The sequence below is a fragment of the Physella acuta genome, unplaced genomic scaffold, assembly GCF_028476545.2.
Source record: "Physella acuta isolate Inbredline_101_S28 unplaced genomic scaffold, ASM2847654v3 ptg000019l, whole genome shotgun sequence".
Taxonomy (NCBI): Eukaryota; Metazoa; Mollusca; class Gastropoda; family Physidae; genus Physella; species Physella acuta.
The window spans coordinates 825,332-897,420 of NW_026731539.1; the positions used below are offsets into that span (position 1 = coordinate 825,332).

Below are 72,089 nucleotides of genomic sequence, written 5' to 3' on the forward strand. Positions count from 1 at the left end.
CCCACACACGTGCTGTCTATCCTCACTAAATCTCCCACACACCTGCTGTCTACCCTCACTAAATCTACCACACATGTGCTGTCTACCCTCACTAAATCTACCACAAACGTGCTGTCTACCCTCACTAAATCTCCCACACATGTGCTGTCTACCCTCACTAAATCTCCCACACATGTGCTGTCTACCCTCACTAAATCTCCCACACATGTGCTGTCTACCCTCACTAAATCTACCACACATGTGCTGTCTACCCTCACTAAATCTACCACACATGTGCTGTCTACCCTCACTAAATCTACCACACACCTGCTGTCTACCCTCACTAAATCTCCCACACATGTGCTGTCTACCCTCACTAAATCTACCACACACCTGCTGTCTACCCTCACTAAATCTCCCACACATGTGCTGTCTACCCTCACTAAATCTACCACACACGTGCTGTCTACCCTCACTAATTCTACCACACATGTGTTGTCTACCCTCACTAAATCTCCCACACATGTGCTGTCTATCCTCACTAAATCTCCCACACACGTGCTGTCTACCCTCACTAAATCTCCCACACACGTGTTGATCAGTCATGAGCAAGATCCGTCTCCCCCACTGAACGGTATCTGTACCTGGGATGCTGACCAGTCTTGTACAGGTAGAGACCAATGCCGAATACAAACATCGTTACACCTATGACCCCAGCCAAAGCCGCCTCGGCCACCTGAGGAGCGTACTTGATGGGAGACCGTTCGTCCACCATAGACGCGTACGACATTAGCGCCATACAGACACCCAGGTAAAGAGCTTTAGAATCCCTGAAGTTGGTAAAGAAGTCAAAGTTCCACATGACCAAATTTATGCCGTTCTGGCAGTACCGGCCGTCCTTGGTCCACACTGAAATACACCTGTTGACGTCATTCACGTGCTTGCTGTACACGTCAGCAGACGGCTGGCCGCATGTGGCCGTGTGGTTGCCCGGAAACCACTGACAGTATGAAGCGCTGTAGGCAACAGGCACGGCTTGAACCTTTGCGACCTTGTCTAGTTTAAACCACGTTAAATTGCCTGGAGTTAAGCCAAGGTACCCCAGCTCTTCTCTGTTGACTTTTATAAATTTCAAATCACAGTAAATATCCGCTCGACAGAAACAAAAATCAAATAATCTGTTGATAAATAATTCAGCGGAGTGTCAACTTTCAAGATATTCATATATATATATATATATATATATATATATATATATATATATATATATATATATATATAAATATATATATATATATATATATATATATATATATATATATATATATATATATATAGATAGATATATATATATATATATATAGATAGATAGATAGATAGATAGATAGATAGATAGATAGATAGATAGATAGATAGATAGATAGATAGATAGATAGATAGATAGATAGATAGATAGATAGATAGATAGATAGATAGATAGATAGATAGATAGATAGATAGATAGATAGATAGATAGATAGATAGATAGATAGATAGATAGATAGATAGATAGATAGATAGATAGATAGATAGATAGATAGATAGATAGATAGATAGATAGATAGATAGATAGATAGATAGATAGATAGATAGATAGATAGATAGATAGATAGATAGATAGATAGATAGATAGATAGATAGATAGATAGATAGATAGATAGATAGATAGATAGATAGATAGATAGATAGATAGATAGATAGATAGATAGATAGATAGATAGATAGATAGATAGATAGATAGATAGATAGATAGATAGATAGATAGATAGATAGATAGATAGATAGATAGATAGATAGATAGATAGATAGATAGATAGATAGATAGATAGATAGATAGATAGATAGATAGATAGATAGATAGATAGATAGATAGATAGATAGATAGATAGATAGATAGATAGATAGATAGATAGATAGATAGATAGATAGATAGATAGATAGATAGATAGATAGATAGATAGATAGATAGATAGATAGATAGATAGATAGATAGATAGATAGATAGATAGATAGATAGATAGATAGATAGATAGATAGATAGATAGATAGATAGATAGATAGATAGATAGATAGATAGATAGATAGATAGATAGATAGATAGATAGATAGATAGATAGATAGATAGATAGATAGATAGATAGATAGATAGATAGATAGATAGATAGATAGATAGATAGATAGATAGATAGATAGATAGATAGATAGATAGATAGATAGATAGATAGATAGATAGATAGATAGATAGATAGATAGATAGATAGATAGATAGATAGATAGATAGATAGATAGATAGATAGATAGATAGATAGATAGATAGATAGATAGATAGATAGATAGATAGATAGATAGATAGATAGATAGATAGATAGATAGATAGATAGATAGATAGATAGATAGATAGATAGATAGATAGATAGATAGATAGATAGATAGATAGATAGATAGATAGATAGATAGATAGATAGATAGATAGATAGATAGATAGATAGATAGATAGATAGATAGATAGATAGATAGATAGATAGATAGATAGATAGATAGATAGATAGATAGATAGATAGATAGATAGATAGATAGATAGATAGATAGATAGATAGATAGATAGATAGATAGATAGATAGATAGATAGATAGATAGATAGATAGATAGATAGATAGATAGATAGATAGATAGATAGATAGATAGATAGATAGATAGATAGATAGATAGATAGATAGATAGATAGATAGATAGATAGATAGATAGATAGATAGATAGATAGATAGATAGATAGATAGATAGATAGATAGATAGATAGATAGATAGATAGATAGATAGATAGATAGATAGATAGATAGATAGATAGATAGATAGATAGATAGATAGATAGATAGATAGATAGATAGATAGATAGATAGATAGATAGATAGATAGATAGATAGATAGATAGATAGATAGATAGATAGATAGATAGATAGATAGATAGGTACATATGTATATATATATATATATATATATATATATATATATATATATATATATATATATATATCCGTATGTATATATATATATATATATATGTATATATATATGTATATATATATATATATATATATATATATATATATATATATATATATATATATATATATATATATATATATATATGGATATAAACAAGGACGATACCATTTTAAAAACACGTGAAAGTTCTTACGTGCCGTAGTAATCCTCAATAAAGACCAGAGATGTGTTGATTGCAGCGAATGTGAAGACTAGGATCTCTCCTTTTGCGAGAGACAACATCAGTCCTAGCAGAAGGCAGACTTGTGACGTCATCTTCTCTTACAGCTGACACTGGTGGAATCAGATCAGACCTGACTCTGATGTAGTGTCAGGGTTAGGGTAGGACAAATGTTAGTGTCATGGTTAGGGTAGGATAAATGTTAGTGTCATTGTTAGGGTAGGACAAATGTTAGTGTCATGGTTAGGTTAGGACAAATGTTAGTGTCATGGTTAGGGTAGGACAAATGTTAGTGTCATGGTTAGGGTAGGAAAAATGTTAGTGTCATGGTTAGGGTAGGACAAATGATAGTGTCATGGTTAGGACAAATGTTAGTGTCAGGGTTAGGGTAGGACAAATGTTAGTGTCATGGTTAGGGTAGGACAAATGTTAGTGTCATGGTTAGGGTAGGACAAATGTTAGTTTCATGGTTAGGACAAATGTTAGTGTCATGGTTAGGACATATGTTAGTGTCATAGTTAGGGTAGGACAAATGTTAGTGTCATGGTTAGGACAAATGTTAGTGTGATGGTTAGGGTAGGACAAATGTTAGTGTCATGGTGAGGACAAATGTTAGTGTCATGGTTAGGGTAGGACAAATGTTAGTGTCATGGTTAGGGTAGGACAAATGTTAGTGTCATGGTTAGGACAAATGTTAGTGTCATGGTTAGGGTAGGACAAATGTTAGTGTCATGGTTAGGACAAATGTTAGTGTCATGGTAAGGGTAGGACAAATGTTAGTGTCATGGTTAGGACAAATGTTAGTGTCATGGTTAGGGTAGGACAAATGTTAGTGTCATGGTTAGGACAAAAGTTAGTGTCATGGTTAGGGTAGGACAAATGTTAGTGTCATGGTTAGGGTAGGACAAATGTTAGTGTCATGGTTAGGACAAATGTTCGTGTCATGGTTAGGTTAGGACAAATTTTATTGCCATGGTTAGGGTAGGACAAATGTTAGTGTCATGGTTAAGGTGGGACAAATGTTAGTGTCATGGTTAGTGTAGGACAAATGTTAGTGTCATGGTTAGGGTAGGACAAATGTTAGTGTCATGGTTAGGGTAGGACAAATGTTAGTGTAATGATTAGGATAGGACAAATGTTAGTGTGATGGTTAGGGTAGGACAAATGTTAGTGTCATGGTGAGGACAAATGTTAGTGTCATGGTTAGGGTAGGACAAATGTTAGTGTCATGGTTAGGGTAGGACAAATGTTAGTGTCATGGTTAGGACAAATGTTAGTGTCATGGTTAGGGTAGGACAAATGTTAGTGTCATGGTTAGGGTAGGACAAACGTTAGTGTCATGGTTAGGGTAGGACAAATGTTAGTATCATGGTTAGGGTAGGACATATGTTAGCGTCATGGTTAGGGTAGTACACATGTTAGTGTCATGGTTAGGGTAGGACAAATGTTAGTGTCATGGTTAGGACAAATGTTAGTGTCATGGTTAGGGTAGGACAAACGTTACTTCAGTGTTGTAGGTAGGGTATTTTTTCCACAGAAAATTAAAAAAAAAACATCATGTAACTATGTCATATAGTTTTAAAATGTAAAATTTTTATTTTAAATTTTTAGTTGTCAGCGAATAAATTTTTGACCTACTAAATGAAGGAAAATAAAAAATAGAAAATTCGACAACAATAATGATAGAAGACATCGTCAAACTAGTAAGGGTGCATTTCTCATTTTAATTAATGAAATGTACTTTTTATCTCGATCTAGAACTATATCTAGATTTAGATTATTTTCACCTACTTAACTTAATAAAAGCTCAAATATTGAAATATATTATAATTAAAACTTATTTTGATTACCACATTAATATTCTAACACTTGTGGAACGCTCTCTACCAGTGTAGACATCCATCAAGACTAGCTGCTAAAAACTAATATAGCAATCCATCAAGACTAGCTGCTAAAAACTAGTATAGGATTCCATCAACACAAGATCTAGATATGAAGTTTAGAAATCCAACTTTCTGTTTTAACGACAAGTAAACAGGATGTAAATTCAAATTCCTGAGGATGTTTAATAAGGAATCTAAGTAACCTCGTTTAGTGTGCAGTTTTCGAAGAAATTGTTGATTAAGTGTGCATGAAAAGTGTGCACACTTACAACAACCATCTTGTCTCAAGACTGCACACCGTCGGAACTAACAAACAACTCCTCTACCCACAGTCTCCCACACACCTCCTCTAACCACAGTCCCCCACACATCCCCTCTACCCACAGTCCCACACACATCTCCTCTACCCACAGTTTCCCACACATCCCCTCTACCCACAGTCTCCCACACACCTCCTCTACCCACAGTCCCCCACACATCTACTCTACCCACAGTCTCCCACACACCTCCTCTACCCACAGTCCCCCACACATCTCCTCTACCCACAGTCTCCCACACACCTCCTCTACCCACAGTCTCCCACACACCTCCTCTACCCACAATCTCCCACACACCTCCTCTAACCACAGTCCCCCACACATCCCCTCTACCCACAGTCTCCCACACACCTCCTCTACCCACAGTCCCCCACACATCTACTCTACCCACAATCTCCCACACACCTCCTCTAACCACAGTCCCCCACACATCCCCTCTACCCACAGTCTCCCACACACCTCCTCTACCCACAGTCCCCCACACATCTACTCTACCCACAGTCTCCCACACACCTCCTCTACCCACAGTCCCCCACACATCTCCTCTACCCACAGCCCCCCACACATCTCCACTACCCACAGTCTCCCACACATCTCCTCTACTCACAGTCTCCCACACATCTCCTCTACCCACAGTCTCCCACACAATTCCTTTACTTACAGGCTGTCACACACAAACCCCACTAACTAACCCCCACACAAATCCACCACTAACAACATAATCCCTTTATGTAACGAGAACATAGAAACATAACTTTATTTTCTCTTCTTTTAGCATTAAAATGAATACACTTCTATACACACAACTACAAATACACTGTATTACTTTTTTCATATTTATTTTAAACAAGGCTTTTTGATTTAATGGATAGAAAACTCAAACCAAAGTTTTAAAATACACAAACATTTAATTCATAGGTGTGTAACTATTGTATTTAAAATGGTCTAAAATGCCAGCTTGGGTAGGCGAGGTCGAGTAGGTATAGCTCATGGTGGTTAAACAGATAAGTCTCGAGTTCAAACCCTGCGGCAGATGATGCTCGATTGCTGGGGGACAGCAACTCTGCTATAAACGACAAATCCAAAATTAAACAACTGTAATAAGCCTACTTATTATGTAAACATTGATCAATAAACGTCTGGCGATAACTTAAGACGTTAAATTGTTTTTTAAAAAATCAGTTAATAATTAAAAAAAAACTTTGAATCTGGTAATGATGAAGACTTCTGTGACGGGAGTTATATCAAACAGGCTCTTAGAAATATTCATGTCACAGTTTTACAGCTGATGTTTCAGTGAGTTAAATAAATAAGACAATTGTCCCATGTCTTATTGTCAGCTTCTTGCGATACAGGGATGTGACGTATTAGTGTTTAATCTTTGCTGAGTGTTAGAGGAACATCATACACAATGTACGGCTTAACTCTCTGGTTGGTAGAGGAACATTTATGAGAGACAACTCCAAAATTAAACAACTGCTGCCTTGTAGTTCTTGGTTGGACACAGGCAAATGGCGCGTAACAGGTTGACACGTAATCATTAATTGTGGTGGAGGAAATTACGTCCAACAATACATTTAAGAACAAGAAGAAGAAAAAAAACTACTTTAACACTCTTTAAAAAACATACAAGTACTAAGTAAAAAATATATTATAGAAACAGAAGCAATAAATCTACTAAATACAAAGAATATAAACAAGTCTTTGTTTATAGTTATAGATCTAGAAGTACTTTTTACATCACTGAGACACTTTATACGCTACAATAATGAAGCATTTGCTAAACGAACATATGTGTTTTATTTCTTTTTACTTCATTATTCCTAGTAATGTCCACTTGAGAATAGCCGTTAGAGATTGAATTATCTGGTACCCGAGGTCTGAGCATAGTGATCTCTATGGGTCTGTCTGTAGCCGCAGTGTGCTGTGTGCTGTGTATTGTGTGCAGTGTGCTGTGATGTTGACCACTTCCTGTGTCAAGTGACTGACCGCTCACACTGACCATGTTGTAAAGGTTTTGTAACACACGGGAGGGTTCCCCTAGACTGGAGTACTCACTCACGTCTGGTCCCACCTGACCTTCTGTCTGCGTCATATCCGGTGGTCCCACCTGACCTTCTGTCTGCGTCACATCCGGTGGTCCCACCTGACATTCTGTCTGTGTCACATCCGGTGTTCCCACCTGACCTTCTGTCTGCGTCATATCCGGTGGTCCCACCTGACCTTCTGTCTGTGTCACATCCGGTGTTCCCACCTGACCTTCTGTCTGCGTCATATCCGGTGGTCCCACCTGACCTTCTGTCTGTGTCACATCTGGTGGTCCCACCTGACCTGTCTGGGTCATATCCGGTGTTCTCATCTGACCTTCTGTCTGTGTGATATCTGTGATTAACTGGCCTCCATCTTAAGACGTGCTCTTAACAACACGTGCATAGCTGTAGAAATACCTTTGAGGACCCGAGGCATTAGTTTCTACATTACGTTTTTATCCAAGTTTTCTACACTTTTCTTCACGCCACTATCTTCATCTCTATTATTATCACATGCTACAATTATATTTTGATACTCTTGTAGGCTGCCAGTAAATGCTGATGGTAATTTTGTATGATCTTGTGCTTTTGGGCTACCTAAGTTAAGATCAATCTCTGTGTAAGCGCTGCCTACTGTCAGATCCACTTCCGTATAGGCGCCATCTTGTCTCACAGACTTTTCCAAAGTCCTTTGTCGTCTTTTCTTGAAGAAACACACTAATACACTAACTGATATAATTATAATTAACACTACAACGCCACCAGCAACACAGCCTGCTATAAGACCAACGTTGTTAACACCAGTTGTTGATGATGGTGTGAGTAGAGTTACTGCAGTTGGTGATGATGTTGTGAGTAGAGTTACTTCAGTTGTTGTGCTGAGCTGTCTCGTTTTACTGGTGCCACAATCACTAAAGCGGATGAAATCACTGTCTGTAGAATCAACAGTACAGTCGTGATTCCATAACACAGTTATGTAATTCGTGTAGTTTTTTTCGTTGGTGAATTGCAAGAAAGTACATCTGTTTGCATTAGTGGAAATTATGTTGTAAAGGCCAGGGAGTGGCAAATTACAACTCAGACGAGTAGAGATATTCAGATCCCATTGACAATATGAAACATGTAGGACTAAACTATCATTGCTGGTCACTGTGCCTGGGCTGATATATCGTCCGCTATAGCTGTTGTTGTCGTTGGTTGATTCGACACTCAAATCACAGAATGTGTTGCTATTCAGACAATCAACCCAGCTGGCAAAAGCATAAATAACTTTTAAAATTTAGTTATTAATACAAAAAAGAACTGCACGAATAACATCAAATCTGATAACTTATACACCTGCTGCTATCAAACATGAGAAAATGCTGATCTAGAAAGTCCAAACTAAGTCAAACAAAGTTAAATAATAAATACATAAAACGTTTAAACGTTTATAATTACAAGCTTTTATAAATGCACTAAAAAGAAGAAAATAATAAAAAATGTATTAAATATAAAATAAATTTTCAAAAATATAATAAATCTACGGTTACTTTATATATATAAACAAGTTAATTAAAAAGTCTAGTGACAATTTTAGCGCAATTTCCTTATGTTATATAAAAATAGCTCTGTCGAAGCGTAAATGAATAGCAGGGTTAGTTAAATCATTGGTTAGTTATTAAAGCGTTTTTTTTTTTTCAGTATTTTACATGTTTTATTTACAATAGAGTTACATGACTAAAAACCATTGCGCGCCTAGCTACTGAACGTGATGACGCAGCCATTGAACGTGATGGCGCAGCTATTGAACGTGATGACGCGTGTGGTGTGGTTGGAAAAAATGCCTACTAATTCGGTCCAAATTTTAATTAATTAAAAAAAAAATTTGTGACCGAACGAAAGGATATTTTTGAAAACTTTCTTCGGCAATATTGTTCTAAATTATGGCATGAATCGATTGGTACATGTTTGAAGTCGTTAAGTTGTCAGGTTGCCGAGATATGGGCCAAAAACTGAATTTTTTCGAGGTTTTTTGGCTTTTCCGGGAAATACATGAAAGAAACCCGGATTTTTTATGGCCTATGCTCATTCCCGTAACTTGCTTAACATAAATGCTTTTGGAACTAGTCATCGATATTGCTTCGTTGAGGAGGAGATACGACTTAAAGCCCGGACACACATTCATCCATACATTCATTCATCCATTCATTCATCCATCCATTCCCAGAAATGACGAGTTAATAAACGCGATTCTCCAGAATGGAAATTGCGCTAAAAATACTTTGTAACCCTCACTCAGTGGGGATGCTTTTACCCACTGAGGTGTTGTGGTTAAGACGGGCTGACCCTGAGATTAAGTACACACCGACGCCGACAGTTGTTGTCAAGTACTCGTTTATTTATAGCATCGAGCCATGACGGCGATGCAACACACAACGAACTAGCCAAGATAGACCAAAAGATCCAAACAATCCAAAAGACCAAAAGATCAAAAGATCAAAAGATCAAAAGATCAAAATAGGAACAGAAACAGAAACTGTAGCCCTTCATTAGGTCTACATCTTGGTCCACAGACAGCAGCCTTGCGTGTGCGACACGGCTAGGCACATGTCACATGACATGGAACACAAGTAATTTCGCTCACAAAAGCATAAAAAAACGTCAACAGTTCAGTTGCAGTCCCACAGGGGCCGCAACCCAATGAATAAAAACTTCATAGTTTTATCCCCCTTTTGGCTGGTAACGATATGTGTTACACAGCCCCCCTCACAAATAAATGTACAATGGAATTCACATTTACATTTACATTTACACTCATACATAATAGTACTAAAAAAAGTTCAGTACACTAGTACACAGACATTAAGTCCTTTCAACTTAAATAGATTATTCCCGGCAAACCGGTAGAGGCTCCAGTGCTGGTACTGGTCACCACTTGATGCGCCAGGTTGAGTCGCTCGACGGGTCGTCGTTGACGGGTTGACCTCCGCAGCTCCGCTGGTGGTTCTGGGTTGATCCAAGAGTCATCCTCGTCCGATGCCTCGTCCCTCGCATTCACCTCATCCAGATGTGGGGCTGGCCTGACCATCACCTTGTCTTGTCCGTCCTGGGCGACCACCTCGGGCACGAAAGGCGTTGCCTCCGGCCGAAGTCTGGTTGGGACCACTACCTTGATTGTCAGTTCCTCACCTTCATCTGCCTCACTGGTTGGGACGATCTCTCTCCGTCGCTCCCCCTCCGCCACAGTGGGTTCAGCACTCGACATTGTATAGTCGGGTCGCTGCCAACCACGGCGGCGTCCACCACGTCGTCGGCCTCTCCTCCGGCGGCGTCTCCGACCTCTGCTTGTGTCATGTCTGTCTCCCAAGCGACGATCTTGCTCGCGCTGAGACTGACATTCATGGTGTGGCTGTCTACCCTTCTCACGCGCACCCTCCGGCTGCAACCCTCCTCCACGGCGGAACACCCGACAGCCGTACCTCCAGCCGCTAGGCGAGGTAACCTGAGCTGTGGTTGCTCGACACTGTGATGATCTCGGTGGCGTAAACTTGGGCTGGGAGCTTGGCAGCACACGCATCAGCATCCGCTCCCCGACGCTGATGGACTGGCGTTTCCCTGCTGCTGACCCCGTTGCCTAGCTGCTTTTCTCGGACAGTCGCGGACGAAGTGCTTCGTGGACCCGCACCCGTAACAAGCTCCTCTGGAGGGCTGTTGTTTCCGGGCTAGGATATCTGCCACCTTCTCCGCCAGACGGTCGAGTTGTTCCTCCGTGAGCATCAGCGGCGTAGTCTCCTGGCGACCAGCTACCGTTACTGCGTCGACCTTCTGCGCCAGACGGTCGAGTTGCTCCTCCGTGAGCATCAGCGGCGGCGTCGTCTCTTGGTGAACAGCTGCCGTTACTGCGTCGACCTGGATAGTCCTGTTAGCTGCTGCCGTGGCTACGACTGGGGACTCAGCTGTCCCGTCCAGCCTTTTAACAGCTTTCAGAACGTCCTCCACCTTCGGACTGGCTTCCCCTGCGAAACCAAATGTGCCGCGAAGTTCGAGCGCCAGAAGAGGTGAAACCCCCTTGCAGAAAGTGTGATACACCTTCTTCTGGGCATCGGCCTCAGTAAAGATACGCTGCTGGTTTAGCTTCGTCATCTCTGACCACAGTCGGCAGAGAAATTCCGACGCTGACTCCCTTGGATGTGGAGTGAGTCGGCTGAACTGCAGATACCTGTCTTCGGCACATCTGGTGTCGCCAAAAGTGCTTTGTAGGAGGCATAGCACTTCCTCTGGACTCGCAGCTTGCTTCACCCGCTCATAGGCAATCCCTCTCAGGCTGCCTAAAACGGGTGGCAACGGGTTCGGAACGCTGGTGTTCCGCAGCAAACACTGTACTTGAGTTTCCCATTCCGGGAAATTCACCTCCCCTCCTCCAGTGGGTGGAAGGCCGGTGAACACACTCAGCTTGCTGTTGTGTGCTGGAGCACACACCTCCACCTTCACGGGCCGCTGCGCATCTGCCTGCATCGCCGCCATCTTAGCCGTCAACTTGGCCAGCTCCTCCGTCAACTTCTCCAACGTCGGGTCGCTGTGTTCCATCCTACCTCCCAAGGTCAAGCCCCACGTTGGGCGCCAAATGTAACCCTCACTCAGTGGGGATGCTTTTACCCACTGAGGTGTTGTGGTTAAGACGGGCTGACCCTGAGATTAAGTACACACCGACGCCGACAGTTGTTGTCAAGTACTCGTTTATTTATAGCATCGAGCCATGACGGCGATGCAACACACAACGAACTAGCCAAGATAGACCAAAAGATCCAAACAATCCAAAAGACCAAAAGATCAAAAGATCAAAAGATCAAAAGATCAAAATAGGAACAGAAACAGAAACTGTAGCCCTTCATTAGGTCTACATCTTGGTCCACAGACAGCAGCCTTGCGTGTGCGACACGGCTAGGCACATGTCACATGACATGGAACACAAGTAATTTCGCTCACAAAAGCATAAAAAAACGTCAACAGTTCAGTTGCAGTCCCACAGGGGCCGCAACCCAATGAATAAAAACTTCATAGTTTTATCCCCCTTTTGGCTGGTAACGATATGTGTTACAACTTTTTAAAAATATATTAATGCACTACTATTTATATCACTATAATTAAAAGCGTGGGCCGCTTGTTTAAATACTTATTATTATAGCGGCCCACGCTTTTAATTATAGTGATATAAATAGTAGTGCATTAATATATTTATTATGTATTATTTTCTTATTTTTAGTGCATTTATAAAAGCTTGTAATTATAAAGGTTTTTATGTATTTATTATTTTTATACATTTTTTTAGTATTAACGAGTTATACGCATATTAAGACAATATAGTGTAGCAACAGATATATGATACACAATTTGAAAAACGGTTTTGCTTTAATAATATGATTAGTTTTACTATACGTGACACTTTAACTGATGTTTTAGTTACAATCCAAAAATTGCCACAATTAGCTGAACACATATCATACAACACAAATCTTTAACACTTCTTTAACCGAAGACATTAATATTGTTCAGTCTGCGGTCAAGTTTATAGCTAAAGTTTCAGTAAAGTATTATGAGATGGCGTAGTCTACTGGTAAAGAACTAGACTGCTGACCCAACTAAAAAACCATGCGTGCCTATTGAACGTGATGACGCGCTTTTGTCGTAGATGCCCCCCCCCCCCAATCGCTCCACGCCCAAGACAGCCGTGATGACGCGTGTGGATAGAACTGCCTACTGATTCGGTCCAAATTTTAATTAATTCATAAAAAATAATTAAGTCAGTTTAAATGTCACAATGCATTGTCTTCATGTCTTGACCCTCGTACCAATTCAGTCAGTTAGAAGTGCCTGCTATTTCGCACTGGCGTTTCGATTTAGACAGACAGAATGACGACAGACAGAGGAAGTGAGTCAAATAAAAGCTTGTAAAAAACTTTACCTCCTGGTAATGTTACGGCTGATTGTATATTAAGAAAAAACAAATAGCGCCCTGCCGGGGCGCTACCCCTGCGAATTTGAATTTTTTTTTCCGCAGAAACCTCCCCAGGAATATTCATAACAACTTTCCAAAGTGTCACGGCGATGTGATGAGAGGTGTAGTAATGCATACAAGACAGACAGACAGACAGACAGACACACACACACACACAAACATACATTGCTTTATATATATATATATATATATATATATATATATATATATATATATATATATATATATATATATATATATATATATATATATATATATATATATATATATATATATATATATATATATATATATATATATATATATATATATATATATATATATATATATATATATATATATATATATATATATATATTTATATATATATATACAATGGGTTGTTTCCCTTGAAGTGACCTAGGTGTATGTTTCTCATCACAACAATCATACATATCGTGTTATGTAATCACGTGCCACCACACGTGGTACTATTTGAAGCAATGCCAGACTATCCACTGCTCTAGCATCTAGGCTTGATTCTCTAACGTCTACTTCATTAATTATAACTGCTGGTGTTGTTCAGGGGAAACTATAGACCGTTTTAAAACGGTTAAGATCATATCAGGGCCTCCAAGATGTCGCTAATTATGTGTAACATCTCATTAAAGCAGTCTTGTGCGACTAGAGGCATTTTAAATAACATGATGTCAGCATACTAAAATAAGTTTGCTATAAACATCAATTACACAGAAACGAGAAACAAAGTTTTTTTTTAAAATTATTTTGTTATTTATTTTGTTGCTTTGATGTGGCGAATTTTCAATTTTATAAATGTCATAATGGTTATCAAAAGAGGATGTATTTTCTTGATTAGGTCTAAATTTGCTATTATTTCTTAAATCTGTCTAAGCATCAATAAACCAAATTCTCTCTCTATTCTGTGTAGATTTACCAACCCACCACATTCTCTCTCTACCTTGGGTAGATTTACCAACCCACCAGATTCTCTCTCTACCTTGGGTAGATTTACCAACCCACCACATTCTCTCTCTACCTTGGGTAGATTTACCCACCCACCACATTCTCTCTATATTCTGGGTAGATTTACCAACCCACCACATTCTCTCTCTATTATGGGTAGATTTACCAACCCACCACATTCTCTCTACCTTGGGTAGATTTACCAACCCACCACATTCTCTCTCTACCTTGGGTAGATTTACCAACCCACCAGATTCTCTCTACCTTGGGTAGATTCAACAACCAACCACATTTTCTCTCTACCTTGGGTAAATTTACCAACCCACCAAATACTCTCTCTACCTTGGGTAGATTCATCCAACTAGCTGATCCGTTCACCAGTAGAGCGAATGTTTGTTTTATCACCCACAGGAGCCCCATAAAGTCTTTCAGCTACCGATGGCTACCGGTGTCTTAGGCGTTCTTTTCATGCCTTTTCAGGAATTCATTCTAGATCATATCCACACATTAGATACAATTTGGGCAGTTAATTATGTAACACTTAGGGCATAGATGATTAAACAAAATATTTATGGCGTTCACATTTTCCAATGATCAAAGTAAATAAAGTTTCATGTCTGTGGGGTTTTAGTTTCTGTCTAGTTATGTCAGAAGTCTGAATAATGTTAGCAATACAATTTATAATCTTGTGTTTCTTCAAAGGTACAAAAATATTTTCATTTGAAGAAAATTATTCAATTAATCAAATGGCTAATTATACATTCAATTCGTATAGTTTAGACAAGGTAGACAGCGATGTCATTTCTTATCTATAACTCTGTTTTTGTTGTATTATTAAATTTCATATTTTTCTAACAATGTCAATGATAATAAAAGAAATGTCTGTGACATTTATTATTTATTACACAGGATCCATCTACATGGAGGTGAGGTCTAGAGATTTCCTTCGGCTAACAGATCCCCTGGTATCTCTACAGACCTTTGGGCAGGTCTTCTATACACGCAGCCTATCGTCTTGTGCTAGCCGATGTTTAGACTCGAGTTCATGTGCTGGATTTTATTTTCTTAACTCTACTGGCTATTGCGGAATAGGTGAGTTGTGTGGAGGTTTGTTTGCTTAATTAAGGTGAGTTGTGTAGAGTTTGGTAAGTCTAGTTCAGTTCAGTTGTGTAGAGTTTAATATGTCTAGTTCAGTTGAGTTGTGTAGAGTTAGGTATGTCTAGTTCAGTTGAGTTGTGTAGAGTTTGGTATGTCTAGTTCAGTTCAGTTGAGTCGTGTAGAATTTGGTATGTCTAGTTCAGTTCAGTTGAATTGTGTAGAGTTTGGTATGTCTAGTTCAGTCGAGTCGTGTAGAGTTTGGTATGTCTACTTCAGTTGAGTTATATAGAGTTTTGTATGTCTAGTTCAGTTCAGTTGAGTTGTGTAGAGTTAGGTATGTCTAGTTTAGTTAAGTTGTGTAGAAGTTTGTAAAAATGTATTGTAAAATATAGAAATGTAAATTATATGCAAGTAAAGACTAATTGGGTTATTGATAAGAAAACATAATGAAATTTATCGTATGTTATATTGTGTATTCAGCGTTTGGCTTTCATTAATGTGAGACATTGGAATTACTCTCCTGTGTCTATTTATATATTTTATAAGTAATCTAATATGATTAAAGACTAGCATTGACACAGATATTTAGATAAGTAACTCAAATTTGTAGACACCAACTTTTAAAAATATTTTCATGTGACAAAAACGTCATTTTATAGGTTATTTAAGTGAGAAGCTTGTTTTACAGATTGATTAGCTGAAGGCGTTGACCAGAATGTTTGCCTGAACATTTTCTCTGACATATTCCTACAGGTAGATGGCTGGTACCTGTCCAACAACAGGTAGCTGCTCCGCCACCAGGTGGCGTGCTGTATTCCTATGGCGCTCTCTGTAACTCTAGCAACGGTTTTCGTGTGATCTCTAGCGGTGACGTCAGCGTATGTGTTTACATCTCGACTGTGTTAAAAAACTACACGGATTCCAGGAAGGATTGTCAAGGTAGTTTCTGTTCTACATGACTTTGTTTTCCCTGGTGGTTTAGTTTTAACGTGTTAATGTTGGTGTAAGTGATATTTATATGATGTGTCAATGATTAAGTAACTTTGACAGACAGAAATTTGGGGCAGAAATGACCGATATTTATCTTACATGATTTGGCACATTTTATAAAAAGTATAATTAGGACAAGACGAAGAGAGTAAACGTATCCTTGGAGAATGTCCGACATGACCCTTGGTGGATAAAGTTTGAGAAGGGCCCTAAGCTGCTGCCCTCTCAGCCGTCCACTTGATCCGCCGCTTGGCAGGATTATTGAGGGCAAGAACACCTGTGTTAAAACAGTTTATTGTTTTGTAATTCTTTTTGTGCCTAATCCTGTAGCGTCGGCTGTGTAAATTGTTATTATTATTATATTGTTTATTTGATATTGAAGTTAGTTTTTATATTACAAGCTGATTTACATTTTTAGCATTGTGCAGCTGTATCTAGTACATGTATTAAGATTAATTATTTTTACATTTTATATATTACGCCTAAATTCATCATTACAGATAGAAAAACCCATTTGTATACCCCAAAAAACGAAGATAAGTTGAATATTTTCTTGACACTTGGGAAAACATACAATCAATATATGTGGTGTGGTGCCAACGACATTGCGAGTGAGAATGTTTAGGTGGGAGGATGATGGCAGCATCATCACTCAGACCTGGAGGTCGGCCATGTTTGAACCAGGTAAGCAAGACGTCTTTAAGAAACGGATCTGTGTTTTTACTGTAAGCAGTCGTAAATCTGATTGGTAAATGTTTTTTATTTTAAAAACGTGTATCAAATTCTGTGTTAAAAAATTACCTTAAATCTGAAAAAATCAAATCAGTTGATTTATTCCCTTTACTCACGTGTGTCACTCTTCTTGTTTTGTGCGAATTATGTTTTCTTGAAACATTTTATATACATATATACATCTCTACATTACCATTTAGATATTGCTATAAATGGTTGTAGCCTAGCCTACTGTGTCTATATTTGTCCACAATAGTGTGCACTATCTTCTTCTTCTTCTTCGTTCATAATTTTTACTGTTGGAAGGAATCAAGCCTTATCTGCCAGAGGGTTCGAACTCGAGACCTTTTTTGCCGACTCGACAACTGGTCATTGATTTCAGCCTCCGATTTCAGCCTGCTTTTCTTTTTGGCTTTCCTTCCCTAGCCTATGTCCAAAAAAGAACAAACTACTGCCATTTTGGAGTTGTCTCTCCTAGAAGAGCCTCATCTGCCCGAGGGTTCGAACTCGAGACTTTTCGGTTTAGCAACCATGAGCTTTACCGACTCGACCACGCCGACCATGTGAACACTATTACTGTGTACATTTATGAACATTGTATTTCTCCACATTAGCATGTATGTCTGTACAAAAACAAAAAACCACACCCCTTATTTATTTCCACCAGGACAACCCAGCAACACAAACGGCAGACAAAACTGTGTAGGTTACACAAAGTATAGCCTGCTAGATGACGACTTCTGCGACCTGCTCGCCATGTACGTGTGTGAGCTGGCTTAGACATTGGCTCTTGGACAAATGTTTTAGGTTTTCATTTTGTTCACAGAAATAAACCTAAGCAAAATTATTGTGTTCCTCAATTTTTAGAATACTATTAAACCACCCGTTTTCTTTGATCAATGTTGAGGTAATTTGTATCTATAACTGAAATGAAACTTTGATGCCTAAACTTGTATAAAGCATTGTTTTACATGTATTCAAATAAATCCTTTTGCCCAAAGCGTTACGGGGTTCGGAGAGGAGGGGGAGGGGGTGCAGTCATCAGCGGGTGACACCATTTAGGGGTGACACCATTTAAGGGGTGACACCAGATCGAAAAAGTCGTATAACGTACTTTAAAAACAATGTTTTATTTAGTTATGCAAAGGTAGAACAGTGGAGAAATAATACAGGGACAACAAGAGAGGGGCAAAAAGAGAGGGGCAACACGAGTGGGCAACATGAGAGGGATAACGTAAGAGGGATTTCATGAGAGGGGCAACATGAGAGAGGCAACATGAGAGGGGCAACATGAGAGGGGCAACATAAGAGGGCAACATGAGAGGGGCAATATGAGAGGGCAACATGAGAGGGGCAACATGAGAGGGGCAACATGAGAGGGCAACATGAGAGGGGCAATATGAGAGGGCAACATGAGAGGGGCAACATGAGAGGGCAACATAAGAGGGCAACATGAGAGGGGCAATATGAGAGGGCAACATGAGAGGGGCAACATGAGAGGGCAACATAAGAGGGGCAACATGAGAGGGCAACATGAGAGGGGCAACATGAGAGGGGCAACATGAGAGGGGCAATATGAGAGGGCAACATGAGAGGGGCAATATGAGAGGGCAACATAAGAGGGGCAACATGAGAGGGCAACATGAGAGGGCAACATGAGAGGGGCAACATAAGAGGGGGCAACATGAGAGGGGCAACATAAGAGGGGGCAACATAAGAGGGGCAACATGAGAGGGCAACATGAGAGGGGCAACATGAGAGGGGCAACATGAGAGGGGGCAACATGAGAGGGGCGACATACGAGGGCAACATGAGAGGGGCAACATGAGAGGGGCAACATGAGAGGGGGCAACATAAGAGGGGGCAACATAAGAGGGGCAACATGAGAGGGCAACATGAGAGGGGCAACATGAGAGGGGCGACATGAGAGGGGGCAACATGAGAGGGGCGACATACGAGGGCAACATGAGAGGGGGCAACATGAGAGGGGGCAACATGAGAGGGGGCAACATGAGAGGGCAACATGAGAGGGGCAACATGAGAGGGGCAACATGAGAGGGGGCAACATAAGAGGGGGCAACATAAGAGGGGCAACATGAGAGGGCAACATGAGAGGGGCAACATGAGAGGGGCAACATGAGAGGGGGCAACATGAGAGGGGCGACATACGAGGGCAACATGAGAGGGGCAACATGAGAGGGGGCAACATAAGAGGGGGCAACATAAGAGGGGCAACATGAGAGGGCAACATGAGAGGGGCAACATGAGAGGGGGCAACATGAGAGGGGCGACATACGAGGGCAACATGAGAGGGGCAACATGAGAGGGGGCAACATAAGAGGGGGCAACATAAGAGGGGCAACATGAGAGGGCAACATGAGAGGGGCAACATGAGAGGGGGCAACATGAGAGGGGCAACATAAGAGGGGCAACATGAGAGGGCAACATGAGAGGGGGCAACATGAGAGGGGCGACATACGAGGGCAACATGAGAGGGGCAACATGAGAGGGGGCAACATAAGAGGGGGCAACATAAGAGGGGCAACATGAGAGGGCAACATGAGAGGGGCAACATGAGAGGGGGCAACATGAGAGGGGCAACATGAGAGGGGCAACATGAGAGGGCAACATAAGAGGGGCAACATGAGAGGGGGCAACATGAGAGGGGCAACATGGGAGGGGCGACATGAGAGGGGCAACATAAGAGGGGCAATATGAGAGGGCAACATAAGAGGGGCAACATGAGAGGGGCAACATGAGAGGGGCAACATGAGAGGGGCAACATAAGAGGGGCAACATAAGAGGGGCAACATGAGAGGGGCAACATGGGAGGGCAACATAAGAGGGGCAACATGAGAGGGGCAACATGAGAGGGGCAACATGAGAGGGGCAACATAAGAGGGGGCAACATAAGAGGGGCAACATGAGAGGGCAACATGAGAGGGCAACATGAGAGGGGCAATATGAGAGGGCAACATGAGAGGGGCAATATGAGAGGGCAACATGAGAGGGGCAACATGAGAGGGCAACATGAGAGGGCAACATGAGAGGGGTAATATGAGAGGGGCAACATGAGAGGGGCAACATGAGAGGGGCAACATGAGAGGGGCAATATGAGAGGGCAACATGAGAGGGGCAACATGAGAGGGCAACATGAGAGGGGCAACATGAGAGGGGCAACATGAGAGGGGTAATATGAGAGGGATATCATGAGAGGGATAACCTGGGAGGGTTAACATGAGAGGGGCGACATGAGAGGGATATCATGAGAGGGGCAATATGAGAGGGCAACATGAGAGGGGCAACAGCGAACCAGAAATACAATATCGTAAGAGGAGGAAGGGGTGACACCATCTGTTACCATACCTAGTGACACCAGACAAGGTGAGGCAACTGATTGATATATGGTTTATACCAAGAGCCTCTTCATTATTGTATTATGATATAGATATCAAGCCGAGATTAACAATTAGAAATAAAGTTTTTTTAACGTAAAATAAGCACTTTATATTTTAATTAAACAACACTCTCCGGACTAGTCGGTCACTGTAGTACAATAAAAGTTCAACAGTTTGTGTAACCTCAATACATGCTGGGATAAATGGATCAGTTATATATCCAGCTGCCTAACTATAATTAGGTAAGTAGAGTACCCTTTCAAACATAAAGGTGCATTGGGCAGGTAAAGTTGAGCTCTCCTGTTTTTATGAACTCGGCATATGAAGTAATTGTGTGGTCAGCATTATGTCAAGTCGCCTTTACCTTTGTCAGTTGGAGTCAGGTACTCATCTCAGCTGGGTGAACTCAAGATTTATCTAGCAATCCTGTTCTCTACCACCTGACTATTACGTTAGCTACAAGCAGGTGGACACTATCAGGCATACATCTTGTAACAGAACTCGAGACTTTGGTCTTTTATTAAACATGACCAGAAGATCTTATAAGTCTATGCTTCAACACACAAATTTAGATCTAGCTGAAGTTATTTAACATCAGGAAAAACACAAGCCGCAATTGTAACTGTAATAGCGAAAACAATTCATGTTACATGGGGGTTCTAGGGTAGTATCTAGTTTTATACATGTCTTTTTTTATCCTCGATGTTTTTTATTGCATCCACACAAGAAGGTGAATGTTTCTGAACTTCACAAAGTGTTGGTCTCTTGTGTTGTCGTAGTGGCTGGCAGATTTGCTTCAGAACAGTAATCTTCAGGATGAGTTATCAGTTGCTTCCTTTCATTATGTCATGATTCCGACCAAAGTTTTCCTGTAACACAATATGAAAAAAAACCAATAACATAAGGGTTCAATATAAAAGTGACGCCTCAAAACAACGTTTGTTACAGAACGTATAATCTGAACAGAAAATAATTTTCACCAATCAGTTATTACAACGGATTATCCTTGCATGACTTGGATTAAAGATTAGGAACAGCCAGCTGAACACAGTGTAACGAGAACTGGCCAGTGGTGACACTTCAGGATCATGAACCAACCTAGATGGGTCATGAAGACGAACCTCCTTCACACACTTTTATTCCAACAGTGGCGGAGGTTTAATAATGTGTACACATACAAATAATAATATTATATATATATATATATATATATATATATATATATATATATATATATATAGAGAGAGAGAGAGAGAGAGAGAGAGAGAGAGAGAGAGAGACTGAAATTAGACTGAAATTAGACTTAAAACAGAAGCAGCAGCTACATGATTTCTATTACCTGTCCTGACATTTAAATTCCATCTAAATGTAATTGTTTTTACAAATTATTTGTAAGATAAAAAATATAATCCTTACATTATGTAACAATCTTTATAACAGCAATGCTTACATTTGAGACGTTCTTTTGGTTGCTTGTGAGATGGTAGAATTTTCATACACATGACGTTATTGTCCAAAGTATGAGTCAGCTTGTTTGATACCCACCAGGAAATACTTTAGATATAACTGCTGACCAGACAATTGTGCTAACATTTTCTTGAGTAAATAACATATTGAATACAGTATACATTTAAACAGCAAAATTTAAAGCTAGAATTCTAAAATACATTACTTAATGCAAACGCATTACAATATTCAGTTCAATCAATATGAAACACACTATACATTTGCATACAATCTATAGATCATAACATAACTGAAGCGTTCTATGCTTCCATAAATTTCAAACAAAATATCTAAAAGAAATATATTTTGTTCCTTCAATGGTGTTAACATTGAGCATGTAAGATTTCAGGACGCTGACTGGTGCTAGCTAATACAGCAAAGAAAGAATTCTATTCAACCGGACGGTCTAAGGGGCAGATAAAGCAACTGAGTCAAATTTTTGCCTGTCTAGAGTTGTTGCTAGACCGAAGGAAAGAGAAACAAATCATTTTAAAACAAACGTATTTAAAGATTTATTTAATGATAAGTTAATATTAAAAAATACTGATTTAATTTAGGTATATATGAGTGTTGTAGAAATTATTATGGTGGTATATTTTATGGTAATATAAATTAAGTGCATACAGGGAAAATATAAGGGTTGGTTGTTAAAAGAAAAATGTTCAGACAATTACTTTTACTAGATGGTGGGCCAAATTAAGGAATACATTCAATAACTTAACCAGCTAACGAAAACACTTTTGTAAGCTTGTCAGAAAATGTACTCTACCCTCAAACTATTGGAGAAAAAGATGGTTAAGATACTATACACTTAAAGCCTTTCCAACGTCTCTAGGACGGTACACAATGTTTGCTACACTCAAGTTGGTCTGAGAAGCGTTGTTTACATCAGGCCAAATTATTAAAGAATAATTTTTTCAATTCAAATGAAGGGATTTACCGTAATATAATCTACCAAAACTCTTTATAAAATTATGTATGCCCCATTTGTAGTGTATTAGTCAATTAAAATTACATTGATTATACTTTTTTAAATGTTCAATTATTTTGCGACCTGATGCCGAAACTGGCAAAATGTAAGAATGTAAGAACAATTCACTTATAATAACAAATTTTAGAAATTTTGTATGGAACAGGATGGCAGAGAGGACTAGGTGTCAGTTATTCAGTTAACTCTCTCTCTGTCATGCTTGTGTGGCTGGGTTCAAATCCTGGGCTCTGTTAGTTAAATAGTGATCGTAAGGTAAATGTAAGTTCAAAAAAAGGGGCGTTCTACAATTTGCAGGGTTGCATAGGGTTGCATGGGGTTGCATGGGGCTGCATGGGGCTGCATGGGGCTGCATGGGGCTGCATGGGGCTGCATGGGGCTGCATGGGGCTGCATGGGGCTGCATGGGGCTGCATGGGGCTGCATGGGGCTGCTTGGGGCTGCATGGGGCTGCTTGGGGCTGCTTGGGGCTGCTTGGGGCTGCTTGGGGCTGCATGGGGCTGCATGGGGCTGCATGGGGCTGCATGGGGCTGCATGGGGCTGCATGGGGCTGCATGGGGCTGCATGGGGCTGCATGGGGCTGCATGGGGCTGCATGGGGCTGCATGGGGCTGCATGGGGCTGCATGGGGCTGCATGGGGCTGCATGGGGCTGCATGGGGCTGCATGGGGCTGCATGGGGCTGCATGGGGCTGCATGGGGCTGCATGGGGCTGCATGGGGCTGCATGGGGCTGCATGGGGCTGCATGGGGCTGCATGGGGCTGCATGGGGCTGCATGGGGCTGCATGGGGCTGCATGGGGCTGCATGGGGCTGCATGGGGCTGCATGGGGCTGCATGGGGCTGCATGGGGCTGCATGGGGCTGCATGGGGCTGCATGGGGCTGCATGGGGCTGCATGGGGCTGCATGGGGCTGCATGGGGCTGCATGGGGCTGCATGGGGCTGCATGGGGCTGCATGGGGCTGCATGGGGCTGCATGGGGCTGCATGGGGCTGCATGGGGCTGCATGGGGCTGCATGGGGCTGCATGGGGCTGCATGGGGCTGCATGGGGCTGCATGGGGCTGCATGGGGCTGCATGGGGCTGCATGGGGCTGCATGGGGCTGCATGGGGCTGCATGGGGCTGCATGGGGCTGCATGGGGCTGCATGGGGCTGCATGGGGCTGCATGGGGCTGCATGGGGCTGCATGGGGCTGCATGGGGCTGCATGGGGCTGCATGGGGCTGCATGGGGCTGCATGGGGCTGCATGGGGCTGCATGGGGCTGCATGGGGCTGCATGGGGCTGCATGGGGCTGCATGGGGCTGCATGGGGCTGCATGGGGCTGCATGGGGCTGCATGGGGCTGCATGGGGCTGCATGGGGCTGCATGGGGCTGCATGGGGCTGCATGGGGCTGCATGGGGCTGCATGGGGCTGCATGGGGCTGCATGGGGCTGCATGGGGCTGCATGGGGCTGCATAGGGCTGCATAGGGCTGCATAGGGCTGCATAGGGCTGCATAGGGTCTATAAAAATGTCTGGTTTGTATTAAATTATTAGTTTACGCACCGTGTGAGCTTGAACGCGTCTTCACGTTTGAACCAAACTGCACCTCTTCTAGAAGATCATTCAATTAGGCCATAAGTTCATAAATTATTGTACAACTTGAATGTGCCTGTGTTTTTATTGTCAATATTCGGATTGCCTTCATTTAAATCAGCGACCTAAATACGACATTTATTTCTATATCTAAGTCAAAACAGGCTGGTAAACTTTCTAATATTATTTCAGAAGAAAAAATTGCACAGCATTTGGTATCTGTAGAATTGTGTGTAGGCTTACACTAATTGCGGACGAAATATTGATAACTTTTAAATAGTTAGTTAAACATCGAATTAACTCACATTCAAGTACAGAATTACTTTTGGTCACCTGAAGTCACTCAGTTCAACTCAGTCAAGAGAATAAGATCTTACCTATGTATACAATTTTGTCCACATTAGTGAAACGGTACTCACATTAGCTTTATTTAAAAAATAGAAACGGGTCAAGTACCGCCATTTTTATTTTATTTTACTCAACAGTACTCACGTTATCGTGTTCACAGTGAAATATAGATTACCGGAATTGTTTAAAAATTATTAAAACCTCCTCATATACCTGTTAAATAGTACTCAACTTATCGTATTTACATTCACACAGACAGCAGAGTTTCCTCCAGGCATCTCTACGGGGAAAAAAATATTTCCGCCCCCCCCCCCCCCCGAACGAAATGAAATTTATATAATTTATACAGAAGATATATACTTTTAACAGTGTCCACCCCCCCCCACCCGAAGAAAGTCTACCGCCCCCCACCCCCACCCCTCCCCATCCGAAAATTTTGAGAGCCCCCCCCCCCCGGAGAAAAATGTCTGGAAGAAACAGACAGACGGACAGGGTTGTAACATTAAGTTTTTTCCGGCTTCGGAAAGTTATGAAACATTAAAATGTGTGAAAATCTGTTTTAGATTTTTCGCACAATGACAATGAATTCCGTATACTATAAATTAGTGAGGTGTAAAATAGCGAAAATTTTCAAACTATCTGTCAATTGTTCATTATGGCTACCATGCTACCTGTATACGGGAAAATAAAATGTACAAGTTGATCTCCTGAACATTTATTATAACTAAAACGGAACCAAACACAGCATAAACATAAACAATAAAAAACAAGAATCCACCACAAAATAATGCAGCCATATTGTTTTTATATTCTTTTATTACATTTAATTAAGTTCTGAATGTTATGTCATTGTTATATTAACACTTTTACAATATAAATCAAATTTTTTTAAAAGAACCAAATTTTACAAATGTACGCAACAGACTGTTTTAATGTATAGCAACCTAACACATTTCAGCACGACCATGATATTGATACTACTACTACTTGTACTGCATGCGTTGGCATGGGACACGCAAAAGTGTTCTCCAACATTAGAATCAATGGAGATTTTAATAGACCGAAATAATAAAGAGACGTGAGTAGAACAGCGTCCAAAGTTTTTGTTTCTTTTATAAATAAACCCATACCATTGCAACTCCTCATTTAAATAATACATGTTCATTTTTTTAAAGCTATATTTAATTTGTGGATTTCGTTCATTGTATGCGATTGCACATGATTTCCTAAAAAATGTTTTGTGAACGAAATCTAACGTATTTCAACGGTAAACAAATTTCATCATTTTCTTCGTAACCTTGCAAGTGCTCTTTAAAAAATATAGTCTAGTGTGACACCCAGCATTGGATTGTACAGCCTACAACCATCCAATTCTACATCACCAGCCTTTTCTGTTATGTATATCCAGTCTGTTCAACTATATCCTATATCACCAACGTATTCTACTTAAATCACCAGATTGCTCAACTGCTTCTGTACATCTAGCTACGAGTGTTCCTTTGATCTCAAGTCAATCAGAGCAAACATTTATTCGCCCCACAACATCGAGATCACCCAGATGGCCCAGACACCCGAGCAGCTAGCGGAGATAGAAATCCACAACCAAATTGATTTCTTATGCAGCAAGGTCTGCATGGAGGAGCGCTCGCACGTCAAGTGCTACAGACAGCACTTCCACATCCGGTACCCGGTGGCTCTACCCTGTGTCCGGCTAGACAACCTGGACCGGCTCAACTGCACGGCTGGCAGCATCGAGATACGTTGGGACACGGACGGTGGCAACATCACGCTGCCCGGCACTGGCCTGCAGGTGGGCATATGCCCCGCCCACACCTACTACGCGAACCGGGACTATGCCAACGAGAACAACCGGAAGTACAACGTCCTTCTGGGTCTGGTCTCCGTGCTGATGGTCGTAGTCCTGCTGGTCACGTGTGCACTGGTCATTGCTAGAGAGGAGCCTGAGGGAGACTCACGGGATGTGAATCGTTTCAAGGAGAAAAATAGGCGTCAGTATTAAGTAGAGTCATAGATAAATACAATCGTATCATGGAAAAAAATAGGCGTCAGTATTAAGTAAAGTTATAATGAAAAACAATCGTATCATGGAGAAAAATAGGCGTCAGTATTGAGTAGAGTTATAATGAAAAACAATCGTATCATGGAGAAAAATAGGCGTCAGTATTGAGTAGAGTTATAATGAAAAACAATCGTATCATGGAGAAAATAGGCGTCAGTATTAAGTAGAGTTATAAAGAAAAACAATCGTTTCATGGAGAAAAATAGGCGTCTGATGCTTGCGTTGTTGTTTATCTTGTCTGAATGATTGAACCGTCCAATTTGCTGCTTAGAAACTATCGTTATATAATTTAATGCTCATTAATGTTACTAAATGTTATACGTCTTCCAGAAATAAAACACAAACACATTCTTGTCTTTGGCGAATATTTCTTGAAATGTAACAAATAACGGGATATCTTATCAGAACGTTTCATGTTTGTGTTATGTGTGGGGGTGGCATGACTTGCAATGTGTGGGCTATATGTGGGTTGGATTGGTTTGTAATGTGTGGGCTATGTGTGAGTTGGATTGGTTTGTTAAGTTTGGGTTATGTGTGGGGGTGGCATGACTTGCAATGTGTGGGTTATATGTGGGTTGGATTGGTTTGTAATGTGTGGGCTATGTGTGGGGTGGATTGGTTTGTTATGTTTGGGTTATGTGTGGTGGTGGCAGGGTTTGTAATGTATGGCTTGTGTTTTGGTGTGACAAGATCTGTTACGTTCGAGTTAAATGCCTCTGTGTGTTTGACTTCACCAGTCAGCTTGTTGGCTAGAGACTCTCCATAGCTTGGTGCTGTTCTCACCAGTCTAGATTATTTCGGTTTAACATATCTGAGTTTGTTTTTGATGTTGTTTTCTAGCCCTGCCATCAGCACATGTTGATCAAGTCTAATGTTTTTTCTACACGGCTCTTCTTTTCCTATTGGGATTTCTACAAGGCTTTCACATTTCGGTGTCTCTTTATTTATTTCATTACCTACAACACCATGTGTGTCATCCTTTATATCATTAGTTCCAAGAGTATTTTTATCTTCTTTTATATCAAGAGCTCCACGAATATTTTTATCTTCCATTATATCAAGAGCTCCACGAATATTTTTATCTTCCATTATATCAAAAGCTCCACGAATATTTTTGTCTTCCTGTATATAAGACGGCCCACGAATATTTTTGTCTTCTTTTATATCAAGGGCTCCTCGAGTATTTTCCTTTATATCAAGAGCTCCACGAATATTTTTATCTTCCTTTATATCAAGAGCTCCACGAATATTTTTATCTTCATTTATATCAAGAGCTCCAGTAATATTTTTGTCTTCCTTTATATCAAGAGCTCCACGAATATTTTTATCTTCTTTTATATCAGGAGCTACATTAATATTTTTATCTTCCTTTATATCCAGAGCTACACGAATATTTTTGTCTTCCTTTAAATCAAGAGCTACACGAATATTTTTGTCTTCCTTTATATCAAGAGCTCCACGAATATTTTTATCTTCCTTTATATCAAGAGATCCACGAATATTTTTGTCTTCCTTTTTATCAAGACCACTACGTCTGTCCCTATCTGGGATTCTGCCCCCACCCCAAGGATGCTCCCTGCCCCGGGCCCTCTGGGTCCCACCTGCAGCGATATCAGCCGTCATCGTACCCACCTCACCCTCAAGCACCACCACGTGACCTAGTCCCAGCCCACGGTCTCTGGCCTGTCCTAGCCCACGGTCTCTGGCCTCCATGAACTGGTCTTGTACCTCTACATCAGCGTAGACTTTCAGCTTCAGATTATCGTAAAGTTGGCGACGTTTTTCCATATTTCTTCGTTTGCGGACCCTGAAATACAGGCATCCCAGCAAGACCAAAACTGACATGGTTAATGTGCCTACCGTACTTCCTACAATAACTGCAATCAGCTGTGATCCGTGTATGATAGGCGAGTTGCCGTCTTCTGGATTGAACAAGGTGACATTTGATGAAGTGACATTTATAGACTGTGACAAGGTTGGATAGCGTGATACAACTGATGCTGATGGTGATACTATATCACTGCTTTCTGTTGAAGATGGTGATATTATTGAAGATGGTGATACTATATCACTGCTTTCTGTTGAGAATGGTGACATTGTTGAAGATTGTGATACTAAAATGTCACTGCTTTCTGTTAAAGATGGTGATATTGTTGAAGATGGTGATACTATATCAGTGCTTTCTGTTGAAGATGGTGACATTGTTGCAGATGGTGATACTAATATACCACTGCTTTCTGTTAAAGATGGTGACCTTTCATATTCATTTGTTTGCGTCATCCCATCTTTTGTCGGAAACCAAATAGTTGGGTCAGCCACTAGTGAGTGGGGAACTGTTGACCGCATTGGTTGTGATGTGGTATCAAGTGGCGAATATGCTGCTTCATTACTTACTGTCTGCAGGTTAGCAGTAGTCGTTGCCTGAAGGCTAGCAGTAGTCGTTGCCTGCAGGCTACCAGTGGTCATTGCCTGCATGTTCTCTATAGTCCAAGCTACCAGACAATAAACACACACAATGAAATAAAGAGCGCTAGTCGAGCAGATATTTCTTCAGAAATCACTTCAGTAACTCGCAACACAAAAAACTCTCAATACAAAAAACACAGCTCAGTAACTCTCAACACAAAAGCAATTTACCAGAACAAAAGGCCTTTTATTCTCCTCAACAGGAGACTTAAATTTCACCATGTCGGAAAAAAAACCTATTGCATTAATGTGCATGTTGAAATGTTCACAAGTTAAGAAAACTTTGAAAATATGAACACAAACGTCTAGAATGGTGTTAATAGTTAAAGGATGTTGGAATAATTCGCATTAGATTGCAAGCAACTCTAGTCACGATAAAGAAAGTAGGCGTGTCGTAAACAACTAACGCAGAAATAGAACTATTTTGCTGGAAATAACAGAATCTATTTATATCTGACCCGATAGTTTGGCTCTGGAAAACAATTGGTCTTCTGTTTAGCTAACATATGGGATGTTGTGTTTAGCCAACATATGGGATGTTGTGTTTAGGCAACATATGGGATGTTGTGTTTAGCTAACATGTGGGATGTTGTGTTTAGTGAACATGTGGGATGTTTTGTTTAGCTAACATATGGGATGTTGTGTTTAGGCAACATATGGGATGTTGTGTTTAGTCAACATATGGGATGTTGTGTTTAGCTAACATATGGGATGTTGTGTTTAGCCAACATATGGGATGTTGTGTTTAGCTAACATATGGGATGTTGTGTTTAGCTAACATATGGGATGTTGTGTTTAGGCAACATATGGGATGTTGTTTTTAGCTAACATATGGAATGTTGTGTTTAGCTAACATATGTGATGTTGTGTTTAGTGAACATATGTGATGTTGTGTTTAGTGAACATATGGGATGTTGTGATTAGCCAACATATAGGATGTTGTGTTTAGTGAACATATGGTATGTTGTGTTTAGTGAACATATGGTATGTTTTGTTTAGTGAACATATGGTATGTTTCGTTTAGCCAACATATGGGATGTTGTGTTTAGCTAACATATGGGATGTTGTGTTTAGCTAACATATGGGATGTTGTGTTTAGCTAATATATGGGATGTTGTGTTTAGCCAACACATGGGATGTTGTGTTTAGCTAACATATGGGTTGTTGTGTTTAGGCAATACATGTGCTGTTGTGTTTAGCTAACATATGGGATGTTGTGTTTAGCCAACATATGGGCTGTTGTGATTAGCTAAAATATGGGATGTTGTGTTTAGTGAACATATGGGATGTTGTGTTTAGGCAACTCAGTTACTCTTTGGACTTTGTTAAAAGTATACATTTTCTACATAAATTCCATTTCGTTCGGGAGATATGCCTGGAAGAAAGAAACACTGACAGAAAAACTCGGGGGGGGGGGGGGGGTGGAGGTGGTGAAAATTTCGATTTTATATTTTTTATCCGATTACAATACTTCCTTTATACTTCGTGTACGAGAAAGTAAAAGTAAAAAGTCGATTTGACTACACGAATGACGGGTTCGAGTTTCAGCCATACACACCCTATCGGCCAATGTTTTATTACCACGCCTGATTAAATACATTTTATCAACAATAAATGATATGAATTAGGGAAGTTTAAAAATACGTCTAGTCTTTATTCAGTTGTTAGATTGACTTTATGGTTAGCACAATACGTTCAATTGTTTTTAAAGAGAAATCTTATAAGGAAATTAAAAAGTATAAACTCCACTGAAAATTTAGATAAAGAAAGTATAAAAATAATGTTCAAGTTACATTTGTGTAGGCTATGAATGTGTGAATGTGTGTATATTACTCGGGGTATTTGTAAAGATAACTAAGGTATAAAGTACATGTACTGTCTACATTTTAGTCACTGGGATTTTAAAATAATAACACAGGAATTCTGTGCTAAAATTGTAAAAAAATATAACCTGTCGATTATTTATTCCATTTCTTTTAAACGTGATCAAGTGGAGACAACTAAGGACTAAAATAATCAAGTGGAGACAACTAAGGACTAAAATAATCAAGGGGAAACAACTAAGGACTCAAATAATCAAGTGGAAACAACTAAAGACTAAAATAATCAAGTGGAGACAACTAAGGACTAAAATAATCAAGTGGAAACAACTAAGGACTAAAATATTTACTTTAAAATCCCGATCAGTAGCTTGTGATTTTAACTACAATTAGCGAATGTCTGCCTCATGTCAGAGGTCAACTCCTCTCAGGTGGGATACAGATGTGACCACGTGACCTGACTAACTCAGACGCCTGGCTGTTCCAGTGGTCGGTAATATTTAACCCCGTTATCTAGAGTTTCATACTAGCTTATTAAATATTGTAAGATCTTGGAGGGCTTGCCAGCAAGTCCTGAGTTCAAATCCCATGCTCGAGTCCTTAGATTGTCCTTAAATTGTCCTTAAATTGTCCTTAGATTGTCCTTAGATTGTCCTTAGATTGTCCTTAGATTGTCCTTTGATTGTCCTTAGATTGTCCTTAGATTGTCCTTAGATTGTCCTTAGATTGTCCTTAGATTGTCCTTAGATTGTCCTTAGATTGTCCTTAGAATGTCCTTAGATTGTCCTTAGATTGTCCTTAGATTGTCCTTAGATTGTCCTTACATAGTCCTAATGTTATCGTAATGTTTTAATTCATCTCACTAACTAATTTATTATCTAAAAATATTGACAATAAAATAGTCGTGTGTTATCTTCTGCAGTAGAATTATTTGGAGTAGCTGCTTTAGTAGTTAGTCAAAAGGAACTTTCATTTAGGATCAAAAGTCCACCACCACAGAGAGAGAGAGAGAGAGAGAGAGAGAGAGAGAGAGAGAGAGAGAGAGAGACAGACAGACAGACAATGTGACCAGTAAAAATTTGTAAAAAGGAACTTGTCTACAAATAATTATTTAATTATCTGCAACTGTGTTAAACAATCCACAGTGTGATGTGTTAAGAGCAGTTAAAACCACATACATGAAAAGTATTTTGTTAACAGTGACATCTCTCTCACATGACCACTGACATCTGTCTCACATGACACTGACATCTGTCTCACATGACACTGACATCTGTCTCACATGACACTGACATCTGTCTCACATGACACTGACATCTGTCTTACATGACCACTGACATATGTCTCACACGACACTGACATCTGTCTTACATGACCACTGACATATGTCTCACATGACACTGACATATGTCTCACATGACACTGACATCTGTCTCACATGACACTGACATCTGTCTCACATGATACTGACATCTGTCTCACATGACACTGACATCTGTCTCACATGACACTAACATCAGTCTCACATGACACTAACATCTGTCTCACATGACACTGACATCTGTCTTACATGACCACTGACATATGTCTCACATGACACTGACATCTGCCTCATAAGAACACTGAGAGACTAGTTAAAACTTAACCAAGTCAGACATGCATGTTAGTATTTTATTTTAGCAAACTTAATTTCAAACTGTAGTGTTCGGGTGCTAACTAAACATCCTGTCGATGTACCCTCTCTAAATCTCTCACACACCTGCTGTCTACCCTCACTAAATCTACCACACACCTGCTGTCTACCCTCACTAAATCTACCACACACGTGCTGTCTACCCTCACTAAATCTCTCACACACCTGCTGTCTACCCTCACTAAATCTCCCACACACCTGCTGTCTACCCTCACTAAATCTCTCACACACCTGCTGTCTACCCTCACTAAATCTCCCACACACCTGCTGTCTACCCTCACTAAATCTCCCACACACGTGCTGTCTACCCTCACTAAAACTACCACACATGTGCTGTCTACCCTCACTGAATCTACCACACATGTGCTGTCTACCCTCACTAAATCTCCCACACATGTGCTGTATACCCTCACTAAATCTCCCACACCTGTGCTGTCTACCCTCACTAAATCTACCGCACATGTGCTGTCTACCCTCACTAAATCTCCCACACATGTGCTGTATACCCTCACTAAATCTCCCACACCTGTGCTGTCTACCCTCACTAAATCTGCCACACACCTGCTGTCTACCCTCACTAAATCTCCCACACACGTGCTGTCTACCCTCACTAAATCTCTCACAAACGTGCTGTCTACCCTCACTAAATCCCCCACAAACGTGCTGTCTACCCTCACTAAATCTACCACAAACGTGCTGTCTACCCTCACTAAATCTCCCACACACGTGTTGATCAGTCATGAGCAAGATCCGTCTCCCCCACTGAACGGTATCTGTACCTGGGATGCTGACCAGTCTTGTACAGGTAGAGACCAATGCCGAATACAAACATCGTTACACCTATGACCCCAGCCAAAGCCGCCTCGGCCACCTGAGGAGCGTACTTGATGGGAGACCGTTCGTCCACCATAGACGCGTACGACATTAGCGCCATGCAGTCACTCAGGTAAAGAGCTTTAGAATCCCTGAAGTTGGTAAAGAAGTCAAAGTTCCACATGACCAAATTTATGCCGTTCTGGCAGTACTGGCCGTCGTTGGCCCGCACTGAAATACACCTGTTGACGTCATTCACGTGCTTGCTGTACACGTCAGCAGACGGCTGGCCGCATGTGGCCGTGTGGTTGCCCGGAAACCACTGGCAGTATGAAGCGCTGTAGGCAGCGGGCACGGCTTGAACCTTTGCGACCTTGTCTAGTTTAAACCACGTTAAATTGCCCGGAGTTAAGCCAAGGTACCCCAGCTCTTCTTTGTCGGCTTTTATAAATTCCATATTACAGTAAATATTCACTCGGCAGAAACAAAAATCTAATAATCTGTTGATAAATAATTCAGAGGAGTGTTAACTTTCAAGATATTCATATATATATATATATATACATATATATATATATATATATATATATATATATATATATATATATATATATATATATATATATATATATATATATATATATATATATATATATATATATATAAAACAAGGACGATACCATTTTAAAATCACCACGTGAAAGTCCTTACGTGCCATAGTCATCTTCAATGAAGACCAGAGATGTGTTGATTGAAGCGAATGTAAAGACTAGGATCTCGCCTTCTGCGAGAGACAACATCAGTCCTAGCAGAAGGCATACTTGTGACGTCATCTTCTCTTACAGCTGGTGGAATCAGATCAGACCTGACTCTGATGTAGTGTCATGGTTAGGGTAGGACAAATGTTAGTGTCATGGTTAGGGTAGGACAAATGTTAGTGTCATGGTTAGGGTAGGACATATGTTAGCGTCATGGTTAGGGTAGGACAAATGTTAGTGTCATGGTTAGGGTAGGACATATGTTAGCGTCATGGTTAGGGTAGGACAAATGTTAGTGTCATGGTTAGGGTAGGACAAATGTTAGTGTCATGGTTAGGATAGGACAAATGTTAGTGTCATGGTTAGGGTAGGACATGTTAGCGTCATGGTTAGGGTAGGAATAATGTTAGTGTAATGTTTAGGGTAGGACATATGTTAGCGTCATGGTTAGGGTAGGACAAATGTTAGTGTCATGGTTAGGGTAGGACAAATGTTAGTGTCATTGTTAGGATAGGACAAATGTTAGTGTCATGGTTAGGGTAGGACAAATGTTAGTGTCATGGTTAGGGTAGGACATATGTTAGCGTCATGGTTAGGGTAGGACATATGTTAGTGTGATGGTTAGGGTAGGACAAATGTTAGTGTCATGGTTAGGATAGGACAAATGTTAGTGTCATGGTTAGGATATGACATATGCTAGTTTCATGGTTAGGGTAGGACATATGTTAGCGTCATGGTTAGGTTAGGACAAATGTTAGTGTCATGGTTAGGACAAATGTTAGTGTCATGGTTAGGACAAATGTTAGTGTCATGGTTAGGATAGGACAAATGTTAGTGTCATGGTTAGGGTAGAACAAATATTAGTGTCATGGTTAGGGTAGGACAAATGTTAGTGTCATGGTTAGGGTAGGACAAATGTTAGTGTCATGGTTAGGGTAGGACAAATGTTAGTGTCATGGTTAGGGTAGGACAAATGCTAGTGTCATGGTTAGGGTAAGACAAATGTTAGTGTCATGGTTAGGGCAAATGTTAGTGTCATGGTTAGGACAAATGTTAGTGTCATGGTTAGGGTAGGACAAATGTTAGTGTCATGCTTAGGGTAGGACAAATGTTAGTGTCATGGTTAGGGTAGGACAAATGTTAGTGTCATGGTTAGGGTAGGACAAATGTTAGTGTCATGTTTAGGGCAAATGTTAGTGTCATGGTTAGGACAAACGTTAGTGTCATGGTTAGGGTAGGACAAATGTTAGTGTCATGGTTAGGGTAGGACAAATGTTAGTGTCATGGTTAGGGTAGGACAAATGTTAGTGTCATGGTTAGGATAGGACAAATGTTAGTGTCATGGTTAGGGTAGGACAAATGTTAGTGTCATGGTTAGGGTAGGACATATGTTAGTGTCATGGTTAGGGTTGGACAAATGTTAGTGTCATGGTTAGGATAGGACAAATGTTAGTGTCATGGTTAGGATAGGACATATGCTAGTTTCATGGTTAGGGTAGGACAAATGTTAGTGTCATGGTTAGGTTAGGACAAATGTTAGTGTCATGGTTAGGACAAATGTTAGTGTCATGGTTAGGGTAGGACAAATGTTAGTGTCATGCTTAGGGTAGGACAAATGTTAGTGTCATGGTTAGGGTAGGACAAATGTTAGTGTCATGGTTAGGGTAGGACAAAAGTTAGTGTCATGGTTAGGGTAGGACAAATGTTAGTGTCATGGTTAGGGTAGGACAAATGTTAGTGTCATGGTTAGGGTAGGACAAATGTTAGTGTCATGGTTAGGGCAAATGTTAGTGTCATGGTTAGGGTAGGACAAATGTTAGTGCCATGGTTAGGGTAGGACAAATGTTAGTGTCATGCTTAGGGTAGGACAAATGTTAGTGTCATGGTTAGGGTAGGACAAATGTTAGTGTCATGGATAGGGTAGGACAAATGTTAGTGTCATGTTTAGGGCAAATGTTAGTGTCATGGTTAGGACAAATGTTAGTGTCATGGTTAGGGTAGGACAAATGTTAGTGTCATGGTTAGGACAAATGTTAGTGTCATGGTTAGGGAAGGACAAATGTTAGTGTAATGGTAAGGATAGGACAAATGTTAGTGTCATGGTTAGGAAAGGACATATGCTAGTTTCATGGTTAGGGTAGGACAAATGTTAGTGTGATGGTTAGGGTAGGACAAATGTTAGTGTCATGGTTAGGATAGGACAAATGTTAGTGTCATGGTTAGGATAGGACATATGCTAGTTTCATGGTTAGGGTAGGACATATGTTAGCGTCATGGTTAGGGTAGGACATATGTTAGTTTCATGTTTAGGGTAGGACAAATGTTAGTGTCATTGTTAGTGTAGGACAAATGTTAGTGTAATGGTTAGGACAAATGTTAGTGTCATGGTTAGGTTAGGACAAATGTTAGTGTCATGGTTAGGACAAATGTTAGTGTCATGGTTAGGGCAGGACAAATGTTAGTGTCATGGTAAGGGTAGGACATATCTTAGTGTCATGGTTAGGACAAATGTTAGTGTCATGGTTAGGTTAGGGCAAAAGTTAGTGTCATGGTTAGGACAAATGTTAGTGTCATGGTTAGGGTAGGACAAATGTTAGTGTCATGGTTAGGACAAATGTTAGTGTCATGGTTAGGGTAGGACAAATGTTAGTGTCATGGTTAGGGTAGGACGAATGTTAGTGTCATGGTTAGGATAGGACATATGTTAGTGTCATGGTTAGGGTAGGACAAATGTTAGTGTCATGGTTAGGGTAAGACAAATGTTAGTGTCATGGTAAGGACAAATGTTAGTGTCATGGTTAGGGTAGGACAAACGTTAGGGTCATGGTTAGGGTAGGACAAATGTTAGTGTCATGGATAGGGTAGGACAAATGTTAGTGTCATGGTTAGGGTAGGACAAATGTTAGTGTCATGGTTAGGGTAGGACAAATGTTAGTGTCATGGTTAGGACACATGTTAGTGTGATGGTTAGGGTAGGACAAATGTTAGTGTCATGGTTAGGGTAGGACAAATGTTAGTGTCATGGTTAGGGTAGGACAAATGTTAGTGTCATGGTTAGGACAAATGTTAGTGTCTTGGTTAGGACAAATGTTAGTGTCATGGTTATGACAAATGTTAGTGTCATGGTTAGGGTAGGACAAACGTTAGTGTCATGGTTAGGGTAGGACAAATGTTAGTGTCATGGTTAGGGTAGGACAAATGTTAGTGTCATGGTTAGGGTAGGACAAATGTTAGTGTCATGGTTAGGACAAATTTTAGTGTCATGGTTAGGACAAATGTTAGTGTCATTGTTAGGGTAGGACAAATGTTAGTGTCATGGTTAGGCTAGGACAAATGTTAGTGTCATGGTTAGGCTAGGACAAATGTTAGTGTCAGGGTTAGGGTAGGACAAATGTTAGTGTCATGGTTAGGGTAGGACAAATGTTAGTGTCATGGTTAGGGTAGGACAAATGTTAGTGTCATGGTTAGGGTAGGACAAATGTTAGTGTCATGGTTAGGACACATGTTAGTGTGATGGTTAGGGTAGGACAAGTGTTAGTGTCATGGTTAGGGTAGGACAAATGTTAGTGTCATGGTAAGGGTAGGACAAATGTTAGTGTCATGGTAAGGGTAGGACATATGTTAGTGTGATGGTTAGGGTAGGACAAATGTTAGTGTCATGGTTAGGGTAGGACAAATGTTAGTGTCATGGTTAGGGTAGGACAAATGTTAGTGTCATGGTTAGGACAAATGTTAGTGTCATGGTTTGGACAAATGTTAGTGTCATGGTTAGGGTAGGACAAATGTTAGTGTCATGGTTAGGGTAGGACAAACATTAATGTCATGGTAAGGGTAGGACAAATGTTAGTGTCATGGTTAGGGTAGGACAAATATTAGTGCCATGGTTAGGGTAGGACAAATGTTAGTGTCATGGTTAGGACAAATATTAGTGTCATTGTTAGGGTAGGACAAATGTTAGTGTCATGGTTAGGACAAATGTTAGTGTCATGGTTAGGGTAGGACAAATGTTAGTGTCATGGTTAGGGTAGAACAAATGTTAGTGTCATGGTTAGGGTAGGATAAATGTTAGTGTCATGGTTAGGACAAATGTTAGTGTCATGGTTAGAACAAAAGCTAGTGTCATGGTTAGGGTAGGACAAATGTTAGTGTCATGGTTAGGCTAGGACAAATGTTAGGGTCATGGTTAGGACAAATGTTAGTGTCATGGTTAGGATAGGACAAATGTTAGTGTCATGGTTAGGGTAGGACAAATGTTAGTATCATGGTTAGGGTAGGACAAATGTTAGTAACATGGTTAGGATAGGACATATGTTAGTGTCATGGTTAGGGTAGGACAAATGTTAGTGTCATGGTTAGGGTAGGACAAATGTTAGTGTCATGGTTAGGGCAAATGTTAGTGTCATGGTTAGGGTAGGACAAATGTTAGTGCCATGGTTAGGGTAGGACAAATGTTAGTGTCATGCTTAGGGTAGGACAAATGTTAGTGTCATGGTTAGGGTAGGACAAATGTTAGTGTCATGGATAGGGTAGGACAAATGTTAGTGTCATGTTTAGGGCAAATGTTAGTGTCATGGTTAGGACAAATGTTAGTGTCATGGTTAGGGTAGGACAAATGTTAGTGTCATGGTTAGGACAAATGTTAGTGTCATGGTTAGGGAAGGACAAATGTTAGTGTAATGGTTAGGATAGGACAAATGTTAGTGTCATGGTTAGGAAAGGACATATGCTAGTTTCATGGTTAGGGTAGGACAAATGTTAGTGTGATGGTTAGGGTAGGACAAATGTTAGTGTCAAGGTTTGGATAGGACAAATGTTAGTGTCATGGTTAGGATAGGACATATGCTAGTTTCATGGTTAGGGTAGGACAAATGTTAGTGTCATGGTTAGTGTAGGACAAATGTTAGTGTCATGGTTAGGACAAATGTTAGTGTCATGGTTAGGTTAGGACAAATGTTAGTGTCATGGTTAGGACAAATGTTAGTGTCATGGTTTGGGCAGGACAAATGTTAGTGTCATGGTAAGGGTAGGACATATCTTAGTGTCATGGTTATGACAAATGTTAGTGTCATGGTTAGGTTAGGGCAAATGTTAGTGTCATGGTTAGGACAAATGTTAGTGTCATGGTTAGGGTAGGACAAATGTTAGTGTCATGGTTAGGACAAATGTTAGTGTCATGGTTAGGGTAGGACAAATGTTAGTGTCATGGTTAGGGTAGGACGAATGTTAGTGTCATGGTTAGGATAGGACATATGTTAGTGTCATGGTTAGGGTAGGACAAATGTTAGTGTCATGGTTAGGGTAAGACAAATGTTAGTGTCATGGTAAGGACAAATGTTAGTGTCATGGTTAGGGTAGGACAAACGTTAGGGTCATGGTTAGGGTAGGACAAATGTTAGTGTCATGGATAGGGTAGGACAAATGTTAGTGTCATGGTTAGGGTAGGACAAATGTTAGTGTCATGGTTAGGGTAGGACAAATGTTAGTGTCATGGTTAGGACACATGTTAGTGTGATGGTTAGGGTAGGACAAATGTTAGTGTCATGGTTAGGGTAGGACAAATGTTAGTGTCATGGTTAGGGTAGGACAAATGTTAGTGTCATGGTTAGGACAAATGTTAGTGTCTTGGTTAGGACAAATGTTAGTGTCATGGTTATGACAAATGTTAGTGTCATGGTTAGGGTAGGACAAACGTTAATGTCATGGTTAGGGTAGGACAAATGTTAGTGTCATGGTTAGGGTAGGACAAATGTTAGTGTCATGGTTAGGGTAGGACAAATGTTAGTGTCATGGTTAGGACAAATTTTAGTGTCATGGTTAGGACAAATGTTAGTGTCATTGTTAGGGTAGGACAAATGTTAGTGTCATGGTTAGGCTAGGACAAATGTTAGTGTCATGGTTAGGCTAGGACAAATGTTAGTGTCAGGGTTAGGGTAGGACAAATGTTAGTGTCATGGTTAGGGTAGGACAAATGTTAGTGTCATGGTTAGGGTAGGACAAATGTTAGTGTCATGGTTAGGGTAGGACAAATGTTAGTGCCATGGTTAGGACACATGTTAGTGTCATGGATTGGACAAATGTTAGTGTCATGGTTAGGGTAGGACAAATGTTAGTGTCATGGTTAGGGTAGGACAAACACTAGTGTCATGGTAAGGGTAGGACAAATGTTAGTGTCATGGTTAGGGTAGGACAAATATTAGTGCCATGGTTAGGGTAGGACAAATGTTAGTGTCATGGTTAGGACAAATATTAGTGTCATTGTTAGGGTAGGACAAATGTTAGTGTCATGGTTAGGACAAATGTTAGTGTCATGGTTAGGGTAGGACAAATGTTAGTGTCATGGTTAGGGTAGAACAAATGTTAGTGTCATGGTTAGGGTAGGATAAATGTTAGTGTCATGGTTAGGACAAATGTTAGTGTCATGGTTAGGACAAAAGCTAGTGTCATGGTTAGGGTAGGACAAATGTTAGTGTCATGGTTAGGCTAGGACAAATGTTAGGGTCATGGTTAGGACAAATGTTAGTGTCATGGTTAGGATAGGACAAATGTTAGTGTCATGGTTAGGGTAGGACAAATGTTAGTGTCATGGTTAGGGTAGGAGAAATGTTAGTAACATGGTTAGGATAGGACATATGTTAGTGTTATGGTTAGGGTAGGACAAATGTTAGTGTCAATGTTAGGGTAAGACTAATATTAGTGTCATGGTTAGGACAAATGTTAGTGTCATGGTTAGGGTAGGACAAATGTTAGTGTAATGGTTAGGGTAGGACAAATGTTAGTGTCATGGTTAGGACACATGTTAGTGTGATGGTTAGGGTAGGACAAATGTTAGTGTCATGGTTAGGATAGGACAAATGTTAGTGTCATGGTTAGGGTAGGACAAATGTTACTGTCATGGTTAGGGTAGGACATATGTTAGCGTCATGGTTAGGGTAGGACATATGTTAGTGTGATGATTAGGGTAGGACAAATGTTAGTGTCATGGTTAGGGTAGGACAAATGTTAGTGTCATGGTTAGGACAAATGTTAGTGTCATGGTTAGGGTAGGACAAATGTTAGTGTCATGGTTAGGGTAGGACAAATGTTAGTGTCATGGTTAGGGTAGGACAAATGTTAGTGTCATGGTTAGGGCAAATGTTAGTGTCATGGTTAGGACAATTGTTAGTGTCATGGTTAGGCTAGGACAAATGTTAGTGTCATGGTTAGGGTAGGACAAATGTTTTTGTCATGGTTAGGCTAGGACAAATGTTAGTGTCTTGGTTAGGACAAATGTTAGTGTCATGTTTAGGATAGGACAAATGTTAGTGTCAAGGTTAGGATAGGACAAATGTTATTGTCATGGTTAGGATAGGACATATGTTAGTGTCATGGTTAGGGTAGGACAAATGTTAGTGTCATGGTTAGGGTAAGACAAATGTTAGTGTCATGGTTAGGAGAAATTTTAGTGTCATGGTAAGGGTAGGACAAACGTTAGTGTCATGGTTAGGGTAGGACAAATGTTAGTGTCATGGTTAGGGTAGGACAAATGTTAGTGTCATGGTTAGGACAAATGTTAGTGTCATGGTTAGGGTAGGACAAATGTTAGTGTCATGGTTAGGACAAATGTTAGTGTCATGGTTAGGGTAGGACAAATGTTAGTGTCATGGTTAGGGTAGGACGAATGTTAGTGTCATGGTTAGGGTAAGACAAATGTTAGTGCCATGGTAAGGACAAATGTTAGTGTCATGGTTAGGGTAGGACAAACGTTAGGGTCATGGTTAGGGTAGGACAAATGTTAGTGTCATGGTTAGGACAAATGTTAGTGTCTTCGTTAGGACAAATGTTAGTGTCATGGTTAGGACAAATGTTAGTGTCATGGTTAGGGTAGGACAAACGTAAGTGTCATGGTTAGGGTAGGACAAATGTTAGTGTCATGGTTAGGGTAGGACAAATGTTAGTGTCATGGTTAGGGTAGGACAAATGTTAGTGTCATGGTTAGGGTAGGACAAATGTTAGTGTCATGGTTAGGACAAATGTTAGTGTCATGGTTAGGGTAGGACAAATGTTAGTGTCATGGTTAGGGTAGGACAAATGTTAGTGTCATGGTTAGGGTAGGACAAATGTTAGTGTCATGGTTAGGGTAGGACAAATGTTAGTGTCATGGTTAGGGTAGGACAAATGTTAGTGTCATGGTTAGGGCAAATGTTGGTGTCATGGTTAGGACAATTGTTAGTGTCATGGTTAGGCTAGGACAAATGTTAGTGTCATGGTTAGGGTAGGACAAATGTTTTTGTCATGGTTAGGCTAGGACAAATGTTAGTGTCATGGTTAGGACAAATGTTAGTGTCATGGTTAGGATAGGACAAATGTTAGTGTCAAGGTTAGGGTAGGACAAATGTTAGTGTCATGGTTAGGATAGGACATATGTTAGTGTCATGGTTAGGGTAGGACAAATGTTAGTGTCATGGTTAGGGTAAGACAAATGTTAGTGTCATGGTTAGGAGAAATTTTAGTGTCATGGTTAGGGTAGGACAAATGTTAGTGTCATGGTTAGGGTAGGACAAATGTTAGTGTCATGGTTAGGGTAGGACAAATGTTAGTGTCATGGTTAGGGTAGGACAAATGTTAGTGTCATGGTTAGGGTAGGACAAATGTTAGTGTCATGGTTAGGACACATGTTAGTGTGATGGTTAGGGTAGGACAAATGTTAGTGTCATGGTTAGGGTAGGACAAATGTTAGTGTCATGGTTAGGGTAGGACAAATGTTAGTGTCATGGTTAGGACAAATGTTAGTGTCTTGGTTAGGACAAATGTTAGTGTCATGGTTATGACAAATGTTAGTGTCATGGTTAGGGTAGGACAAACGTTAATGTCATGGTTAGGGTAGGACAAATGTTAGTGTCATGGTTAGGGTAGGACAAATGTTAGTGTCATGGTTAGGGTAGGACAAATGTTAGTGTCATGGTTAGGACAAATTTTAGTGTCATGGTTAGGACAAATGTTAGTGTCATTGTTAGGGTAGGACAAATGTTAGTGTCATGGTTAGGCTAGGACAAATGTTAGTGTCATGGTTAGGCTAGGACAAATGTTAGTGTCAGGGTTAGGGTAGGACAAATGTTAGTGTCATGGTTAGGGTAGGACAAATGTTAGTGTCATGGTTAGGGTAGGACAAATGTTAGTGTCATGGTTAGGGTAGGACAAATGTTAGTGCCATGGTTAGGACACATGTTAGTGTCATGGATTGGACAAATGTTAGTGTCATGGTTAGGGTAGGACAAATGTTAGTGTCATGGTTAGGGTAGGACAAACATTAGTGTCATGGTAAGGGTAGGACAAATGTTAGTGTCATGGTTAGGGTAGGACAAATATTAGTGCCATGGTTAGGGTAGGACAAATGTTAGTGTCATGGTTAGGACAAATATTAGTGTCATTGTTAGGGTAGGACAAATGTTAGTGTCATGGTTAGGACAAATGTTAGTGTCATGGTTAGTGTAGGACAAATGTTAGTGTCATGGTTAGGGTAGAACAAATGTTAGTGTCATGGTTAGGGTAGGATAAATGTTAGTGTCATGGTTAGGACAAATGTTAGTGTCATGGTTAGGACAAAAGCTAGTGTCATGGTTAGGGTAGGACAAATGTTAGTGTCATGGTTAGGCTAGGACAAATGTTAGGGTCATGGTTAGGACAAATGTTAGTGTCATGGTTAGGATAGGACAAATGTTAGTGTCATGGTTAGGGTAGGACAAATGTTAGTGTCATGGTTAGGGTAGGAGAAATGTTAGTAACATGGTTAGGATAGGACATATGTTAGTGTTATGGTTAGGGTAGGACAAATGTTAGTGTCAATGTTAGGGTAAGACTAATGTTAGTGTCATGGTTAGGACAAATGTTAGTGTCATGGTTAGGGTAGGACAAATGTTAGTGTAATGGTTAGGGTAGGACAAATGTTAGTGTCATGGTTAGGACACATGTTAGTGTGATGGTTAGGGTAGGACAAATGTTAGTGTCATGGTTAGGATAGGACAAATGTTAGTGTCATGGTTAGGGTAGGACAAATGTTACTGTCATGGTTAGGGTAGGACATATGTTAGCGTCATGGTTAGGGTAGGACATATGTTAGTGTGATGATTAGGGTAGGACAAATGTTAGTGTCATGGTTAGGGTAGGACAAATGTTAGTGTCATGGTTAGGACAAATGTTAGTGTCATGGTTAGGGTAGGACAAATGTTAGTGTCATGGTTAGGGTAGGACAAATGTTAGTGTCATGGTTAGGGTAGGACAAATGTTAGTGTCATGGTTAGGGCAAATGTTAGTGTCATGGTTAGGACAATTGTTAGTGTCATGGTTAGGCTAGGACAAATGTTAGTGTCATGGTTAGGGTAGGACAAATGTTTTTGTCATGGTTAGGCTAGGACAAATGTTAGTGTCTTGGTTAGGACAAATGTTAGTGTCATGGTTAGGATAGGACAAATGTTAGTGTCAAGGTTAGGATAGGACAAATGTTAGTGTCATGGTTAGGATAGGACATATGTTAGTGTCATGGTTAGGGTAGGACAAATGTTAGTGTCATGGTTAGGGTAAGACAAATGTTAGTGTCATGGTTAGGAGAAATTTTAGTGTCATGGTTAGGGTAGGACAAACGTTAGTGTCATGGTTAGGGTAGGACAAATGTTAGTGTCATGGTTAGGGTAGGACAAATGTTAGTGTCATGGTTAGGACAAATGTTAGTGTCATGGTTAGGGTAGGACAAATGTTAGTGTCATGGTTAGGACAAATGTTAGTGTCATGGTTAGGGTAGGACAAATGTTAGTGTCATGGTTAGGGTAGGACGAATGTTAGTGTCATGGTTAGGGTAAGACAAATGTTAGTGCCATGGTAAGGACAAATGTTAGTGTCATGGTTAGGGTAGGACAAACGTTAGGGTCATGGTTAGGGTAGGACAAATGTTAGTGTCATGGTTAGGACAAATGTTAGTGTCTTGGTTAGGACAAATGTTAGTGTCATTGTTAGGACAAATGTTAGTGTCATGGTTAGGGTAGGACAAACGTAAGTGTCATGGTTAGGGTAGGACAAATGTTAGTGTCATGGTTAGGGTAGGACAAATGTTAGTGTCATGGTTAGGGTAGGACAAATGTTAGTGTCATGGTTAGGGTAGGACAAATGTTAGTGTCATGGTTAGGACAAATGTTAGTGTCATGGTTAGGGTAGGACAAATGTTAGTGTCATGGTTAGGGTAGGACAAATGTTAGTGTCATGGTTAGGGTAGGACAAATGTTAGTGTCATGGTTAGGGTAGGACAAATGTTAGTGTCATGGTTAGGGTAGGACAAATGTTAGTGTCATGGTTAGGGCAAATGTTAGTGTCATGGTTAGGACAATTGTTAGTGTCATGGTTAGGCTAGGACAAATGTTAGTGTCATGGTTAGGGTAGGACAAATGTTTTTGTCATGGTTAGGCTAGGACAAATGTTAGTGTCATGGTTAGGACAAATGTTAGTGTCATGGTTAGGATAGGACAAATGTTAGTGTCAAGGTTAGGGTAGGACAAATGTTAGTGTCATGGTTAGGATAGGACATATGTTAGTGTCATGGTTAGGGTAGGACAAATGTTAGTGTCATGGTTAGGGTAAGACAAATGTTAGTGTCATGGTTAGGAGAAATTTTAGTGTCATGGTTAGGGTAGGACAAACGTTAGTGTCATGGTTAGGGTAGGACAAATGTTAGTGTCATGGTTAGGGTAGGACAAATGTTAGTGTCATGGTTAGGACAAATGTTAGTGTCATGGTTAGGGTAGGACAAATGTTAGTGTCATGGTTAGGGTAGGACGAATGTTAGTGTCATGGTTAGGATAGGACATATGTTAGTGTCATGGTTAGGGTAGGACAAATGTTAGTGTCATGGATAGGGTAAGACAAATGTTAGTGCCATGGTAAGGACAAATGTTAGTGTCATGGATAGGGTAGGACAAATGTTAGTGTCATGGTTAGGGTAGGACAAATGTTAGTGTCATGGTTAGGGTAGGACAAATGTTAGTGTCATGGTTACGACACATGTTAGTGTGATGGTTAGGGTAGGACAAATGTTAGTGTCATGGTTAGGGTAGGACAAATGTTAGTGTCATGGTTAGGGTAGGACAAATGTTAGTGTCATGGTTAGGACAAATGTTAGTGTCTTGGTTAGGACAAATGATAGTGTCATGGTTAGGACAAATGTTAGTGTCATGGTTAGGGTAGGACAAACGTTAGTGTCATGGTTAGGGTAGGACAAATGTTAGTGTCATGGTTAGGGTAGGACAAATGTTAGTGTCATGGTTAGGGTAGGACAAATGTTAGTGTCATGGTTAGGACAAATGTTAGTGTCATGGTTAGGACAAATGTTAGTGTCATGGTTAGGGTAGGACAAGTGTTAGTGTCATGGTTAGGCTAGGACAAATGTTAGTGTCATGGCTAGGCTAGGACAAATGTTAGTGTCATGGTTAGGGTAGGACAAATGTTAGTGTCATGGTTAGGGTAGGACAAATGTTATTGTCATGGTTAGGGTAGGACAAATGTTAGTGTCATGGTTAGGGTAGGACAAATGTTAGTGTCATGGTTAGGACACATAGGATAGGACAAATGTTAGTGTCATGGTTAGGATAGGACATATGCTAGTTTCATTGTTATGGTAGGACATATGTTAGCGTCATGGTTAGGGTAGGACATATGTTAGAGTGATGGTTAGCGTAGGACAAATGTTAGTGTCATGGTTAGGGTAGGACAAATGTTAGTGTCATGGTTAGGGTAGGACAAATGTTAGTGTCAATGTTAGGACAAATGATAGTGTCATGGTTAGGGTAGGACAAATGTTAGTGTCATGGTTAGGGTAGGACAAATGTTAGTGTCATGGTTAGGGTAGGACAAATGTTAGTGTCATGGTTAGGCCAAATGTTGGTGTAATGGTTAGGACAAATGTTAGTGTCATGGTTAGGACAAATGTTAGTTACATGGTTAGGGTAGGACAAATGTTAGTGTCATGGTTAGGGTAGGACAAATGTTAGTGTCATGGTTAGGGTAGGACAAATGTTAGTGTCATGGTTAGGACAAATTTTAGTGTCATGGTTAGGATAGGACAAATGTTAGTGTCAAGGTTAGGGTAGGACAAATGTTAGTGTCAAGGTTAGGATAGGACATATGTTAGTGTCATGGTTAGGGTAGGACAAATGTTAGTGTCATGGTTAGGGTAAGACAAATGTTAGTGTCATGGTTAGGAGAAATTTTAGTGTCATGTTTAGGGTAGGACAAACGTTAGTGTCATGGTTAGGGTAGGACAAATGTTAGTGTCATGGTTAGGGTAAGACAAATGTTAGTGTCATGGTTAGGAGAAATTTTAGTGTCATGGTTAGGGTAGGACAAACGTTAGTGTCATGGTTAGGGTAGGACAAATGTTAGTGTCATGGTTAGGGTAGGACAAATGTTAGTGTCATGGTTAGGACAAATGTTAGTGTCATGGTTAGGGTAGGACAAATGTTAGTGTCATGGTTAGGGTAGGACGAATGTTAGTGTCATGGTTAGGGTAGGACAAATGTTAGTGTCATGGTTAGGACAAATGTTAGTGTCATGGTTAGGGTAAGACAAATGTTAGTGCCATGGTAAGGACAAATGTTAGTGTCATGGCTAGGGTAGGACAAACGTTAGGGTCATGGTTAGGGTAGGACAAATGTTAGTGTCATGGATAGGGTAGGACAAATGTTAGTGTCATGGTTAGGGTAGGACAAATGTTAGTGTCATGGTTAGGGTAGGTCAAATGTTAGTGTCATGGTTAGGACACATGTTAGTGTGATGGTTAGGGTAGGACAAATGTTAGTGTCATGGTTCGGGTAGGACAAATGTTAGTGTCATGGTTAGGGTAGGACAAATGTTAGTGTCATGGTTAGGACAAATGTTAGTGTCTTGGTTAGGACAAATGTTAGTGTCATGGTTAGGACAAATGTTAGTGTCATGGTTAGGGTAGGACAAACGTTAGTGTCATGGTTAGGGAAGGACAAATGTTAGTGTCATGGTTAGGGTAGGACAAATGTTAGTGTCATGGTTAGGGTAGGACAAATGTTAGTGTCATGGTTAGGACAAATGTTAGTGTCATGGTTAGGACAAATGTTAGTGTCATGGTTAGGGTAGGACAAATGTTAGTGTCATGGTTAGGGTAGGACAAATGTTAGTGTCATGGTTAGGGTAGGACAAATGTTAGTGTCATGGTTAGGGTAGGACAAATGTTAGTGTCATGGTTAGGGTAGGACAAATGTTAGTGTCATGGTTAGGGCAAATGTTAGTGTCATGGTTAGGACAATTGTTAGTGTCATGGTTAGGCTAGGACAAATGTTAGTGTCATGGTTAGGGTAGGACAAATGTTTTTGTCATGGTTAGGCTAGGACAAATGTTAGTGTCATGGTTAGGACAAATGTTAGTGTCATGGTTAGGATAGGACAAATGTTAGTGTCAAGGTTAGGGTAGGACAAATGTTAGTGTCATGGTTAGGATAGGACATATGTTAGTGTCATGGTTAGGGTAGGACAAATGTTAGTGTCATGGTTAGGGTAAGGCAAATGTTAGTGTCATGGTTAGGAGAAATTTTAGTGTCATGGTTAGGGTAGGACAAACGTTAGTGTCATGGTTAGGGTAGGACAAATGTTAGTGTCATGGTTAGGGTAGGACAAATGTTAGTGTCATGGTTAGGACAAATGTTAGTGTCATGGTTAGGGTAGGACAAATGTTAGTGTCATGGTTAGGGTAGGACGAATGTTAGTGTCATGGTTAGGGTAGGACAAATGTTAGTGTCATGGTTAGGGTAAGACAAATGTTAGTGCCATGGTAAGGACAAATGTTAGTGTCATGGTTAGGGTAGGACAAACGTTAGGGTCATGGATAGGGTAGGACAAATGTTAGTGTCATGGATAGGGTAGGACAAATGTTAGTGTCATGGTTAGGGTAGGACAAATGTTAGTGTCATGGTTAGGGTGGGACAAATGTTAGTGTCATGGTTAGGACACATGTTAGTGTGATGGTTAGGGTAGGACAAATGTTAGTGTCATGGTTAGGGTAGGACAAATGTTAGTGTCATGGTTAGGGTAGGACAAATGTTAGTGTCATGGTTAGGACAAATGTTAGTGTCTTGGTTAGGACAAATTATAGTGTCATGGTTAGGACAAATGTTAGTGTCATGGTTAGGGTAGGACAAACGTTAGTGTCATGGTTAGGGTAGGACAAATGTTAGTGTCATGGTTAGGGTAGGACAAATGTTAGTGTCATGGTTAGGGTAGGACAAATGTTAGTGTCATGGTTAGGACAAATGTTAGTGGCATGGTTAGGACAAATGTTAGTTTCATGGTTAGGGTAGGACAAATGTTAGTGTCATGGTTAGGCTAGGACAAATGTTAGTGTCATGGCTAGGCTAGGACAAATGTTAGTGTCATGGTTAGGGTAGGACAAATGTTAGTGTCATGGTTAGGGTAGGACAAATGTTATTGTCATGGTTAGGGTAGGACAAATGTTAGTGTCATGGTTAGGGTAGGACAAATGTTAGTGTCATGGTTAGGACACATAGGATAGGACAAATGTTAGTGTCACGGTTAGGACAGGACATATGCTAGTTTCATTGTTATGGTAGGACATATGTTAGCGTCATGGTTAGGGTAGGACATATGTTAGAGTGATGGTTAGCGTAGGACAAATGTTAGTGTCATGGTTAGGGTAGGACAAATGTTAGTGTCATGGTTAGGGTAGGACAAATGTTAGTGTCAAGGTTAGGACAAATGATAGTGTCATGGTTAGGGTAGGACAAATGTTAGTGTCATGGTTAGGGTAGGACAAATGTTAGTGTCATGGTTAGGGTAGGACAAATGTTAGTGTCATGGTTAGGCCAAATGTTGGTGTCATGGTTAGGACAAATGTTAGTGTCATGGTTAGGACAAATGTTAGTGTCATGGTTAGGGTAGGACAAATGTTAGTGTCATGGTTAGGGTAGGACAAATGTTAGTGTCATGGTTAGGGTAGGACAAATGTTAGTGTCATGGTTAGGACAAATTTTAGTGTCATGGTTAGGGTAGGACAAATGTTGGTGTCATGGTTATGGTAGGACAAATGTTAGTGTCATGGTTAGGAAAAATGTTAGTGTCATGGTTAGGGTAGGACATATGTTAGTGTCATGGTTAGGGTAGGACAAATGTTAGTGTCATGGTTAGGACAAATGTTAGTGTCATGGTTAGGGTAGGACAAATGTTAGTGTCATGGTTAGGGTAGGACAAATGTTAGTGTCATGGTTAGGATAGGACATATGTTAGTGTCAAGGTTAGGACAAATGTTAGTGTCATGGTTAGGACAAATGTTAGTGTCATGGTAAGGGTAGGACAAATGTTAGTGTCATGGTTAGGGTAGGACAAATGTTAGTTTCATGGTTAGGGTAGGACAAATGTTAGTGTCATGGTTAGGACACATGTTAGTGTGATGGTTAGGGTAGGACAAATGTTAGTGTCATGGTTAGGGTGGGACAAATGTTAGTGTCATGATTAGTGTAGGACACATGTTAGTGTCATGGTTAGGGTAGGACAAATGTTAGTGTCATGGTTAGGGTAGGACATATGTTAGTGTCATGGTTCGGGTAGGACACATGTTAGTGTCATGGTTAGGGTAGGACATATGTTAGTGTCATGGTTAGGGTAGGACAAATGTTAGTGTCATGGTTAGGGAAGGACAAATGTTAGTGTCATGGTTAGGGTAGGACACATGTTAGTGTCATGGTTAGGGTAGGACAAAAATTAGTGTCATGGTTAGGGTAGGACAAATGTTAGTGTCATGGTTAGGGTAGTACACATGTTAGTGTCATGGTTAGGGTAGGACACATGTTAGTGTCATAGTTAGGGTAAAACAAATGTTAGTGTCATGGTTAGGACAAATGTTAGTGTCATAGTTAGGACAAATGTTAGTGTTATGGTTAGGGTAGGACAAAGGTTGGTGTCATGGTTAGGACAAATGTTAGTGTCATGGTTAGGGTAGGAAAATTTTAGTGTCTTGGCTAGGGTAGGACAAATGTTAGTGTCATGGTTAGGGTAGGAAAATATTAGTGTCATGGTTAGGGTAGGACAAACGTTATTGTCATTGTTAGGACAAATGTTAGTGTCATGGTTAGGGTAGGACAAACGTTATTTTCATAGTTAGGACAAATGTTTGTGTCGTGGTTAGAGTAGGACAAATATTAGTGTCTATGTAGGGTAGTATATATGTTAGTGTCATGGTTAGGGCAGGAAAATTTTAGTGTCTTGATTAGGGTAGGACAAACGTTATTGTCATATTTAGGACAAATGTTAGTGTCATGGTTAGGGTAGGACAAACGTTATTTTCATAGTTAGGACAAATGTTAGTGTTATGGTTAGAGTAGGACAAATATCAGAAAATTCGACAACAATAATGATAGAAGACGTATCGTCAAACTAGTAAGGGTCCATTTTTCAATTTAATTAATGAAATGTACTTTTTATCTTGATCTAGAACCATATCTAGATTTAGATTCCTTTTCACTTACTTAACTTAATTAAAAGCTAAATATTGAAATATTTTATGATTAAAATTTATGTTGATTACCACATTAATATTCTAACACTTGTGGAACGCTAGCTAACAGTTTAGAGATCCATCAAGACGAGCTGCTAAAAACTAGTATAGGATTCCATCAACACTAGATCTAGATATGAAGTTTAGATATCCAATTTTCTGTTTTAACGACAAGTAAACAGGATGTAAATTCAAAATCCTGAGGATGTTTAATAGGGACTCAAAGTAACCTCGTTTAGTGTGCAATATTTGAAGAAATTGTTGATTAAGTGTGCATGAAAAGTGTGCACACTTACAACAACCATCTTGTCTCAAGACTGCACACCGTCGGTACAACGAACAACTCCTCTATCCACATTTTCCCACACATATCCTCTACCCACAGTCCCCCACAACACTCCTCTACACACACTGTCCCCCACACATTCCCCTCTACTTGCAGTCCCAACACAATTCTTCTACCCACAGTCCCCCACACACCCCCTCTACTCACATTCTCACACACAACTCCTCTACCCACATTCCCCCACACACCTCCTCTACCTACATTCTCCCACACACCTCCTCTACCTACAGTCCCCCACACACCTCGTCTACTCATAGTCTCCCACTCAATTCCTTTAATAACAGGCTGTCACACACAAACCCCATTAACTAACCCCCACACAAACCCCACTAACAACATAATCTAATATATAAAGCTCAGTTCTGTATGTAACGCATATGTCGTTGGTCTTGGATGGATTTAAGTGTTAGACAATTATCGTGAGCATTTGTCTAAATTTATGAGTTAAAAAATTACTATTGAAAGTTTTGGGAAATAATTTTCATTTTTCAAATTATAGTAATAATTGTCGGCATGTTCATTAAACACAAGTTTTAAAAAAATATCATCTTTTACAAAAATTCTAATTATGTCTTTATTTAGCCCTATAGCATTTACTTCCCTTTGATAAATTAGGAAAACACAATTACTTCCCTATATAAAACCATTGCATTTTGTGGAAAAGAATTTACTTTTTAATTACTTTGTTTTGGTGTTGGGAAAAAATAATTTCATAATTAGCGGGGATTGATCAAGTGCAAATGTTGTAGGTATTTTACGGATAAGCTTGGAGTATTAAAATTGTTCATTAAATTGAAACAGGCGCGTTCGTTTAAGTGAGTGCAAAAGACTATGAATAAGTTGGGGTACTATAGTCGTTTATTAAGCTAAAACAGGCGATTCCGTTGGGTTTGCGTTAGTGGTTGCGGTTTGATTTGGTTCGTTTTTGTTCTTTCTTTTTTCGTTTTTGTTTTTGTTTTTTTCTTTGGGTTTGTATTTATGTTTGTGGTTAGTTTTGCGTTTGGATTTGGTTTGTTTTCGTTTGCTTTTTCGTTTTTTTTGTGTGTTGTTATTGGTTGGTATTGGTGGTTGTGGTTGTGGTTGGGTTTGTTGTTAGGTTTTTGTTTTCGTTTGCTTTTTTGTTTTTTCTTTGTGTTTGTATTGGTGTTTGTGGTTGTGGTTGGGTTTGTTGTTAGGTTTTTGTTTTCGTTTGTATTTGTAATTGTGTTAGCGTTATGTTTGCGTTTTGTTGCTTTGGTTTTGGTTGGTTATGGTTTGGGTGGGCAATGCCTGGTTTATGATGATTACTAAACACACAGGTGATGGTCTTTAACAGAAAGGTTTGTCACAGAAGCCAGAGCAGGGCCTGGCCGGGACGGCTAGTCCCTTTATATAACGAGAACATAGAAACATAAACTTTATTTTCTCTTCTTTTAGAATTAAAATTAATACACTTCTATACACACAACTACAAATACACTAAAAATAACTTTTTTCATATTTATTTTTAAAAAAGGCTTTTTGATTTAATGATTAAAAAACTCAAAACAAATTTTTAAAATACACAAACATTTAATCATAGGTGTGTAACTATTGTATTTAAAATGGTCTAAAATGCCAGCTTGGTTCGGCGTGGTCGAGTCGGTATAGCTCATGGTGGCTAAACAGATAAGTCTCGAGTTCAAACCCTGTAGCAGATGAGGCTCGATAGCTGGGGGACATCAACTCTTCTATGAGAGACAACTCCAAAATTAAACACAGCCAAATGGCGCGTAACATGTTGACACGTAACACTTAATTGTGATGGAGGAAATTACGTCCAACAATACATATAAAAACAAAGAAGAAAAAAATTCATAAAAAACGTTTTAATAACAAGCTTTTATGTAATGATGCACTAAAAAGTAGAAAATAAATTATAGACTACTATTTAAATAACTATAAAGAAAAGCGTGGGTCACTTTAGTATCTATTGGATACCTTTACTAATGTTAAGGAAGACACCCACGCTTTTCTTTATAGTTATTTAAATAGTAGTCTATAATTTATTTTCTACTTTTTAGTGCATCATTACATAAAAGCTTGTTATTAAAACGTTTTTTATGAATTTTTTTTTCAGTACTTTACATGTTTTATTTACAATAGAGTTACATGACTAAAAACCATTGCGCGCCTACTGAACATCACGTTCAGTAGGTGCGCAATGGTTTTTGAACGCAGCCATTACGTGATGGCGCAGCTATTGAAGGTGATGACGCGTGTGGTGTGGTTGGCTAGACATGCCTACTAATTCGGTCCAAATTTTAATTAATTCATAAAAAATTAATTAGGCATCCAATTAAGTCAAATTTAGTTTCAGATTGCATTGTCTTCATGTCTTGACTAACGTGCCAACTGTGAATCGTATCGGTCAAGTAGAACTGTCCGAATTTTCACTTGTTTAAATACTTATTATTATAGCGGCCCACGCTTTTATTTATAGTGATATAAATAGTCTTGCATTAATATATTTAAAGAAAGTATTTTTTTATATTTAAATTAACCGCAGATTTATTATATTTTTAAAAAATTATTTTATGATACACAATTTGAAAAACGGTTTTGCTTTAATAATATGATTAGTTTTACTATACGTGACACTTTAACTGATGTTTTAGTTACAATCCAAAAATTGCCACAATTAGCTGAACACATATCATACAACACAAATCTTTAACACTTCTTTAACCGAAGACATTAATACTGTTCAGTCTGCAATCAAGTTTATAGCTAAAGTTTCAGTAAAGTATTATGAGATGGCATAGTCTATTGGTAAAGAACTAGACTGCTGACCCAACTAAAAAACCATGCGTGCCTATTGAACGTGATGACGCGCTTTTGTCGTAGATGCCCCCCCCCCCCAATCGCTCCACGCCCAAGACAGCCGTGATGACGCGTGTGGATAGAACTGCCTACTGATTCGGTCCAAATTTTTATTAATTCATAAAAAATAATTAAGCCAGTTTGAATGTCACAATTCATTGTCTTCATCTCTTGATCTGCCGGGGCGCTACCCCTGCGAATTTGAATTTTTTTTTCCGCAGAAACCTCCCCAGGGATATTCATAGCAACTTTCCAAAGTTTCACGGCGATGTGATGAGAGGTGTAGTAATGCATACAAGACAGACAGACAGACACACACACACACACACACACACACAAACATACATTGCTTTATATATATATATATATATATATATATATATATATATACAATGGGTTGTTTCCCTTGAAGTGACCTAGGTGTATGTTTCTCATCACAACAATCATACACATCGTGTTATGTAATCACGTGCCACCACACGTGGTAATATTTGAAGCAATGCCAGACTATCCACTGCTCTAGCATCTACGCTTGATTCTCTAACGTCTACTACCTTAATTATAAGTGCTGGTGTTGTTCAGGGGAAACTATAGAACGTTTTAAAACGGTTAAGATCATATCATGGCCTCCAAGATGTCGCTAATTATGTGTAACATCTCATTAAAGCAGTCTTGTGCGACTAGAGGCATTTTAAATAACATGATGTCAGCATACTAAAATAAGATTGCTATAAACATCAATTACACAGAAACAAGAAACAAAGTTTTTTTTTTTTAAATTATTTTGTTATTTATTTTCTTGCTTTGATGTGGCGAATTTTCAATTTTATAAATGTTATAATGGTTATCGAAAGAGGATGTGATTTCTTGATTAGGTCTAAATTTGCTATTATTTCTTAAATCTGTCTAAGCATCAATAAACCAAATTCTCTCTCTATTCTGTGTAGATTTACCAACCCACCACATTCTCTCTCTACCTTGGGTAGATTTACCAACCCACCAGATTCTCTCTCTACTTTGGGTAGATTTACCAACCCACCACATTCTCTCTCTACCTTGGGTAGATTTACCAACCCACCACATTTTCTCTCTATTCTGGGTAGATTTACCAACCCACCACATTCTCTCTCTATTCTGGGTAGATTTACCAACCCACCACATTCTCTCTCTATTCTGGGTAGATTTACCAACCCACCACATTCTCTCTCTACCTTGGGTAGATTTACCAACCCACCACATTCTCTCTCTACCTTGGGTAGATTTACCAACCCACCAGATTCTCTCTACCTTGGGTAGATTCAACAACCAACCACATTTTCTCTCTACCTTGGGTAGATTTACCAACCCACCAAATACTCTCTCTACCTTGGGTAGATTCATCCAACGAGCTGATCCGTTCACCAGTTCAGCGAATGTTTGTTTTATCACCCACAGTAGCCCTATAAAGTCTTTCAGCTACCGATGGCTACCGGAGTCCTAGGCGTTCTTTTCATGCCTTTTCAGGAATTCATTCAATCTATACGGAGGTGAGGTCTAGAGATTTCCTTCGTCAAACAGATCCCCTGGTATCTCTACAGACCTTTGGGCAGGTCTTCTATACACGCAGCCTATCGTCTTGTGCTAGCCGATGTTTAGACTCGAGTTCATGTGCTGGATTTTATTTTCTTAACTCTACTGGCTTTTGCGGAATAGGTGAGTTGTGTACAGGTTTGTATGCTTAATTAAAATGAGTTGTGAAGAGTTTGGTATGTCTAGTTTAGTTAAGTTGTGTAGAAGTTGTTAAAAATGTATTGTAAAATATAGAAATGTAAATTATATGCAAGTAAACACTAATTGGGTTTGTGATAAGAAAACATAATGAAATTTATCGTATGTTATATTGTGTATTCAGCGTTTGGCTTTCATTAATGTGAGACAATGGTATTACTCTCCTGTGTCTATTTATATATTTTATAAGTAATCTGCCAGAGAGAGCGTCTTGTATCTAATATGATTAAAGACTAGCATTGACACAGATATTTAGATAAGTAACTCAAATTTGTAGACACTAACTTTTAAAAATATTTTCATGTGACAAGAAACGTCATTTTATAGGTTATTTAAGTGAGAAGCTTGTTTTACAGATTGATTAGCTGAAGTCGTTGACCAAAATGTTTGCCTGAACATTTTCTCTGATTTATTCCTACAGGTAGATGGCTGGTACCTGTCCAACAACAGGTAGCTGCTCCACCACCAGGTGGCGTGCTGTATTCCTATGGCGCTCTCTGTAACTCTAGCAACGGTTTTCGTGTGATCTCTAGCGGTGACGTCAGCGTATGTGTTTACATCTCGACTGTGTTAAAAAACTACACGGATGCCAGGAAGGATTGTCAAGGTAGTTTCCGTTCTACAAGACTTTGTTTTCCCTTGTGCTTTTTGTAAACGTGTCTATGTTGGTCTAAGTGATATTTATATGATGTGTCAATGATTAAGTAACTTTGACAGACAGAAATTTTGGGCAGAAATGACCGATTTTTATCTTACATGTTTTGGCACATTTTATAAAAAGTATAATTAGGACAAGACGAAGAGAATAAACGCATCCTCGGAGACTTGTCCGACATGACCCTTGGTGGATAAAGTTTGAGAAGGGCCCTGAGCTGCTGCCCTCTCAGCCGTCCCCTTGATCCGCCGCTTGGCAGGATTATTGAGGGCAAGAAGACCTGTCTTATTTTTGGGCCTGTTCCTGTAGCGTCGGCTGTGTAAATTGTTATTATTATTATATTGTTTATTTGATATTGAAGTTTGTATTTATATTACAAGCTGATTTACATTTTTAGCATTGTGCAGCTGTATCTAATACATGCATTATGATTAATTATTTTTACATTGTATATATTACGCCTAAGTTCATCATTACAGATAGAAAAACCCATTTGTATACCCCAAAAAAACGAAGATAAGTTGAATATTTTCTTGACACTTGGGAAAACATACAATCAATCTATGTGGTGTGGTGCCAACGACATTGCGAGTGAGAATGTGTTTAGGTGGGAGGATGATGGCACCATCATCACTCAGACCTGGAGGTCGGCCATGTTTGAACCAGGTAAGCAAGACGTCTTTAAGAAACTGATCTGTGTTTTTACTGTAAGCAGTCGTAAATCCGATTGGTAAATGTGTTCTATTTTAAAAACGTGTATCAAATTCTGTGTTTAAAAAATTACCTTAAATCTGAAAAAAATCAAATCAGCTGATTTATTCCCTTTACTCACGTGTGTCACTTTTCTTGTTTTGTGTGCACTATATGTTTTCTTGAAACATTTTATATACATATATACATGTCTACATTACCATTTAGATATTGCTATAAATGGTTGTAGCCTAGCCGATAAGGCCTACTGTGTCTATATTTGTCCACAATAGTGTGCACTATCTTCTTCTTCGTTCTTAATTTTTTCTGTTGGAAGGGATCAAGCCTTATCTGCCAGAGGGTTCGAACTCGAGACTTTTTTTTCGAATTTATCAACCATGAGCTTTTTGCCGACTCGACAACTGGTCGTTGAGGCCATTGACTCCGATTTTAGCCGCTTTTCTTTTTGGCTTTGCTTCCATAGCCTATGTCCAACAAAGAACAAACTACAAGGCAGTAGTTATTTAATTTTGGAGTTGTCTCTTCTAGAAGAGCCTCATCTGCCCGAGGATTCAAAGTCGAGACTTTTCGGTTTAGCAACCATGAGCTTTACCGACTCGACCACGCCGACCCTGTGAACATTATTACTGTGTACATTTATGAACATGGTATTTCTCCACATTAGCATGTATGTTAAAAACAAAAAACCACACCCCTTATTTATTTCCACCAGGACAACCCAGCAACACAAACGGCAGACAAAACTGTGTAGGTTACACAAAGTATAGCCTGCTAGATGACGACTTCTGCGACCTGCTCGCCATGTACGTGTGTGAGATGGCTTAGACATTGGCTCTTGGACAAATGTTTTAGGAGTTCATTTTGTTCACAGAAATAAACCTAAGCAAAATTATTGTGTTCCTCAATTTTTAGAATACTATTAAACCACCCGTTTTCTTTGATCAATGTTGAGGTAATTTGTATTTATAACTGAAATGAAACTTTGATGCCTAAACTTGTATAAAGCATTGTTTTACATGTATTCAAATATATCCTTTTGCCCAAAGCGTTACGGGGTTCGGAGGGGAAGGGGAGGGTTGCAGTCATCAGCAGGTGACACCATTTAGGGGGTGCACCATTTAGGTGGTGATACCATTTAAGGGGTGACACCAGATCGAAAAATTCGTATAACGTAATTTAAAAACAATGTTTTATTTAGTTATGCAAAGGTAGGACTGTGGAGCAATAATAAAGGGGCGACAACAGAGGGGCAACATGAGAGGGGCAACAGCGAACCAAAAATACAATATCGTAGAGGGAGGAAGGGGTGACACCCTCTGTTACCACACCTGGTGACACCCTCTGTTACCACACCTAGTGACACCCTCTGTTACCACACCTACTGACACCCTCTGTTACCACACCTACTGACACCCTCTGTAACCACACCTAGTGACACCCTCTGTTACTACACCTAGTGACACCTGACAAAGTGAGGCAACTGATTGATACACGGTTTATACCAAGAGCCTCTTCGTTATTGTATTATGATATAGATAACAAGCCGAGATTAACAGTGCATTGGGCAGGTAAAGTTGAGCTCTCCTGTTTTTATGAACTCGGCATATGAAGTAATTGTGTGGTCAGCATTATGTCAAGTCGCCTTTACCTTTGTCAGTTGGAGTCAGGTACTCATCTCAGCTGGGTGAACTCAGGGACTTCCTCTCAACACAAACCCGGGACTCAAGATTTATCTAGCAATCCTGTTCTCTACCACCCGACTATGGCGTCAGCTACAAGCAGGTGGACACTATCAGACATACATCTTGTAACAGAACTCGAGACTTTGGACTTTAAGTGAACATGACCAGAAGATCCCATAAGTCTATGTTTCAACACACACATTTAGATCTAGCTGAACATATTTAACATCACGAACAACACAAGCCTATATAGCAACTGTAGTAGGGAAAACAATTCATGTTGGATGGGGATTCTAGGGTAGTATCTAGTTTAATACATGTCATTTTTTTATCCATGCCTCTTTGTTTTATTGCATCCACACTAGAAGTTGACTGTTTCTGATTTTCACAAAGTGTTGGTCTCTTTTGTTGTCACAGTGGCTGACAGATTTGCTTCAGAACAGTATTCGTCAGGATGTGTTATCAGTTGCTTCCTATCATTATATAAAGATTCCGACCACAGTTTTCCTGTAACACAATATAAAATAAACCAATAACATAAGGGTTCAATATAAAAGTGACGCCTCAAAACAACGTTTGTTACAGAACGTTTAACCTGAACAGACCTAGATGGGTCATGAAGCCGAACCTCCATCACACACTTTTATTCCATCAGTGGCGGAGGTTTAATAATATTGTGTACACATAAAAACATATATAGCTCAATTCACTATGTAAAAATAAGTTTGTTTGTTTGTCGTTGACATACTTCGATGAATTTAAGTGCTCATAGTCTAAATTTATGAGTTAAAAATTACTATTGAAAGTGTTGGGAAATAATTTTCATTTTTCAAACTGATAGTAATAATTGTCGGCATGTTCATTAAACATAATTTAAAAAAATAACAAAAATTCTAATTATGTCTGAAAAATATTTATATTTAGTCCTTTAGCACTTACTTCCCTTTGATAAATTAAGAAAACACAATTACTTCCCTTTATAAAACATTGCATTAGTGGAAAAGAATTTACTTTTTATTATTTTGTTTTGGTGTTGGGAAAAACAAATTACATAATTAGCGGGGATTGATCAAGTGCAAATGTTGTAGGTATTTTACGAATAAGCTTGGAGTATTATAATTGTTCATTTGGTTTGGTTTGGCACCAACGTTCGTTTAAGTGAGTGCAAAAGACTATGAATAAGTTGGGGTACTGTAGTCGATTATTAAGCTGAAACAGGCGATTCTGCCCCGCGCTAGACTGTGAGCACTTTGCGTTAATGTTCGCGTTAGTGTTTTCTTTGTGTTTAGGTTGGGTTTGCGTTAGTGGTTGCATTTTGATTTGGTTCGTTTTTGTTCTTTCTTTTTTTTTTTCGTTTGTGTTTTTTTTTCTTTGGGTTTGTGTTTGTATTTGTGTTTGTGGTTGGTTTTGCGTTTGGATTTGGTTTGTTTTCGATTGCTTTTTCGTTTGTTTTTTTCTTTGGGTTTGTGTTTGTGGTTGGTTTTGCGTTCGGATTTGGTTTGTTTTCTTTTGCTTTTTCGTTTGTTTTTTTCTTTGTGTTCGTATTGGTGTTTGTGGTTGTGGTTGGGTTTGTTGTTAGGTTTTTGTTTTCGTTTGCTTTTTTGTTTGTTTTTTCTTTGTGTTTGTATTGGTGTTTGTGATTGTGGTTGGGTTTGTTGTTAGGTTTTTGTTTTCGTTTGTATTTGTAATTGTGTTAGCGTTATGTTTACGTTTTGTTGTATTGGTTGGTTGTGGTTTGGGTGGGCAATGCCGGGTTTATGATGATTACTAAACACACAGGTAACGGTCTTTAACAGAAAGGTTTTTCACAGAAGCCAGAGCAGGGCCTGGCCGGGACGGCTAGTAATATATAAAGCTCAATTCTGTGTGTAAAGTGTAAAAAGTTTGTCGCGGATACTTTGATAGATTTAAGTGTTAGGTTATTAAAGTCCTTATGGTCTAAATTTGTGTGTTCAAAAATTAATATTGAAAGTGTTAGGAAATAATTTTCATTTTTTAAAACTGAAAGTGATAGTTGTCGGCATGTTCATAAATTGATAAATTATGAAAACACAACTACTTCCCTTTATAAAAAACATTGCATTAGTGGAAAAGAATTTACTTTTTATTGCTTTGTTTTGGTTTTGGGAAAAAAAAATACATAATTAGCGGGGATGGATCAAGTGCAAATGTTGTAGGTATTTTACGGATAAGCTTGGAGTATTATAATTGTTCATTAAATTGAAACGGGCGCGTTCGTTTAAGTGAGTGCAAAAGACTATGAATAAGTTGGGGTAATATAGTCGTTTATTAAGCTGAAACAGGCGATTCCGCCCCGGGCTAGACTTTGAGCACTTTTCGTTTATGTTCGCGCTAGTGTTTTCTTAGTGTTTAGGTTAGGTTAGGTTTGCGTTAGTGGTTGCGTTTTGATTTGTTTCGTTTTTGTTCTTTCTTTTTTCGTTTTTGTTTGTGTTTTTTTCTTTGGATTTGTATTTGTGTTTGTGGTTGGTTTTGCGTTTGGTTTGTTTTCGTTTGCTTTTTCGTTTTTTTTTTCTTTGTAATGGTATTGGTGTTTGTGGTTGTGGTTGGGTTTGTTGTTAGGTTTTTGTTTTCGTTTGCTTTTTTTCTTTGAGTTTGTATTGTTGTTTGTGGTTGTGGTTGGGTTTGTTGTTAGGTTTTTGTTTTCGTTTGTATTTGTAATTGTGTTAGCGTTATGTTTGCGTTTTGTTGTTTTGGTTTTGGTTGGTTGTGGTTTGGATGGGAAATGCCGGATTTATGATGATTACTAAACACACAGGTAATGGTCTTTAACAGAAAGGTTTTAAACAGAAGCCAGAGCAGGGCCTGGTCGGGACGGCTAGTATATATATATATATATATATATATATATATATATATATATATATATATATATATATATATATATATATATATATATATATATATATATATATATATATATATATATATATTATATATATATATATATATATATATATATATATATATATATATATATATATATATATATATATATATATACTCCAGAAATTAGACTTAAAACAGAGGCAGAAGCTAATTTCTATCACCTGTCCTGACATTTAAATTCCATCTAAATGTAATTGTTTTTACAAATTATTTGTAAGATAAAAAAATAATCCTTACATTATGTAACAATCTCTATAACAGCCATGCCTACATTTGAGACGTTCTTTTTGGTTGCTTGTGAGATAGTAGAATTTTCATACACACGACGGTGTTGTCCACAGTATGAGTCAGTTTGGTTGATACTCACCAAGAAATAGAACGTATTTTCCTCTAGATATATCTTCCGTCGAGACAATTGCGCTATAAGTATATTACGTTAACATTTTCTTGAATAGATAAGATATTGAATAAAATATAAATTTAAACAGCAAAATTTAAAATACATTACTTAATGCAAACGCATTAGAATATTCAGTTCAATCAATATGATACACACTATACATTTGCATACAATCTATAGATCATAACATAATTGAAGCGTTCTATGCTTCCATAAAAATTTCAAACAAATTATCTAAAAGAAATATCTTTTGTTCCTTCAATGGTGTTAACACTGAGCATGTAAGATTTCAGGACGTTGACTGGTGCTAGCTAATACAGCAAAGAAAGAATTCTATCCAACCGGATGGTCTAAGGGGCAGATAAAGCAACTGAGTCAAATTTTTGCCTGTCGAGAGTTGTCGACAGACCTAAGGAAAGTGAAACAAATCATTTTAAAACAAATGTATTTAAAGATGTATTTAATGATAATTTAATATTAAAAAATACTGATTTAATTTAGGTACATATGAGTGTTGTAGAAATTAAGAGCAAATAGTAAACATATTATGGTGGTATAAAATAAGAACACATATTAAACATATTATGGTGGTATAAAATAAGAACACATATTAAACATATTATGGTGGTATAAATTAAGGACAGTAAACATATTATGGTGGTATAAATTAAGGACATATAGTAAACATATTATGGTGGTATAAATTAAGGACATATAGTAAACATATTATGGTGGTATAAATTAAGTGCAGACAGGGAAAATATGAGGGTTGGTTGTTAAAAACAAAATGTTCAGACACCTACTTATACTAGATGGTGGGCCAAATTTAGGAATACATTCAATAACTTAACCAGCTAACGAAAACACTTTTGTAAGCTTGTCAGAAAATGTACTCTACCCTCAAACTATTGGAGAAAAAAGATGGTTAATATACTGTACGCTTAAAACCTTTCCAACGTCTCTAGGACGGTACACAATGTTTGCTACACTCAAATTGGTCTGAGAAGCGTTGTTTACTTCAGGCCAAATTATTAAAGAATTATTTTTTCAATTCAAATGAAGGGATTTACCATAGCATAATCTAACAAAACTCTATATAAAATTATGCATGCACTATTTGTAGTGGATTAGTCAATTAAAATTACATTGATTGTACTTTTTTAAATGTTCAATTATTTTGCGACCTGATGCCGAAACTGGCAAAATGTAAGAATGTAAGAACAGTTCACTTATAATAACAAATTTTAGAAATTTTGTATGGAACAGGATGGCAGAGAGGACTAGGTGTCAGTTATTCAGTTAACTCTCTCTCTCTGTCATGCTTGTATGGCTGGGTTCAAATCCTGGGCGCTATTAATGTAATAATTATAGTCAAATAAGTGCAAATGTTAATTGGTCCAAATTGGTTTAAAAGTGAATAATGATTGTGGGAAAATGCACAATTATCGGAAATAAATAATTGGGGAAATTAAATGGAGATTTAATTGGCTGGGCACTGTTGGTTAAATAGTGCTAGTAAGTTAAATGTAAGGGTTGCGTGGGGTCGCGTGGGGTCGCGTGGGGTCGCGTGGGGTCGCGTGGGGTCGCGTGGGGTCGCGTGGGGTCGCGTGGGGTCGCGTGGGGTCGCGTGGGGTCGCGTGGGGTCGCGTGGGGTCGCGTGGGGTCGCGTGGGGTCGCGTGGGGTCGCGTGGGGTCGCGTGGGGTCGCGTGGGGTCGCGTGGGGTCGCGTGGGGTCGCGTGGGGTCGCGTGGGGTCGCGTGGGGTCGCGTGGGGTCGCGTGGGGTCGCGTGGGGTCGCGTGGGGTCGCGTGGGGTCGCGTGGGGTCGCGTGGGGTCGCGTGGGGTCGCGTGGGGTCGCGTGGGGTCGCGTGGGGTCGCGTGGGGTCGCGTGGGGTCGCGTGGGGTCGCGTGGGGTCGCGTGGGGTCGCGTGGGGTCGCGTGGGGTCGCGTGGGGTCGCGTGGGGTCGCGTGGGGTCGCGTGGGGTCGCGTGGGGTCGCGTGGGGTCGCGTGGGGTCGCGTGGGGTCGCGTGGGGTCGCGTGGGGTCGCGTGGGGTCGCGTGGGGTCGCGTGGGGTCGCGTGGGGTCGCGTGGGGTCGCGTGGGGTCGCGTGGGGTCGCGTGGGGTCGCGTGGGGTCGCGTGGGGTCGCGTGGGGTCGCCTGGGGTCGCGTGGGGTCGCCTGGGGTCGCGTGGGGTCGCGTGGGGTCGCGTGGGGTCGCCTGGGGTCGCTTGGGGTCGCCTGGGGTCGCCTGGGGTCGCCTGGGGTCGCCTGGGGTCGCCTGGGGTTGCGTGAGGTAACAAAGCCATGACACGTTTGATTCATACTAAAACTATTGTTAACACATACTCATTTTTCTGTCTTCACTCCCAGGTATAATTCACACTAGGTATAATTATTAAGATTATTTTAAATATTACATTAGTTTTTTAAATAGTAAATTGGTAGTACGTTTTTAGTTCTTCTACATTTTACGTCCACATCTGGTATGTATTAAATCATTAGTTTACGCACCGTGTGGTTGGCTTGAAGGTGTCTTCACGTTTGAACCAAACTGCACCTCTTCAAGAATATCACCTAATTGGACAAGCAGTTCACGAATGATGGTGCAACTTGAATGAGCCTGTGATTTTATTGTCAATATTCAGATTGCCTTCACTTTATTCAGCGACCTAAATACGACATTTTTCGCTATATCTAAGTCAAAACAGGCTGGTAAACTTTCTAATATTATTTCAAGAAGAAATGATTGAACAACATTTGGTATCGTGATCAAAAAATAATTTGTGTAAATACTTACTTTATCTGTAGAATAGAAGTGTGTAGACCTACACTAATTGTTGACTAATATTTCCTTTATTAACGAAATATTGATAACTTTTAAATAGTTAAATAAACATCGAATTAACTCACGTTCACTGCCATCGAATCTTCAACTACAAGAAACAGTTTGAAGTAAAACGGTCATGTAGAAGTGGGTTTTTTTTGTTGTTGAGAAATCTGAGATGGTGTACAGAATAACTTTCGGTCAGCTGAAATCACTCAGTGCGACTCAGTCAAGAGAATACGATCTTATAACTATGTATACAATTTTGTCCACATTAGTCAAACGGTACTCACATTAGCTTTATTTAAAAACCAGAAACGGGCTCAAGTACCACCAGATTTTTGGATTTTACTCAACAGCACTCACGTTATTGTGTTCACAGTGGAATAGAGGTTACATGAAATTGTTTAAAAATTATTAAAACCTCCTCATATACCTGTTAAATGGTACTCAAGTTATCGTATTTACATACACACAGACAGACAGACGGACAGGGCTGTAACATTAAGTTTTTTCCGACTTCGGAAAGTTACGTAACATTAAAATTTGTGAAAATCTGATTTAGATTTTTCGTACAATGACAATGAATTCCGTATACTATAAAGTATACGGGGGGGGGGGGGAATAGCAAAAACTTTCAAACTATCTGTCAATTGTTCATTGCGGCTACGCTGCTTTCTGTTAACGGGAAAGTAATAAGTACAAGTAGATGTCCTGAACATTTATTATAACTAAAACGGAACTAAACTAAGCATAAACATAAAAAATCAAAAACACGAATCCTTAACAAAATAATGAATCCATTTTGTTTTTATTTTGTTTTATTACATTTAATTACGTTCTGAATGTTATGTCATTGTTATGTTAACTGTTTTCCAATATAAATCAAATTTTATATAAAAGAACGAAATTGTACAAATGTACACAACAGTCTGTTTTAATGTTAAGCAACCTAAAACACATTTCAGTACGATCATGATATTGATACTACTGCTACTTGTACTGGAAGCGTTGGCATGGGACACGCAAAAGTGTTCTCCAGTATTAGAATCAATGGAGATATTAATAGACCGAAATAATACAAACACCTGAGTAGAACAGCGCCCAAAGTTTTTGTTTCTTTTTTTAATAAACACATACCAGTTCAACTCCTCATTTAAATAATACATGTTAATCTTTTTAAAGTTAAGTGTAATTGTGGATTTCGTTCATTCTAAGCGATTGCACGTGATTTCCTAAAAAAATGTTTTGTGAACGAAATCTAACGTAGCCTATTTCAACTGTAAATAACTTTCATCATTTTCTTCTTAACCATGCAAGTGCTCTTTATAGCAATTAAAAAAAAATATAGTCTAGAGTGACACCCAGCATTGTGATTGTACAACCTACAACCATCCAATTTTACATCACCAGCCTTTTCTATTATATTCTATATACCTGTCTGTTCTACTATATCCTATATCACCAACGTATTCTACTATATTCTACATCACCAGATTGCTCAACTGCTTCTGTACATCTAGCTACGAGTGTTCCTTTGATCTCAAGTCAATCAGAGCAAACATTTATTCGCCCCACAACATCGAGATCACCCAGATGGCCCAGACACCCGAGCAGCTAGCGGAGATAGAAATCCACAACCAAATCGATTTCTTATGCAGCAAGGTCTGCATGGAGGAGCGCTCGCACGTCAAGTGCTACAGACAGCACTTCCACATCCGGTACCCGGTGGCTCTACCCTGTGTCCGGCTGGACAACCTGGAACGGCTCAACTGCACGGCTGGCAGCATCGAGATACGCTGGGACACGGACGGTGGCAACATCACGCTGCCCGGCACTGGCCTGCAGGTGGGCATATGCCCTGTCCACGCCTACTACGCGAACCGGGACTATGCCAACGAGAACAACCGGAAGTACAACGTCCTTCTGGGTCTGGTCTCCGTGCTGATGGTCGTAGTCCTGCTGGTCACGTGTGCACTGGTCATTGCTAGAGAGGAGCCTGAGGGCGACTCACGTGATGTGAATCGTTTTAAGGAGAAAAATAGGCGTCAGTATTAAGTAGAGTCATAGATAAATACAATCGTATCATGGAAAAAAAAATTCGTCAATATTAAATAAAGTTATAATGAAAAACAATCGTATCATGGAGAAAAATAGGCGTCAGTATTAAGTAGAGTTATAATGAAAAACAATCGTATCATGTAGAAAAATTGGCGTCAGTATTGAGTAGAGTTATAATGAAAAACAATCGTATCATGGAGAAAATAGGCGTCAGTATTAAGTAGAGTTATAATGAAAAACAATCGTTTCATGGAGAAAAATAGGCGTCTGATGCTTGCGTTGTTGTTTATCTTGTCTGAATGATTGAACAGTCCAATTTGCTGCTTAGAAACTATCGTTATATAATTTAATGCTCATTAATGTTACTAAATGTTATACGTCTTCCAGAAATAAAACACGAACACATTCTTGTCTTTGGCGAATATTTCTTGAAATGTAACAAATAACGGGATATCTTATCAGAACGTTTCATGTTTGTGTTATGTGTGGGGGTGGCATGACTTGCAATGTGTGGGCTATATGTGGGTTGGATTGGTTTGTAATGTGTGGGCTATGTGTGAGTTGGATTGGTTTGTTAAGTTTGGGTTATGTGTGGGGGTGGCATGACTTGCAATGTGTGGGTTATATGTGGGTTGGATTGGTTTGTAATGTGTGGGCTATGTGTGGGGTGGATTGGTTTGTTATGTTTGGGTTATGTGTGGTGGTGGCAGGGTTTGTAATGTATGGCTTGTGTTTTGGTGTGACAAGATCTGTTACGTTCGAGTTAAATGCCTCTGTGTGTTTGACTTCACCAGTCAGCTTGTTGGCTAGAGACTCTCCATAGCTTGGTGCTGTTCTCACCAGTCTAGATTATTTCGGTTCAACATATCTGAGTTTGTTTTTGATGTTGTTTTCTAGCCCTGCCATCAGCACATGTTGATCAAGTCTAATGTTTTTTCTACACGGCTCTTCTTTTCCTATTGGGATTTCTACAAGGCTTTCACATTTCGGTGTCTCTTTATTTATTTCATTACCTACAACACCATGTGTGTCATCCTTTATATCATTAGTTCCAAGAGTATTTTTATCTTCTTTTATATCAAGAGCTCCACGAATATTTTTATCTTCCATTATATCAAAAGCTCCACGAATATTTTTGTCTTCCTGTATATAAGACGGCCCACGAATATTTTTGTCTTCTTTTATATCAAGGGCTCCTCGAGTATTTTCCTTTATATCAAGAGCTCCACGAATATTTTTATCTTCCTTTATATCAAGAGCTACACGAATATTTTTGTCTTCCTTTATATCCAGAGCTCCAGGTATATTATTGTCTTCTTTTATATCAAGAGCTCCACGAATATTTTTGTCTTCCTTTTTATCAAGACCATTACGTCTGTCCCTATCTGGGATTCTGCCCCCACCCCAAGGATGCTCCCTGCCCCGGGCCCTCTGGGTCTCACCTGCAGCGATGTCAGCCGTCGTCGTACCCACCTCACCCCCGAGCACTACCATGTGACCTAGTCCCAGCCCCCGGTCTCTGGCCTCCATGAACTGGTCTTGTACCTCTACATCAGCGTAGACTTTTAGCTTCAGATTATCGTAACGTTGGCGACGCTTTTCCATATTTCTTCGTTTGCGGACCCTGAAATACAGGCATCCCAGCAAGACCAAAACTGACATGGTTAATGTGCCTACCGTACTTCCCACAATAACTGCAATCAGCTGTGATTCATGTATGATAGGCGAGTTACCGTCTCGTGGATTGAACAAGGTGACATTTGATGAAGTGATATTTATAGACTGTAACAATGTTGGATAGCGTGATACAACTGATGCTGATGGTGATACTATATCACTGCTTTCTGTTGAAGATGGGGATATTGTTGAAGATGGTGATACTATATCAATGCTTTCTGTTGAGAATGGTGATATTGTTGAAGATGGTGATACCAAAATATCATTGCTTTCTGTTGAAGATGGTAATATTATATCATCGCTTTCTGTTGAAGATGGTGACATTGTTGAAGATGGTGACATTGTTGAAGATGGTGATATTGTTGAAGATGGTGACATTGTTGAAGATGGTGATACTAAAATATCATTGCTTTCTTTTGAAGATGGTGACATTGTTGAAGATGGTGACATTGTTGAAGATGGTGACATTGTTGAAGATGGTGATACTATATCGTTGTTTTCTGTTGAAGATGGTGATATTGTTGAACATGGTAATATTGTTGAAACTGGTGATAATAAAATATAATAGCTTTCTGTTGAGGATGGTGACATTGTTGAAGATGGTGACATTGTTGAAGATGGTGATACTATATCACTTCTTTCTGTTGAAGATGGTGACATTGTTGAAGATGGTGATACTATATCACTTCTTTCTGTTGAAGATGGTGACATTGTTGAAGAAGGTGATATTGTTGAAAATGGTGATATTGTTGAAAATGTTGAAAATGTTGATAATAAAATATAATAGCTTTCTGTTGAACATTGTGATATTGTTGAAAATGGTGATATTGTTGAAGATGGTGATATTGTTGAAAATGGTGATAATAAAATATAATAGCTTTCTGTTGAAGATGGTGACATTGTTGAAGATGGTGATACTATACCACTGCTTTCTGTTGAAAATGGTGACATTGTTGAAAAAGGTGACATTGTTGCAGATGGCGATACTAATATACCACTCTCAATACAAAAAACACAGCTCAGTAACTCTCAACACAAAAGCAATTTACCAGAACAAAAGGCCTTTTATTCTCCTCAACAGGAGACTTAAATTTCACCATGTCGGAAAAAACCTATTGCATTAATGTGCATGTTGAAATGTTCACAAGTTAAGAAAACTTTGAAAATATGAACACAAACGTCTAGATTGGTGTTTATAGTTAAAGGATGTTGAAATAATTCGCATTAGATTGCAAGCAACTCTAGTCACGATAACGAAAGTAGGCGTGTCGTAAACACCTAACGCGGAAGTAGAACTATTTTGCTGGAAATAACAAAATCTATTTATATCTGACCCGTAGTTAGGCTCTGGAAAACAGTTGGTCTTCTGTTTAGCCAACATATGGGATGTTGTGTTTAGCCAACATATGGGATGTTGTGTTTAGTGAACATATGGGTTGTTGTGTTTAGCCAACATATGGGATGTTGTGTTTAGCCAACATATGGGATGTTGTGTTTAGCCAACATATGGGATGTTGTGTTTAGCCAACATATGGGATGTTGTGTTTAGCCAACATATGGGATGTTGTGTTTAGCCAACATATGGGATGTTGTGTTTAGCCAACATATGGGATGTTGTGTTTAGCCAACATATGGGATGTTGTGTTTAGGCAACATATGGGATGTTGTGTTTAGCCAACATATGGGATGTTGTGTTTAGCCAACATATGGGTTGTTGTGTTTAGTGAACATATGGGATGCGGTGTTTAGGCAACTCAGTTACTCTTTGGACTTTGTTAAAAGTATATATTTTCTACATAAATTCCATTTCGTTCGGGAGATATGCCCGGAAGAAACACTGACAGAAAAACTCGGGGGTGGGTGAAGATTTTGATTTCATCTTTTTTGTCCGATTACAATACTTCCTCTGTACTTCGTGTACGAGAAAGTAAAAGTATAAAGTCGATTTGACTACATGAAGGACGGGTTCGA

The 72,089-nt window shown here is 39.5% G+C and overlaps 2 protein-coding genes across 5 annotated transcripts; one reads left to right on the forward strand and one right to left on the reverse strand.

The window, feature by feature from the left end:
• Window positions 1–532: 532 nt before the first annotated feature.
• On the reverse strand, window positions 533–34,774 carry LOC131939803 (uncharacterized). Of its 4 annotated transcripts, none has more exons than XM_059298341.1 (3): window positions 5,129–5,305; window positions 3,215–3,354; window positions 533–1,157 (listed from the first exon to the last, which is right to left on the reverse strand). In XM_059298341.1, exons 2-3 carry the CDS (start codon window positions 3,334–3,336, stop codon window positions 578–580), a joined length of 702 nt encoding a protein of 233 aa, XP_059154324.1. In that variant the 5' UTR covers window positions 3,337–3,354; window positions 5,129–5,305; the 3' UTR covers window positions 533–577. The 4 variants fall into 4 exon arrangements, with proteins under 4 accessions (XP_059154324.1, XP_059154315.1, XP_059154306.1 ...); XM_059298332.1 differs by having other exon boundaries at window positions 5,092–5,305; XM_059298323.1 differs by having other exon boundaries at window positions 3,215–3,380; window positions 5,092–5,305.
• A 22,926-nt stretch (window positions 34,775–57,700) lies between these two features.
• Window positions 57,701–59,404, forward strand: LOC131939551 (macrophage mannose receptor 1). The gene is made up of 3 exons (XM_059297935.1): window positions 57,701–57,809; window positions 58,337–58,523; window positions 59,281–59,404. The coding sequence occupies exons 1-3, from the start codon at window positions 57,789–57,791 to the stop codon at window positions 59,391–59,393; spliced, it is 321 nt and encodes a 106-aa protein (XP_059153918.1). The 5' UTR covers window positions 57,701–57,788; the 3' UTR covers window positions 59,394–59,404.
• The last annotated feature ends 12,685 nt before the right edge of the window (window positions 59,405–72,089 follow it).

Coding starts and splice junctions, on each gene's coding strand:
- LOC131939803 (XM_059298349.1), bottom strand. CDS start 34,770: ATGACGTCACAAGTATGCCTTCTGCTAGGACTGATGTTGTCTCTCGCA. Junction 1,158..34,648: donor ATTGAAGATGACTATGGCAC/GTAAGGACTTTC, acceptor ATTTATCAACAG/ATTATTTGATTTTTGTTTCT.
- LOC131939551 (XM_059297935.1), top strand. CDS start 57,789: ATGCCAGGAAGGATTGTCAAG. Junction 57,810..58,336: donor TGCCAGGAAGGATTGTCAAG/GTAGTTTCCGTT, acceptor TCATCATTACAG/ATAGAAAAACCCATTTGTAT. Junction 58,524..59,280: donor GTCGGCCATGTTTGAACCAG/GTAAGCAAGACG, acceptor TATTTCCACCAG/GACAACCCAGCAACACAAAC.